Source organism: Barbus barbus (assembly GCF_936440315.1).
Source record: "Barbus barbus genome assembly, chromosome: 13".
NCBI lineage: Eukaryota > Metazoa > Chordata > Actinopteri > Cypriniformes > Cyprinidae > Barbus > Barbus barbus.
The window spans coordinates 21,078,118-21,138,487 of record NC_136741.1 but is presented as its reverse complement, the minus strand read 5'-3'; the positions used below and the strand labels follow the sequence as shown (position 1 = coordinate 21,138,487).

The window sequence follows — 60,370 nt, the reverse complement described above, 5'->3', positions numbered from 1 at the left end:
AGACTGGGATTTTCAAAGAAGGTTTTAATCTGCCTGACCCTCTCACATGGAAAGGTAGACTACGCACAGTGCACTTAGACCTAGAACAGCTTTATCAGAGCTCAACGTAAATGCAATTTAGATCCATTGCCTTGAGCTGAATGTCCATAGTTATACAACACTAAAACAATGAGCATAAGGTCTTGTTGCAGCAATCAGACTTTCCATATGCTTATGTTAGAATGCAGTCTTATTTTTGTAGTATTATTATTTTACTTTTTTTTTTTTTTTTTAAGTCGATTTGATCTTTTGATGATAAATGTATCTAAAATTCTGTTGTATTTACATTAATTTCAGTCAGTTTCAAAATAACAGTGTACAATTAAAATAAAATGATATATATACAACAAACATATAGAGTATATGTTTAAGATTGTGGTTACCCACAATCTTCAAAATATCTTCTCTATATATGAGATTAATTTTATGTGTACATGATGTATTTGTGTGAATGAATTAACTAGCCAGCAAACATTTCAGTTGACCATTATTCATTCACTATTCAGCGAATTTACAGTTATTTTTCACTTTTATTTGCCAACATTGTTTTAATTGAAATCATTTAATTATCATCATGTTCAGCATTTTTCTCTTGAATTTTGTCAATAAAATAAAAAAAGGTAACACTTTACTTAAAGCCTTTATGTATAATGCATTATAAAAGTAGTTTTAATGCATTAATTATGCATTGTAATGCATGCATTGTACAATCGATTGAATAACTGTAACAACAGTTGATTCATTCACTTCACACTTCACTTCACTTCACTTCATTACAACACGTATCAATTCATTGTTACACTATGCATTTTAAATTTAGTTATAATTATTTACGACAAGATATAATGTATTACAAAGCACATTAAAAATAGTAATAATGCATTATATCCTTCAATAACCCTTCATAATGCATTACACATAAAGGCTTAAAATAAAGTGTTAGCAAAAAATCTGTATTTTCATCAGTAATTTCGTTGTCAAAAGAGTCATTTTAATCCACATAATGAGGAATTTGGCGTGAGGGTGCAAAATTAAAAACTGGTTCAAGTTGGTCACTCGGATTCGATGTTGACCAACAAAAAACTGCTTGGTTTGAAAGTATAACTTCTGTAAAAGCTGTACTTCGATAATAGACAGTTAACCTTTTTTGCCAGTGAAATTTGGCGAAATTCCTCCAATGTGATTACACGCTTTGAATGAATTTTCACCTTCTGCTAAAAACTTTGGCTCTCTGTGAATAGGGAGGAAGAAGCTATTTAAAGAGGCCATGTCACACGTTTAGCAAAGATCAATATATTTATATGAATGTGGTGACCTTCTCATATTCAAAGACAAGAAGGACTGCCCTCCGGCAGTCTTTTTGAATACTCTCAAAGATCTTTTGTGTGCCCTGATCATTTCAGAATACCTAGTTCAGATCGATAAGCCTCATTGGTCCAAAGAAAAAAAATGAAGTAGCTCTCCGTGCAAGACCATATCTCTGATTAGTAGTTTGCTTCCTTCTGTATACAGAGATACCCCGCATCCAAGACAGAGCTCACAGACTGCAAGCATTTTTAGCGGTAGCTGTCAAGGGGCTCATTAAAACAGGAAATAAAATACATCTGAGAGCTGTGAGTAGTTCAGGAAATGACCAGCAATATCTTGCCTCTTCCCTTCTCTCTCCTGTGGCTGGCAAATAAACCCTAGAAGAAAGCAGGGAGCAACTTATTCAGTCTGGAATTGGCTAGATTGTGATATTCAGCAGAAGATAATGAAAAGTGATGGGGCAAGGCAGACAGGCCAGATAAAAGGCCTTGAGGCATTCTGAACGCCGTTTAAAGATGGGCACATTGACGATTCGCACCTCACGTTCAGGAGAACTCTTTATACACACATGTTGTTTTTGTCTGCTTCTCCTGCCACATAAGCATGAGCTTTTATTTGTAGTGCCTGACAATTCCGGCGAGCCACTGTGGAGAAGAAGCAATGGAGGCGAACATGTTTGTGTGAGGAGAAATACTATTCAATTCCAGTGGGATCCCAGTGGTAAGAGCCCAATATCTGCGGACACACAAGCAGAGCATAAGTAAACAGCCATATAGTGCCATAGTTGAAGAGCCGGCTGGAGTCCATTTCATCTTCGCTGAGCCATTCAGGAGATGCACTGAAGTTTACTTGCCAATTTAAATGTATGCTGGTGTTTCCATGTGGTAAATTCAGTTTACCACCTGAATTGATTCCCTTACTCTGGCTTCATTTAAATGCAGCTGATGCATTTCAACCAGGTTTTCTCTTCCCTCTGCAAAGGGACCTCGGCGTCTTAGAAGATTCAAAGATACTCGTGGATGACAAAGACAGGCATGTGCCCTCTGGGATGGTTTTTGAATGAAGGTTTGAATGTTTCATATTCAACATGCTTTCTGTGATCATACCTTGCACGTGTGAAAACAAGCGCCAGGGATAAGGCTTGATTTGGTGCTTTTATGCTCCAGGTATAGTACTAATTCTTTTTTTAAACATGCAGATTGCTGCTTGCATTATAATAAGGCCTGATTTTTCCCCTTCAGTCAAACATGACTGAAGCACTTGTATCGTTTTAGAGTACCATCTGACGTCTCCTCTGTGAATTAGTGTTATTTATCTCAGCCGCATTCACAGGTTCACGGATAACGTGACAACAAAGGTGCCGTGTTAACCTGGGCCGTTATGCATTCAAGACAACAAATTTACCAGTGTCCTATTATGACAGAATCAGGATCAAATCGTTAATCTTTTCAAGCCGCTCACTGTCTTCTCCAATAACGCCGCTCATTTTTTTCAAATACATTTATGCCAAAGCCCACATCACCTTCGGTTAGAGCTCCTTTTAATATATCGCATATAATGACCGCAGGGAATTACAAAGAACTGCTAAATTACCTATTCTGTTATCATAAAGTTATAACCTAAACCTCTCAGCCAGGTGATTACTGCTGGGGCTCAGCCGACTTACTTCTCTGAATACTGATGATATTCTACGATATTCAAAATATTATAAATATTTAAAACCATCATCTTGAGGATCATGAATATTAAACTGCTATATGTTGTATACTTCATATTGTGCATCTCAATATATAGGTTGTGATTCTATTATATGGGACATTTATTAAACAAAGTACTGTTATCCCAAGAGATTTCGGCTTGCCAGTCTATGATAGCACACGTCTAGGAACTGTTAAAAGGAAGAGAAGAAGGCAGTGGATTGTGAAATTCATTATTCTACTGATTTAAGTTATAATGATGTGGAAAAACATTTCGCTCCTGGTGTATGTACGTGAAAAGGAAAGGGGTCTCCTTTCGGTTTGATCATTCATGTGTGCAAATGTTCCTATTTCTGTTCCAAATGATCAAAAGTTCTCATTCAACTAGCACACAGAGGTCCATCAATCATGTAAATGCTAATAAAAAATAAATAAAAAATTGCACAGAGGATTCACAAGGGCAAACGACAAATAGCTTTATTCACATTTAATTATTTATTCATTTTCATGGAGAATTCCAAATTAGCATTACATTTCAACTTGAGATAAATAGAGATGTCGTAAAATCTTTTTTAGGAAAGGCTGCTTGTAGCACATCATCGGATATTTGAATATGAGCTCTAAATCTTTTGCTGTTACAACTTCCATTTTGCAAATCAGACTGTATTCAATATATATCCGCTTAGAGAACAACTTTCCAGCCATAAAGTAGATATTTTTGGCAGAGGTTATGATCAACACCCTCATTTCCCCCTTCTACTTCATCAAAGCAATGACCTGGAAATATGTCACCTTGTAGTGTCACCACGTTCAGTCATCTTTGGAGGCCACCTGCAGTTCGAATGTCTCATTTTCAGATTCTGCAGATTTGTAACACGGTGTCTCCACAAGTTTCCTTCTAAATGACATTTGGCAAATACTTGAAAATTACTTGTGACGTTTCATATGCGGTTTTATAAAGCAAATTCACACCACATCTTTACAGGGGTCTCTAGTACAGTTCAGAGAAGTTAGCAGAAAATAAATGTGCGCCCATTTATCATTTGTCAGACTGCCATCTCCTGATCTCATCCCTTCTGTGAAAAGCGTGTTGAAGGTGAAATTAAATTGACAACAGAAGGAATCCAACCTTTAAAAATGTTTGAGACACGACAATTCTCTCCCCATTGTGAAAAAATAACCCTTGTGCTATGTTGAAAATCAGCACCTAATTTTGTGTTTCTGGTCAAAATGACCGGCTTTTAAAAATTGCTCTTAATGGTCAAATCTCGGATTTAATTTTTTTTTTTTCTTTGAATTTGCACAGCTTTTGTATTTCTTTCTGGATCTCCTTGGCTTTTGAGTGAAAACACACACACACACACACACATTATTAGTGGATCATTTTAGCAATGTTCACTGAAAAACTGAGGTGCATAAACTCAGACCAAATGCCTATGGTGGCAATATGATCAATCAGTTTCAAAAAGACATACTAAACCAATTCTAATTGAAATAAAGAAGTTGATAAAAACCTTGAATCCAATACTGTAAATGGTAATAATATAGCATACTGAGAAATGTAGAAGCAATATTTCGTAGGCCGGTCATTTGTGAGCACCACAATGTGAACCAAAAAATAAATAAATAAAAAAATCCCTGAAAAGTACAAAATTTGTCAATTCTTTTTGGAAAGTTGTTATACACTGTAAGCAAAGTCAGTATATTTTAGTCCATTGTGATAATATTAACTAGCATTTTCATGAAATAGAACAACCCCCCTCCCCCTGTGTCAAAATGATTAATAATAAACATTAAATGAAAATATTACATAAATAAATAAAAACAGTGGATGCAACAGTAAAGCATACGGTACAGAAATGATTGATCTTGCAGCAAGAAGACAACCTCCCCACATCCTTGACACTCTACTCTCCCTGAAATTAAGGCACATCAGAAACGAGGCACCTTTTGATATGCCTACTGTTGAGGGAGTGAGCTGTGCTGAACAGATGGAGAGAGCAGCAGGGGTCTGGGTGGACCCACATTCCTATAGAGATTCCCCTGGACAGACAGTGGAAAGTGACTGTGTTAATTAATCCATCTTCCTTGTTTCTTTCGCTCTCTCTCTTTCATCCACTATAACAGGACGGGGTCACGGTACGGCAGCAGTGTTTTTCTGCTATCTTAAAGCTACCTTTTTCAGCCGGAAAGAAGTGGCAGAGGTTGGTTTAACTGGAGGCTGGTGTGATGCTTATCCCTTATGTTATAAAAATACAGGATTCATTGCGTCCTCCAGTTTAAGACTATAAAGACTGAAAAGACTGAAAAGACGGACGGACGGACGGACGGACGGACGGACAGACAGACAGACAGACAGACAGACAGACAGACAGACAGACAGACAGACAGACAGACAGATAGATAGATAGATAGATAGATAGATAGATAGATAGATAGATAGATAGATAGATACAACATGTAATCCTTCACCTTTCCTTCACTGACCCAGTTTTCTATACTATGCTCATTTATAATGGACAGCCATTCATGTCCATTCATGGCCTTAGGGCAAAGTAAGACAGAAATAAGGACAGTTTGTGATATGTTTTAGAACAGACAGTTTATAGTGAATTATATTTTAATAAATCAGAACCCTAAGAGATATATTTTGATGTTGACTGCTTGGAACCATGGGATATATGGCCTATTTCCTTTTTAAGATTGCATTTGAAATGTAATAAAGTGCCATTTTAAGACTGTATATCTTTCATTATATAACAGTTACTGAATGTGGTTCTCAGCTTTGGAGTAAAAATATATGAGGTAATATATCTGTAATATGCAAGCTATGTAGCATCTTGTTCATTGAATTATTAAAAAAAAAAAAAAAAAAAAGCATAATTTTAACAATAGGACCTATGGTAAAAACTTGTTAATTGGTCAATGGTATGTTATCTTAATCTATGCAATGAAAAACTGTAAAAGATCTAAAAAGACATTTGATGTCATTTAACAGCAAAACACTATTAAATGTTTCTTCACTGATAGTAAATAAGAACAAAAAAATAGACATTCGGTAAATTGACAAACAGTAAATTGACATTCCTTGACACACTTGTAGGAAAAGCTACTTGTGACAAACTTTAATCATATGGCTTTATTTTTTTAGGTGGTTTTCAGTATACTATAAAGATTTTTAAAAGTTTTAGTCATTTACATTTGGTCATTTAGCAGACACTTATTCAAAGTGACTTAGAAGCCATCAAAACCAACAAAAAAGCAATAATATGTAAGTGCTGTGACAAGTCTCGGTTAGTCTAAAGCAGTACACATAGCAAGGTTTTTTTTAATAATAAATAAAAAGAAAAGTAGAATAGAAAAAGAATAAAGAATGCTAGTGTTAGAGGGTTTTTTAATAAATAAAAAGAAAACACGCAGATAGAATAGAAAAAAAAATCAGAGAACGCTAATGTTAGAGGGTCTAGTTTTAAAAAAAATAAATACAAAGAAAACAAGTAGATCAAATAGAAATAGAATAAGTGTTAGCAGGTCAAGTGCAGATGGAAGAGATGTGTTTTAGGCATTTCTTGAAGATGGCTAAGGACTCAGCTGCTCAGATTGAGTCGGGCAGAGCATTCCACCAGATGGGAACAGTTAAGGTAAAAGACTGTGGATGTGATTGTGTGCTTCTTTGGGATGGCACTACAATGCGCTGTTGGTATTACAATGCTATTTGGTATATTAACATTATTTCAGTTAATTATATGTTTTACTGTAAATTTGATTTCTATTTCTAAAACTTAAAATGCCACTACCAGATTTTTTTATTGTTAAGCTCTGGCAACCTACTGCCATTTTTTTCTTGCACTGTGCAATAGTGATTAATAGGCTTGTGATTCATTTTAATAATGATATATAACAAGTACATAGGATGCCTGCAAAACATTAATATGTAATAGCCTATAACTGAAAGTAGTCCTTGTAACTGACAGTGACTTATTTCCATTCTCAGAAAATATCTGCCTCTTCCTCCCCCTTTCTAGATCTGGAAAACAAAGTATAAAATGAACTGTGAAACATGGCTTCTGAAAGACAGAGTGATTCTGAGGGTTTGTCTCTGAGGAACTCTGGAATGATTCATGAATTGGAATCAAATTGGTTTAAACTGGGACTTCGTTTATTTCCTTGGTTCGGTTTCTTTCCCATACTCCAGGTATAATTACTGTTGGCACACTCTCTTTTAATACAAAATAATACTAGAAACGAATTCATTACAGGTCAGGAATATCAGACAGTCACAAGTAATACAGAAAGACACATTTTACCCTGTTCAATCGTTTTTGTCAGGACTCATTCCGCTCGAGTGAAGAGCAGGTCTGGGAAGATGACTGCTTTGATTTTTGTCTCATTTCAGCTTTCATTGTTTCCCACAGGGCAAGAGATGAAGGCTTTTCCCAAAAGACTGCTGCTGTAGACACAGTTATTTTTCTGGAGGAGGCCCTTGAACACAGGACTGACCTACGCATTCAGTTTTGAGCTTGACTGCATTGATGCAATGGGGTAAAGCTTCTTTGTCAGTTGTTATAGAGAGTTGTAATGCCTTTTCCTTTGTGAGTCAAAAAAAAAAAAACACCCAATCAAATGAGCCGGAGGGGTTCCTTGGATGTGCCGGCCACATATTTAGTTTTCTCAGACATATCTCACCTGCTGTGAACAACACATATTTGAATTCCACAGACCAAAATGAGGTCCACATAGTGAGAATTATAACAGGTACAAATAGGAAATGTGCATATACTGTTCTTTTTTAAAAATTATTTTGTACTTTAAGCTAGAGAACTGGATAGCCTACTTATAGCAGTATAGCTAAATTTATTTGAAGTAGCGCCATATTCAATTTTTTGACAGGAATGAAACTTTCAGTAGACAAAAACTCCATAAAACTGTTTAAAACTGTGAGTTGTGAAAATACCAATCTACCACCTTTATACATTGTGTGCCATTGTAAAGACTGTAAGTCTATCCATCACAGACTCCTTATCATCCATGTTAAATTCATATGCATTTACATTCAGGAGACGCTTTTATCCAAAGCGACTTGCAAATGAGGACAATGGAAGCAATCAAAATCAACAAAAGAGCAATGATATGCAAGTGCTATGACGAGTCTCAGTTAGCCTAACGCAGTACACGTAGCAAGGGGTTTTTCTTTTAATTTTAATAAATAAAAAGAAAACAGATAGAATAGAAAAAGAATAGAGCAAGCTAGTGTTACAGAGGCCTGTTTTGCTTTTTGTTAATAGTATAATAAAAAGAAAACAGATAAAATACAAAAAGAATAGAGAAGCTATAGTGTTAGTTTTTTTTTAAAGAAAACTAGCAGTGAGTAAATTAATAGAGTCTAAAAGAGTCTCTTACACTTTATTTTGATTGTCCACTTTAGAAATTCTACCAACTATAAGTAACTTTGTAACTACATGTCAACTAATTCTCATTCATTTGCAACTACATGTCTACTAACTCTAAGAGTAGACTGTTAGGTTAGGTTTAGGGTTAGTAGAATAAGTTGACATATATACTTGCAAAGTTTCTCATGCTCATGTTGTATGTTGTCTACCATTCAAAATAAACTGCTAAAAGATATTAAGCAGACAGTCTACCAATACTCTAATGACTGCTAGTTGACATGTAGTTGCAAAGTTACTTACTGTTAGTAGAATGTCTAAAATGGACTATATCGAAATAAATTGTTACCTTTAAAAAACAACAAAAAAACAGAATTAGAATGGAGAGTGCTAGAGCTAGAGGGTCAATATGCATATAACTGGATGCATTTCTCAGCAGCGGTGAGAAAGTTGGATAAATAACCCCACAATTTTCACGACTTTCAAAAAGAGGAAATATAGAGATTGATAGCGGTGAGAAGAAAGATGTTAACATTACCATTACTTGTGCAGCTGCTGCATTAGAAACACTGTGACAGCAGCATTAACTAGTTTTTGTAATTTGATGCAAAAGTAATAAAATAGAAAGGATAGTGTTATAAATGTTTTTTTTTTTTGGCCACGGGAGAGGATTCATGAATAGCAATGAAGCAACGTAACTTGCTGGTAGGCCACGTGGCAGTTACAACATGGAACGAACTTCATAGCCTACTACCCATATTCTACTATATCCACCTTTTTCTTGCCATAAAAATGGGCACGGCCAATTGTAAATTATATGGGTCTAGCTTCCGGCCTCATCGCGTCCAGCTAATTTTAGCTGTTCGAAACAGTTTGTTTTGCTGCTTCATAATGAAAATTGGTGTGTCTTATCATATTATTGTAATGTATTATATTAATTATGAACACACTTGTTTGTTGTGCAAACAGTTTACCGGTTACTGCACGTTGTTATTCTTCTCGTTATTTACCTATAGCGGTTATTGACCCGAAAGTCTCACCCATAGGCTTACTTCCGCGTTGAAGTAAAAGAACGCAGGCCTACCTTTTTTAACATTCGCAAAGTTAATTCAAATTCAAATGTAGTACCTACTCCGTATGCTATTTTGGATACACCGTCTATGGTATTGCTGTCTAAGAGTAACGTTAATTATGCTGCGTTCAAGTCCTCCTGGGACATTCGTATTTACCAGTTGACAAGTAGTTATTGAAAGTGAAAGTGACGTGACATACTGCCAAGTATGGTGACCCATACTCGGAATTCGTGCTCTGCATTTAACCCATCCAAAGTGCACACACACAGCAGTGAACACACACCCGGAGCAGTGGGCAGCCATTTATTCTTCGGCGCCCGGGGCACCTCAGTCGTGGTATTGAGGGTGGAGAGAGCGCTGTACATTCACTCCCCCCACCTACAATCCCTGTCGAACCCGCAACCTTTGGATTACGAGTCCGACTCTCTAACCATTAGACCACGACTTCCCTGTTATTACAACGTCGGGTGCCCTCAAGTCACTTTTGTCAGAAAAAGATGGGGATTTAACTTTTCAACTAAATTCAACTATTTTTTTTTAACTCTACGTCTACAAAATATAGAATGAAGAATGTCCATCGTGTTTTTTTTTTTCAGTTTTTCTTTAATTTATGAAGGTGATGTAAACTGAATAATTATATATTCTATTATAATTATACAATAATAGAATATTACATTATATTACAGAATATTATTATAACTTTTACAGTTTTATTGTACAGTACAAACAATAATAATAAAAAAATAATAATTTTATTCATTTCAACAACTTTACCGACACTGCATATCTTTGGCTGGTCTTTCACTGACATGCCCCCAACTCGTAAACTCTGGGCTTCAAAAACATTTCGAGTTTTCCACTCGTAATAAAGACTTTGTGGTGGCATTCATGTGCATTCAACTCGTAAATACGATGTATCCGACATGACTTGAACGCACTGTTGAAGTGGATTTTCTTATTGTAGAGTTAATGAACGTTATCATGTAATGTTTGAAGCGGATGTCATAAAAATGTCAGTAGACCAGGACGATTTTAAAAACGAGCAGTATAATCATAAATTCATTAGATCTTCTTCATGCTGTGAAAATACAAACCGGAAGACAGAAGACAATGAGCGCAGTGAGGGGCGTGGCTACATAGGGTCTGAAAGCGTCGCATGTATTGTGAAATAAATTTACTTTCAGTATCATTTCATAAGTTAGTTGTTGAGTGCCAGCATGTTATTGTATCCTTACTTAGTAGTTTGCGTCGGTCTATAATTGTCATTTAAACTTTGACACCTTTTATTGCACAGAACCTTGATGAACTGTGATGTTACCATGGCAACAACACTTGGCAAGTTTAAGGATCACCCGGCTTCCCCTTGCAGGAACAAAACAGCAGCCGTGATTTCATGCGTAGAATTACTCCCCAGATACTTACTGAAGTAACTCCTATAAAACGCTCCCACCAAATGCAATCAAAATGAAAGAAATACGGGGCCTCTGGAAGCGTCAAAAATGTGATTTGAACACTTTTTTTCTTCCCAGGAGAGTTCGTTTCCTCCTTTGATATTCCTGTCCTTTTTTGCCATAAAGCACATATTAAATTGGAGTTTAATGATGAAATACTGTGTCATTGATCTAGTGGGGGTTCAGCAGCATGGCAATGGACCGTTACAGAATATGCTCAAAGAAATCTATTATGATAGCATCATTTCGCATCATTATATCATCTCCGTAAACAGTGAGTCAATTGAAGTTGAAAATCGAGGGTGGTTTTTAGGTCATTGAGTATATATTCATTAATGTCATTTTGTGTCCTAGAACAAAGCTATTCCTAGTTTCACAGCTGTATATCACTTTCTAGACTCCACATCGAGGATCAAGTGATGCAACCCCATTGTCAGACTGCTAGAAAAGAGGAAATGTCACTGATCATATATGGCTCTGTATTGAATTATTCAGCAGTGTAAAAATAGAATGTGTGAAACCTTCAATTCTGGGTGGAACTGCAAACTATCCGAAACAAAGCCCTGGTGAGATGCTGCCCCCTAAAGGACAGCCACGGCAATGCAGATTCTTTTATTATGGATGATTTTCTAATTAGGTCACAATGCTAATGTACAGTACCATTTTATTTTCCCCAGTATTGCTTTGGTATTAGAAAGAGAAATTAAATACTACCTTTATATGTTTTTTAAAGATCACAGTAGACTGCAGTGTAAAACCAGAATAATATATTTTACAACCTATTTGGAAAACAAATTATCTCTACTGTGCTGGCTAAAAGTTAAAGAGATTATGGTAATACTTTATAATAAACTTCCATAATAACATTCCGTAAAAAAATAACGAAGTAGGCAAATGCTTAAAAGAACACAGAGTTCCAATAATGACAAAAACCATTGAACGTTAATGCAGGGATTTGCATTAATATTGATATTGTAATGTACATTTACAGCATTATAGGGGAGAAGGGCTATTCAATAGCAGGTATCTATTGTGACAACATGCCTCACTATTGTGTTCAGTGAAAAGTCATTTTCCAGGGTAACAAAGATGAGGTCAGAATGCTAATGTACACATTTTTTTTACATTTGACTACATTGTAACTCCTGCTGTTGTGTTCTGATAACACTGAAAGGTAAGTGATTATACATAAACTGACTTGAAAAAACAAACCTACTTGGAAAATATTCACTCGAGTAAAAAGTATGACAACTAGCCCCAAAATCCACCATAACAATGTCTTATTAATACAGTATTATTAAGTAGGCCTGCTATCTGATTTCTTATAGAACATCTAATAGCACATGTAAAGAGTGCCATCTTAAGGCACAACAAAGCAAAGAATAGCAGTTTTGTGCTGCCAGTGATGATTGGACTCTGTAGATTTTCCAAATGAACGTGAAGGTGTAAGAAAATCTAGTCACATCATATTGTCACAGACAAGCCTTCAAAATATTTCACAGAGCTGTGTTGTAGTTGATGGATGACATATTCCTGGAATGAACTTGTTTCATCTAGAAATTAACCAGCTATAAAAAGACTACGTTGGAGATCCTGTTCCCATAACCTTTTCTGTCACTGCGTTGAGTAATCAATCATTCTGTTTCTCATCTCATTTTAATTACAAACTGATAACATTTCTTCTCAGCAAATCATTTTTGGATACTGCTAATATTGTTCATATGACGATTATGTCAGTCTCTCTATGACCAAATCCTCTTGATTATATTGTTACGGCTGATTTAGAATAATTCATTCCTGATAAGCCTCAATAGGAAGGGTTACACTTTGTTTAATGGGGCTTAATTAACCTTCAGTAACTCCTTGAAGACACAAACTAAATGGATTGAGCTCTCTGATATTCCATCCTTCATGATAGTTGTTTGAGAGATTTTGACAAGTTTGTTTTGACGGGTGTGTTGATATACAGGTACATCTCAAAAAATTAAATATCGTGAAAAACATTTCAAAAAGTGAAACTTTCATATTTTCTAGATTCATTACATGTAAAGTAAAACATTTCAAAAGTTTTTTTTTGTTTTAATTTTGATGATTAGACCTTACAGCTCATGAAAGTGAACAATCCATCATCTCAAAATATTAGAATATTTACATTTGAGTTTCAATTAATGAAAATCCCTACAGTATAAATTCAGGGAATCTCTCGTTCTTTGAAACCACAATAATGGAGAAGACTGCTGACTTGGCAGTGGTCCAGAAGACAATAATTGACACCCTCCACAAAGAGGGTAAGTGACAGGGGGTCATTACTGAAAGGAGTGGCGGTTCACAGAGTGCTGTATCAAAGCATATTAAATGCAAAGTTGACTGGAAGGAAGAAATTGGGTAGGAAAATGTGCACAAGCAACAGGGATGACCACAAGCTTGAGAATACTGTCGAGCAAAGCTGATTCAAACACTTGGAAGAGCTTCACAAGGAGTGGATTGGAGCTGGAGTCAGTGCATCAAGAGTCACCACACTCAGACGTCTTCAGGAAAAGGGCTACCAAGCCACTTCTGAACCAGAGACAATGTCAGAAGCATCTCACCTGGGCTGTGGAGAAAAAGAACTGGACTGTTGCTCAGTGGTCCAAAGTCCTCTTTTCAGATAAAAGTAAATTTTGCATTTCATTTGGAAATCAATATGAGCAAAGCTTGTTGCATCAAACAGAAAAGACTTGAGACTGTAAAGGTGCTTCAGCTAAATATTTAGGGTAATTTAGGGTATGAATACTTATGCAATGTACTTAAGTTTTTTTAATTTTTTAATAAATTTAAGAAGTTGTGAGAATTCTGTTTTTGCTTTGTCAATATGGCGTATGGTGGAAAAAAAAGTAATTTAAAGCAGTTTAGCATAGCATAAGGCAGTAACATAACAAAACGTGAAAAAAAATGGTGTATGAATACATTCGCAAGGTACTGTATATTTTTGTCCCTCAAAGCCCTGATGTCTATTCTTGTACAAGTTGTTTAACAAACCATCCGGATTATTTCATTTATTAAAAGGGTTTATATTTTTAAAAACAGACTATGATCATCTAAGAACATGAATGACCATGAAATCTCCATGTGCAGCTCACAACATAAAAGTTTTTTTTCTTTTTTTTTCCTGGCACAATACTTATGACTCAAACGGACTATGCAAAATTGGTTTGTTAAAATAAACTCTGTACAGTGTGGCATGATTTTGTAGTACCGGCTTCTTTCAGGTTTCTTTCAAGTGCACACAACAGCAAAGAAGCATGATGAAAAGGTTTGTGTCTTTGAAGATTACTGGTCTACTATAGTGATTCTATGATAAAATCTTTTTTTTTTTATAGCTATAGCTTACACAAAGTTTTATTAAGGAAAAAGGTGTGGTCACATTTATCATTGTTCATTGAATGTTTGCGGAAAAATTTATTTAAATAGAAATCCATTAAGATCAAGAACTTGGCATGGAGCAAAAGATTTTCCCATGCAGATTTCACATTGAGTTCAAGTTGGTCGTATGGTTTTGTGTCAATGACCAAAAGAAAGCTGCTTGTTTTGAAAGTAACTTCTGTGGAAGCTCACCACTACACAATTGACAATGGCCTTTTTTGTCCCCCAAATGATCATTTGATACAGCTTAATACAAAGTAAAGAAAATACTGAGCTAACTTCCAAAAATCATGGTACTCAAACTATTGTAACTAATGAACTTAATACAAATGTAATACACTTTTGCAGTTCTTCATGTCAGGACACATTCTGACTTATTCATCACTGATGAGTTGTGAAATAATAATTATGACATGAAGTTACGATAAAGATTACATCAAATAACGGTAGCTTTAGGGATTTTAACATACTAACCACTCATCTAGTTGCTAAGGGGAGCAAACAAACTTAAATTGAATACCAGGCCTGTTTACAACTGACATATCATGGGTCTACATACAGAAAGAAACCTAACCAACTAAATGGGGATGGAGACAATGGTGGGCAGCTCTCCTATGGGTGGAGGGTTGTACTTCTCAACACGCATGAGTCGACGAAGAATATCATCACAGTCTCTGGGCCAGGTGAAGATTTGTGTGCTTTGAAGCCATGAAGGTACGTGGCACTGAGAGACAGAAGCAGACACAGAAATGTTGTAAACTAACAAAAAGGCGTCATTACATCTGAGCTGGATTTAAGTGGAATCCAATGGCGAAATCCTTTGGGTGTTACTATAGTACTGTACAAACAATCACAAATGTCTTTTGCTGTTATCATAATAGTTAATCGCAAATGAGTATTTTGGCTCCTTGCGCGAGTACTTATGCAAACACAAACATCCTGTTCGTTAAGTTAGTTGGATTTATAAGTTGCAGTTTTACCTTCTTAGCACCAGGAAACAAGATGGGGATGAATCTGTAATTCCTGGCACCATTCTGAATGAACTCGTTTTGTAACTAAAAGACAAAGAGCTCTTATGAGTCAATAGAGAAAGAAAAATAAAGAAACACCTAGATTCCTTTCCACCTAAGTTGTACCTGCTTGTGTATGTAGACAGTGTTGAGTGTTTCATCATTTTCCATGAAAAACGAGGCATTAGTCACAATCTCATGGTACTTTGGGCTAATGACTATGATGATCAGATAGTCTTTCTGTGCATAACAAAACACAAACACACAAATTAGACAACTGAATGGACATGAGGGAACAATTACTTCAGATACTCAGGAAAAAAAAATATATATACTGAAATTAGACATGCAAGGTTTATCGTTCTCACTGCAGTAGACAGTTTTCTTGTAAAAAAGAAGAAAAAATAAAAAAATATGCTAGAAATATGTCCTTCCTCACTTCAGCTCTTATTAAAATGTGTTTCAGGGTTACATGTTTTTTTTTATTATTAAATGTTCTCTTTTTTCCCCCTCAAAATGCATACATTCAAATTTTGTTGGATTGTTTCCTGCCATCATACTTTCATCAAATATCAGTCCATAAATGATGTCCAAGGTCAAACTGGCTGTATGCATTTAGTAGAAGCAAATATCATTGAACACAAATAGGAAAAACACAATGCCACATTGAACCTGTTCAGTTTATCAGCACAAAAGAAATCGCCCAAAAGCAACCACTTGTGGTCATGAATTTGAAAGAGAATATATGATAGTGTGTTCAAGTGTATGTCAGGGATCAATCCTTGCCATTTATAAAGTTTATAAGGTTAAATCGTGACATTTTTTCAGACATATAATATCAATGAACTAAAAAATGTGAGATTTGTGAGAGCTGAAGACATCCTCAACAATGGAGAGCACCCAAGAATAGGTTGTATGTGCTGACGATAAACAGAGGTATTAGTTCTTCCACTGTTTGCAATTCAATAGTAAACACAGCTGTATAAATGCAACCATTGAACAAGTTTTCCCAGCTGTACCCTTTTCTATTTAAGAGGTTACAGAGTTTGCATGTCTTTAATGATATTAGGAATTACAAGGATATATGTATAACCTTCATCGATGACACAGCAGTGTCTATTCAGGAAAATAAATAAACGATTGCAGATGATACGTTTATTTACACCAAGAAGCAGCACTAAAAGTCTTTGAAACGCATTCAATTTAAAACTCACCAACAAATATATATAATATATATATATATATAATACATATTTTAATGCACTGGTAACATTATAAAGAATGCTGCACCGGTCAGAAGATTGGAATAAACAAGATTTAATTTTTTTTTTTTTTTTTTTTATATTTAATGTTTTATATTTGAATATATCTTCTGAATATGCTGAATATTTCTGAATATGCTATTCATTATACTCAAAAGTCTGAGAAAAGTATGCTTTTAATACATAAATATTTTTATTCAGCAAGGATGCATTAAATTGATCAAAAGTGACAGTAAAGACATTTATTATGTGACAAAAGATTTCTATTTCAAATAAATGCAGTCGAACCTTCTCTTCATAAAAGAATCCTAAAAAATGCATCACTCTTTTCACAAAAATATTAAGCAGCAAAAACCATTTTCAACAATGATAGTAATAAGAAGAACCATTATTAAAATTGAGCACCAAATCAGCATATTAGAAGGATTTTTTTTAAAAAATGATAAGAAACCGAAGACTGAAATATTAGCTGAAAAATTTCAGCTTTGCCATCACAGGAATTTTTAAATACAAAATCACACATTCACTCCTTCTAAATACATTTTCCACTATTATTCTAGTTTTTTTTTTGGTGCTCACAAAGACTGTTGTGCCATTAATTTAATATTTATTTCTTCACTCTGATCTATTATTGTGATATCATCTCTTTCTAAAAAAACTAACCATAACTGTTTTGAGTTGCTTTAGAGTTTTCAGTCATGCAATCTTTTTCTGTAGGTGGTTCTTGGCCAGAAGAATCTGCAATCTGGACTAGATCTTCAGTTGTTAGTCAAACTAGGAAAAACATGCTCTCTGAAATACTAGCAGGCATGGTTTCGACTTACTTCGCTGATGTATCTCTCCATGAAGTCGATCTTGCTTATGCTCTTGAACTGTTGTTCAAACATGTCAATCTGCGCAAAAAGAACAAAGAGACTGAACATGATCTCTGGCAGACCCTATATCAGGAGACAAGCATGGCTGCAAGGCAATTTCTGGTACAGGTTGCTTGTCTTACGTGAGTGTAGAAACCATTGTTTCTCAGTAAGGCGACAAAGTTGATGATCTCTTTGACATGTTTTTCACTGTCTGCTTCATACGTAACAAAAACCTTCCCTGCAATAATGAAGAGTGAAAAGAACATAAAATTCCTTCCAGAAATATACCTCAAGATATATTATATTATAGAGAAGGTAGAGTATTTTGAGTGAATTGTAAAAAAAAAAAAGACAAAAAAAAAATTCCATGAACTAAACTTAAAGCTGCAGTCCGTAAGCTTTGCCTCTTTGTCGCCATCTCTGTTTGAAAACCTGGAATTGCAGTTACTTGCAGAATTATCTTCATTGCGTTGGTTGTGAGCTGGCACGGCTCCAGCGCGGATGAATCTAATGTTTTGAGGAGTATGTGTAGCTGTCAGTCACCGCACCGGTGTGAATCCTGTACTTAGTAATTACAGATTCTTGCCTACGTCTTGGAATATATGACCCAAATAAGAATTTTCATCAGAACAAGTAAGTAACAAGCCTGCCACGTTTGTTCTGACCAACTGAGGAAAAAAGCATTAAAATAAATCGTGCAACCAATGGTGATTAAATGTAACGATTGGTTAGCTCATATTACGTCATCAAACCGTGCAAATTATTATTATTGTTATACTTTATTCTCAAATTATTAATGTTAACAACATCAGCATTGCGTGACTGTGAGTATAGTGTGTATTAGCATGTAGATTTCAATTTCTGTACAGTCTAATATCTAATTGTCACACCATTCGAATTTCATATTAAGAAATTATTTTAACCCAAAAAGCAAACTATGCTCCCTTCGAGGCTATCTGTAACCAGAAGCACATTTAAAACTGGAATATAACTGTTGGGAATCGGGCTAAAGTAAGGTGATAGTTTTGAACACTGGCTGGTTATGTACTTGCTCAAATATTGATTTTGGATCATTTTTTACCAAAAAAAAAAAATAAAAGTTACAGACTGCAGCTTTATTCTACTGTATATATAGCAGTTTTAGCACATAAACACTTTTTGATAAACTTTGTAATCACATGACTTTGAAGAAGAAGAGATAACAAGAAGTAAACAAGAACTGCCATTTGTTTCTTAGCGTCTGATGTTACTGGCACATACATTTTATTCAAATTTGACATTCTTTCAGTGTTACTCAACAATAGCGTATAAACTTACTCTGCTCCAGGGATAGAGGGGCTGTAGCTCGTGGGTGAGGAGAGGTGTGGCCACTGGAAGACATGAAAGCATTGCATAAAGAACACAGAGAGCTACATTTTTTGTATGAGTGAAAATCAGAAAGCTATGAAATCATTTACGAAGACTGGCTGTCCCATATTAATTGTACAGAAAAACTCATCACAATCACACATTACCTATAAGTGAACTCTGAGGCTGATTGTCTGATGCTTTCAGAGCCTGTTGGAGATGAAATGATGAAGTGAGACATTAATCGGCACAGGGCTCAACATTAAGCCTTGACGTGCTTGTCCTTTGGACATGTAAATCGGTCATTCGCTTCAAGGTAAAAAAAAAGCTATTACATTTTTTTGTGGTGCAAATGTAATAGCTTTTACTAACTTTATATATTTGTGATATCGTATGCTATAAACACAAACATAACATTTAGAAGTTTTACCATGGTACGTTTGTTCAGTGAGTTCTTTGGTGTGTACTGTTGCGCTCATTTATTTTGATTTCCCTACGAGTCTCTGTCTCACACACTGCCAGGCTGCGTGAGCCTCAACTAGCACAACCTTGTTACTGTCAATACATTTCAATTTTTCGGTGCTTTCCTAGTTTTGTTATTGCCCTTTTTATTTAGGCTACTTGGGCATAAAAGTCTCTTCTACTTGTCCTTTCAAAAAATCCACTTGTTGAGCCCTGCTACATACTCTGGAAAAAAATTTATCAGGTAATTTACGATACAGTAACTGATTTGATTTTTCAAACCAAAAATATTATTTAATATAATTGGTTCAACCTGATGATTTGGGTTACACTTACACTTTACAGATCAAACAAAATATTTTTATTATGGATACATAATGTGCTTTTCCATCATTTGATGAATTACTGCTACCATGTTCACTAAAAATGTACACTAACATTTCTTTAGTAAAATTACATTTACTACCTGCCTTTAGTGTGTGTCAACAGCTCACCATTAACAGTGCCAAACAAAAATCTGTGGAGGGTTGAGAGTGACATGTATAAATAAAATGAAGCAATAAGTTATCAGTTTTATGTCTGAAACTACTTTTTAAATGGACAAACTAATAGGCATATTTAAAAGTGCTTATTTAATTCATGTTTTAAAAGGACGTTAATAAAATAATTAATTAATAAAGAATTTCCAAGGGTGACCATAAATTGACATGAAAACTATTTAATTAATGTTTTAAAATTTGTTAAATAATACAAAAAATAGTAGGTTACAAGTAATTTGTTAATGCACATTGTAAACTTAATTTTTCCAATAGTTTTTCTTTGACGTTTTATCAAAGGCTTTTCCTTATCAATTTGTTAATAGAGTTTAAAAAATGCAATTGGTCATTTAGTAGGGGCAAACAATCATCTTTCAATTTTAAAAGGCCAGCCAAAGAACACGTTAGATGGACTGTCAGTGGACAGTAAGATATACAATGTGTAGTTTTGAGCATGATCTAATCCTTATATTTAGATGTGTCATCTTCTAAGATGGGCGTCACTTGTAAAATGGAAACTGGTTGCTTAATCAGACAGTATACTGGCAAAAAGTTATTGCAATTTAATCGGGTTGGCACAGGCTAGATAAATTTCCCGTAAGGTTAAAGACCCCTGATAAAGAACACATCACATACAGTGTGAGGCAATTTTAATGACAATAGGCTTATGAAAGTTGGAATTATTCATCATGTGATTGACAAATTAACAAGTTCCATGTAAAAGAACGAAACTGACTCACTTATGAGTCATTTGAACAAAGAACCGAGACTTACGTGAAGGCCAACAGGACATGTGGTAATGTGGCCTGTAATGAGAGCTCTGATCCATTTGATACACATCCACAGGGTATTGACTACAGCAGGGCAGCCCACGGGACGTGCAGGGGTGCTGAGGCATGCAGTAGCTGTGAGGCGTGAACGCAGTTGGGATAGAGCGCAGTGAACGCGGCTGTTCCAGACTTCCCTCTCCCAGACTATGCCTGTCCGGAGAGCAAGAGTAGCTGGAATCTCCAGGATAACTGCAGTAATTTCCAGACACTAAGCAAGAGGGGAGGTTGCCACTGGGGTATTCCACCGAACTGCTGCCTACGGAACTCGAGTGGAGCAGGTCCCTGTTGTGCAGCTCTAGGGTGCTCAGACATACTTCCGTCTGACTGGGAAAGGGCGTCTGGGGATTGTAGCCGGAAGGTAGACCTAGCGGGGGCTGGTAAGGGCTGTAGCTGGTCTGTGTGGATCTGTAGTTGGTCTTTCTGTCTCTGCAGATATCCTTGAAGTCAGCCTGTGCGCTCAAAGAGGACTCATTTCCAGACATGCAACAGTCGGCGTGAGAGAGTTGGGAATCGGTGGAGTTTGAGTCACAGATGGAGTCATCAGTAATGATTTTCTCCATAGTCTCGTCGTTTTCTTCTAGAAAGTTGAGGGATTGTAAACTGTAGTGGCCAAATGGATAAATATGCCTAAAATGAGAGGGGAAAAAATACAAGCATTCTTGAGCACTCTTACAGTGTGGAACAATTTACTTTTGAAAATTAACACAACAACCAAACAATAAATACAAATGATTACTGCCAATATTTATTTGTCAATATAACAGCAATTTTAGTAAAAAACAAAAAACAAAAAAAAAAACCTTTAGGCATTTTAAAAACAAGTGGTGCCAGAATGAGGCTGTCAGACTAAAATGTTTGAATAAAGGCCAGCGGGAGTTTTGGGAAAGTGCTGTTGTTGTTGCTATATTTAGATTCCTGGATTATGTATGTGTGGTTTAATACGTTTCTAAATTAACTTGTATTTTTATATTTTCATTGTACTACTGAATTATCTGTATGTTAACAGACTTGTTTTTTCTGATCACTGTTATATTAGAAAACATTTTAAATTAAACTGTCATACTAAATATGATTTCAAATATGTAAATTAAATGATTAAAATAAAAATAAAGACATTTCATGACAATGAAAGTTCATTTATGTTTCAAACTAGAGCTGTAAATAGAATAAAATTATAGCAATTAATCTAATGATTGTATTTTGTAGGTATTACAATAAAGAGAGAAAAAAATGAATATAACAATATTATAAATATCAATAAATGTGTTAAAATTGCAGTTCAAAATCTTTTTGTTTGAGCTTTGTATTAAGAAACCTGTAAACTTTGGAAATGCGTGGGATTTTATTATTTCTACATATTGGGTTATATGAACTAACCTCCTATCCCGTATGCACAAGGTGTTTATTTGTTTTCAAAACTACCTTTGAAAAAACATTTTCTTTATCTAAGGGATAAAAACGCCACAATACAAGAATAGGAAACAGTAATCATATGTTTTAAGCCATACATATAAACTAACGCAGGGAAGTTGCCAAATGCTCACCAACTGGGACTTTAATAACATTGCATTCTAAATACATAGACATTAATATTTCTGGGGGGTGTGTGGGTGGGGGGGGGGGGGGGGGGGGGGGGGGCTACATAACAGCTTATATTCATCTGAAAAGGCTTTCCATGAGATTTTGGAGTGTTTCCATCAGAATTTTTGCCAATTCATCCCATTCATAGAGTATTTGTGAGGTCAGGCACTGATGTGGGACGAGAAGGCCTGGCTCGCAAACTCCGTTCCAGTTGATCCCAAAGGTGTTTTATTGGGTTCAATCAGGGCTCTGCGTAGGCCAAGTCAAGTTCTTCCACATCAAACTCATCCAACCACTGAACTCTTCAACAATGATATCAGCATAGAGTTGGTGGCTTTCGTGCACCATGTGCCTCAGCACTCGGTGACCTCGCTCTGTGACATTACAGTCTTCTGCTTGATAGCTGCTGTTTCTAAACACTTTCAAGTTAAAATAATACCACACACAGTTGACCGTTGAATATCTCGTAGAGATGAAATTTCACAAACTGATTTATCGCAAATTAAATTCACTGTTCTCATTTGAATGACTAATTTTTATTTTCCACAAATGTTTGTAAATGCAGAAAGGATGCTTGATTTTAATATACTGGGGCACTAACTATAACTATATAACTACAATAATTAAGTCGTGTTCCAATTTTGTCCATATAGAGTACCTTAATGACCATTTCTGTCATAATAAGATGTATATTTTACCTATATTGCAAGCATTGCGAAGAAGACATTCTTGTGCATAATACAATAGAGCAGCAGCCATTCCATCTCCCCAGTCAGCAATCTGTAATACATTAATAAGATATGAACACAGGTAACCTTGAATGACGATCACCCTGTTTAATAAAACTGCATTTGAGAAAAGAACAACCTTTGGCTACTGAATACAGGAACCCACAATTATGCGAAGGGGATTTTTTTTTTGTCTCTCTCTAGCGTTCTCTCTCAACTTACAGTATGAAATTCAGTGCACTTTACACATCAGCGGAAAACACCTTAATATGCAGTGGAAACCAAAATGAGACATGGGAAAACACAAGTAGGCCAAATTAAGGCCGTCAATATCAAATATCAAAATCCTGTTGATACTATAGTATCATAATGCAATAAATATGACATTTTAGTTACATTTCTTATAATAATAATGATAATGACAATAATAGAAGGTTTTGGTTACACTTTATTTTAAGATCTCCTTGTTAAAGTGTAATTATAAGTTTAAGTACTTAATGCCTGTTCTTACAGTCTGTTCCCATCTGGTGGAATGACCTGCCCAACTCGATCCGAGCAGCCGAATCCTTACCCATCTTCAAGAAACGGCTAAAAACTCATCTGTTCCATCTTTACTTGGCCCTCTAACTCTAGCACTATCTATTCTAATTGTATTTTATCTATGTCTTTTTTATTAAAAAATAACAATAATAATAATAATTATCTGTACTGCGTTAGGCTAACCAAGACTTGTAATAGCACTTGCACGTTGTTGCTCTTTTGTTGGTTTTGATTGCTTCTTATGTCCTCATTTGTAAGTCGCTTTGGATAAAAGCGTCTGCTAAATGACTAAATAAATAAATACATAAGTACTGAGTAATTAACTATAGCCTCCATGTACTTACTATATGGTTAGGATTAAGGTTTGTCATGTAATTATGCATAATTTATTGTTATTATAATAGTAAGTACATGTAACATGGGCACCTTAAAATAAAGTGTTACCAAAGCTTTAAAGTAGTATTTTGTAAATATTTTGTCCAAATTCGCAACGTGTCAAACTTTGAAACTATCACTGCTGCGGGGCTACATAACATCCAGCGTCTCACATTTCGCAACAAATGACTAAACAGGTAACACATCCCAAAACTAAACTCTTATGAAAATTAAAAGCTTAACTACAACATAATAAAGACGACACATAGACAAAATAAAACTCCCATTCAGCTCTCATGACTTTTTCGACAACGCGGACGCCAACGTTATCCGTGACAAACTGCTCGCTGCCGCATAAATCACGTACATACCTGATCAGCAGATTTAGTCGCGTGAATTATTTAATTTCGATTACTCTAATATCCGTGTACAAAACCGCTGGACATTATATAGAGCACACGAGCTGCAGCAGTCGAAGTACATACTGTTTGGAAGTTTCTCAACACCTGCGTATTCACACCACAATTCCGCCCACTTCCCAGAAAGCACATCCTCGACTCAGAGCGGGTGTTTGTCTGCCTTCAACAAAACGACTAGTGATCAACGAATTGTTCTTTTGAGCAGATTCTTTTTAATTATTCTGAAGAACCGCTTCGCAAAGTGTTTGTAAATCACTTGACAGCAAAATAATGACTTTGATGAGAACAACATAGGCAAGAATACTGACAATAAATAATATGATTAATAATTAACATTTATTAATCAACTAATAATATATTAGTTACTATTACAGTAACAATATTGTCTGGACAATAAAACAACATTTGACACCTATACAGATACACAACAAGTTTGCAGCACTAAGAATTTATTATTGTGTCTTTGAACAGGAAGGACCAAATGAACAGGTGTTCTGCTAAAATGATAAACCATGAGGTAAAAAAAAAACTATATTTACTCTAGGAATATTTCACTGTGGTTTAAAACAAGGATAAACAAAACAATGCTTCACTCACCAACCATACAGGTACATCTAAAAAAAATTGAATATCGTGAAAAACTGCATTTTTTTGTAACTCATTTCAAAAAGTGAAACTTTCATATATTTTAGATTCATTACATGTAAAGTAAAACATTTAAAAAGTTTTTTTGTTTTAATTTTGATGATTAGAGCTTACAGCTCATGAAAGTCAAAAATCAGTATCTCAAAATATTAGAATATTTCCTAAGATCAATCAGAAAAAGGATTTGCAAAACAGAAAAGTTCAAGTTCTTTAAAGTATGTTCATTTCTGCACTCAATACTTGGTCGGGGCTCCTTTAGCACAAACTCCAGCATCAGTGAGGTGTGGCATTGAAGCGATCAGCCTGTGGCTTCAGCTCATCTGTATTGTTGGATCGACTGTTTCTCATCTTTCTCTTGAAGATATCCCATAGATTCCATATGGAGTTCAGGTCAGGCATGTTGACTGGCCAATCAAGCACAGTAATATCATGGTCAGCAAAGCACTTGGAAGTGGTTTTGGCACTGTGGGCAGGTGCTAAAGTCCTGCTGGAAAAGCATATCAGCATCTCCATAAAGCTTGTCAGCAGATGGAAGCATAAAGTGCTCCAAAATCTCCTGGTAGACGGATGTATTGACTTTGGACTTGATAAAACACAATGGACCAAACCAGCAGATGTCACGGCACCCCAAATCATCTCTGACTTCAGACACTTCACACTGGACTTCAAGCAGCTTTGATTCTGTGCCTCTCCAGTCTTCCTCCAGACTCCAGACACTGATTTCCAAATGAAATGCAAATTTTTTATTTATCTGAAAAGAGGACTTTGGACCACTGAGCAACAGTACAGTTATTTTTCTCCTTAACCCAGGTAAGATGCTTCTGACGTGGTTTCTGGTTCAGAAGTGGCTTGGTAGCACTTTTCCTGAAGACGTCTGAGCGTGGTGACTCTTGATGCACTGACTCCAGCTTCAGTCCACTCCTTGTGAAACTCTCCCAAGTGTTTGAATCAGCTTTGCTTGACAGTATTCTCAAGCTTGCAGTCATCCCTGTTGCTTGTGCACCTTTTCCTACCCAATTTCTTCCTTCCAGTAAACTTTGCATTTAATATGCTTTGATACAGCACTCTGCGAACAGCCACTCCTTTCAGTAATGACCCCCTGTCACTTACCCTCTTTGTGGAGGGTGTCAATGATTGTCTTCTGGACCACTGCCAAGTCAGCAGTCTTCCCCATTATTGTGGTTTCAAAGAACGAGAGAGACCCTGAATTTATACTGTAGAGATGGTCGTTTAATGAAACTCAAATATAAATATTCTAATATATTGAGATACTGGATTTAGACCTTCATGAGCTGTAAGCTCTAATCATCAAAATAAAAAAAATAAAAACTTTTTAAATGTCTTGCTTCACATGTTATGAATGTAAAATATATATGAAAGTTTCACTTTTTGAAATAAGTTACAAAAAAAATGCAGTTTTTCACGATATTCAATTTTTTTGAGATGTACCTGTAGTTCGCTGGAGGTTACTTTTTTATTATTATTTAAAAGTGGTCAACGAGAACTTCCAGAAACATAAGCTATATCACAGACATCTGTTAACTTTCACATTATCTTACACAGTTTTTTTTTTTTTTGTGCATTGCATTTATGAGTGAAACTGACATCCGAGATCCGACACTGAAGAGCTTTTACATCTTTATCTGGGATTTTGATTTATAAAAGCATGTAAAATAGATGTTGCATCTCAGTGTTTTTTATTTTTTTTTTATTTGCTCAGTTACATTTCATCTTTTTCTGCTGTTTTTAAACCACAGCACATAGGAAATCATGTACTGTAAAATCTTTCCATAGTGTGAAACCACTGCTGTTGTTTTTTCTCTTTTAAATTGAAAGCAATGCTTCTTTATTTGATCCATAGTATGACAAACCTCTTACCATCATTTAGCTGTAACTGGATATACAGGGAGAGACCAGTTCATTTCAAACTCTAAATGGATATTAAATGTGACTGTGAATAAGTCTAAGGCAAACAGACTTGAAAGGAATGTAGGAGGAGCTTTGTCAAGTTAACCTAATTACATATTTAGACACGCTGACTTTCTTTTGGTTAGCAAAGCAAGACTCCAACCACTTTTTGTTTACAAGCAGGGTCTGAGGGTATTGATGCAATAGATCTCGCAGTTCCTGAAAGAGAAGAAAAAAAGAGAGCATATTGCTGTTTCTAAATTAATAAACATAAGTATTAGACAAATTAAAACTTCTTTAAAAAGTTAGTTTTGATTGTACCTGAGCATGGACAGGACTTTCCACCTCCCCTACAATATGAGTGACGTGTGAGCTCATGAGATCCTCTTCATCGCCATCATATGTGCAGAAACATTAAGGTGTAAACTATTAGCTCACGCCAACATCAACAAGCTTTCTTATAAATGTGATTAAGATAGACAAGTTGTTGTAGTGTAATGGTTTGTTGGCTTTGTTGAACGTGTGGGTAAAGATGGAATGTGAAAGGATATGTGATAAGGTATCGGGCGAGCGTCTTCTTCTCTGTAGAAGCCGTGTTGTAGAAGTAGACATGAACACCTCTCATAAAGTCAGCCAACCATGGTGCGCCCTGACCTTCATGTGATACAGTGGAGGGTTTTGGTGACTTTGTAAGGTCTTCACTGTTACCAAGGGCACTGGAGGAGTGTGAGGACCCAGATGGCGAGGATGCTGCCGGGTCTGAGGCTGAGTGTGAGGTTGATGGAGTAGATGTGCATTTGGTAGAAGAAACTGTTGAAGAGTGTGAAGTGGTTCGTTTATAATAGTAGCTGAAAAACAAGTCAAGGATATCAAAAGATGCTCACTGTTGTTTCTAAAGGACCCAATGTACTTCAAATGAAATTGCAAGCAAAATTAGGCTAAAAATAGTTTGTTTGGAGTTTGTTTCAGTAGTTCAAGAAATTTTGCCACTAATTGCCATCTTCAAATACCATTCGTCTGTGGAGATTACGTAACAAGTAGGTGTGCTCTGGGGCTCCGCCTTCCTTGGTGTGGAATTTTCTCTGGTTAATTTGAAGTAAATTTTAACGTTGAGGTCAGATGCCAATAAAATCATGATCTAACTGGAGAGCTGCATCATAGTAAAACTGAAGTCGTAATTCTAATTGAAAGTGACACTGACATTGTTTTTCAGGTTAAATTATTGTGTTTAGTGCTATATAAATGAATGAGACTAGATTTGATTGGAGTCGCTATTATTAGATGCTGTTTCTTTTTCTTCCAATTTTTATTTTTTTTTTATTAAGAGGAAAGTGCGACTTCAGTTCATTGTTTTACTAGCATGCAGTTTTTGAGAAAAATTAGGGCAAACTTTTCAGTTCTTCTTGGGTAGGATACATAAATGTGGAGATGCCTTTGGTGGCCAGGTGCTTGCGAACGAGTCTCTCTGTTCCATACCAGTTGAAGCCTTTAGTGGAGTGACCAATCCGAGGCAGATGGACACTTGCTATTGAAGAAAACACAGAAAATGTTAACTAAAGAGCCATTTACACTAAAGAGCCATTTAAACAGAACACATTTTTCAAAGCTGAAGTCTTGCGCCAGACACAAACACAATAGACAAACACATCCTCCCAGTGCATGCTTACACTAAAAGCTGTCAAACATAATCACAGTCCTTGTGAAAGACCTTAAAAGCAATGATCCCTTTAAAAAGACAGCTGTAACATTACACACATTCTTATTTAGAAGCATTTTAAATCTGCAGACATGAGCGAAAACAAAATACAGCTGTACAGTCTAGACTAGGTAAGATTCTGTTATGCCTAGTCCTAGGGAGTAGGCTTTTCTAAGCGTTTTGAAATGAATCCACCTCTTGGAAACAATCCCATCAAATCTTTATGATACATAAAAGTGGTGTGCAGTAAACTTAGGTTTTAGTACATGTTTGCAGCAAGGATGTGCATTTCATTGGCAGCTGTACCATCTGTTTTGACTAGAGCACAAATTCCGAGTATGGGTCACTATACTTGGCCGTATGTCACTTTTACTTTCACTTTCAATTTACATTAATAGGTTTTCATTTTAGATTTCATTTTTTTTCATTTGTTTATAAGGTGAATAGAGAAAGCCATATCATTGCAGCCAACTAGTTTCACAAACGAGCGCTGAGTACCCTTCTTTTGTTTGGCATCTCTGTAGATCTTCTTGAGGCCCTCATCCAAGGCAGTGAGCTGAATGCCTGACAAATTGTTGGTTTTATCCCTCTGCTGAGCCACTATAAGTGCCAGCTAGAGAAACAGGAGGCATAAAATGACTCAAATTAATGATTAAAAATAATTAACAGCAGTACATTAAAGACATAAACAGCTTGCCGACTTACATAGTCTCTTCCACTGAGCCTCGACTGTTTGTCATCAATAGGAAAAAGCAGAACATTCCCCAGTTCTAAGTCTGCAACTCACAATTATCACTTTGTCATTTATACATTTTGTTCACTGGATATTGAATTGTGCATGCTCGTTTCAGCCTATTTTTTATATTTAACTTACCTTTGAAGTCAAAGACAAACGCTCACTGAAAATTTATAAAACAAAATCGAATAACTTTATATCATTGTTAAATATAAACTACCATTCAAAAGTTCGGGGCGATAAAGATTTGTTGTTTTTTTGACAGAAATGAATACTAATGCAAGGATGCAATGAATTGATCAAAATTGACTGTAAAGACACTAATAATGTAACAAAAGATTTCTATTTCAAATACATGCTGTTCTTTTGAACAATAAAATGGAGTGTTTTAGTTAGTGACATATTTAGAGAATATAGTGTAGAATTGTTTTTATTTGCTAATAACATGAAAAAATTTTTGGGTTTATCTGTAAAATAAAAATGAATAAAAATAGAAATGTCCATGTTATTAGCAGATAAAAACAATTCTACACTATATTCTCTAAATATTATCAGCGCATTCCAATTCTGTAACATTAAACCACAGAAAACTAATTTTACAATAAAACAGTATCATACATGTCTATAATCGAGCTCAACTACAAATCAGCATTGTTCATTTTTACGTGAAACCATTTTGGTTTACAGAAAGGTGTTCTAACTAAAATGTTACTACTAGCTTTATAGCTCTGATACCACAAACATTGCGAAATCTCCAACATTTAAACATCACAACAATAGGTATTAAATCAATGCTGACAGTTTTATGAACAGTTATCTTGCCGGCAGCATAATGAGCTGTGAACTGGATACTGATTTCAGTGTGGAACGTTTGTTTTGACACAGCATGAGTTAGACATGTCTTAGCAAACAGGAAAGGTTTGTCACCTTCCATGTCTCCAGCCAACTCGTACTGCTTCTTCGGCTCATCTGATCGGAGTTCCAGTGCGGTAAACAATCCTCCTCGGCCCCAGTGTCCAGAGTCATCTACAAAATAAACACACATACACAACACATCATGCCAAATTAGCAGAAAGCTAAGATTGTTATAAAAAGGCCCCATATTTGATAACATATCATGCAGGATAATCAATGTTAACAGTTGTCTTCTGACAGCGAGATGTTTTAATACAGACATACCAACACAGTGCACAATAATGCCATTCTCTCGATCAGCCTGAGGGTGAGTTACATCACCCAGCACATAGCGAATGGCTGTGTGATCCGAATCAGTGGAGCTCCAGCTGACCTCATCATCATCTTCATCAGGCTCTATATCCTCACCCTCACTGTCGACTCGCGGCAAGCATAGCGATTTGTAGCCACATGATTCCCACCATGCCATCCTGCCAATGAAGGATACACATACAAACAAGGCTATAAAATAGACATCCATGAGAATATACAAATAAATATACTATATATACTGGTCAAAAATATGCAACAGAATGCCAGAAAGATTATTTTTTTTACTTCTTCTTGTAATTTAGTTCTTCCTGTTGCTTTTTCCTTTCCTCCTGTAGCTTCGCCCTCTTTGCAGCAGCTTCTTGTCTCTTCTGACGTCTCTGTTCTAACTCTGATTGTGTAAGAGGTCTCTTCTTCCTCCCTGGGTCGGTCAAAGGCCCAGACAGGGACACCTGATGAGCAGCAGACTTTTGATTTTTTGTTGGTTTTAATTAAATATAAATACATGAATAAATACAATAAATGAAAATACTAAAATATTAATTATCTATTCAGTAAAAAATTACTCCAATCTAAATATTTACCAAATAACGAGCTAAACAATTTAATTCACATTATCCATCACCATTCAAATCACCATTTTTAATGTTTTTTAAAACAGGTCTCTTATGTTTACCAAGGATGCATTTTTGGATCAATAAAACAGTAATGTTGTAAAATATTATTACAACATAAAATAACTGTTTTCGATTTTAATATATTTTAAAATGTAATTTGTTCCTGTGATGGCATAGATACATTTTCAGTCATTAGTGTCATGCAATCCTTCAGAAATCATTCTAATATGTTGATTTGATGCTCAAGCTAGATTTATTGTTATTATCAATGTTGAAAACATTTGAGCTGCTTAATATTTTTGTGGAAACCTGATACTTTTTTCAGGATTCTTTGATGAAAAGAAAGTACAAAATAATTAATTTATTTTGAAATATAATTGTTTGTAACAATCATTTACTGTCACTTTTGATCAATGTAATGTGTCCATGCTGAGTAAAAGCACTAATTACTTAATAAAAAATTAAATAATAATAGTAGTAATAAATAATAGTAAAACTGATACATATACATAAATACACATATGACCCACAATTTTTTAATAGTAGTGTAACCTTTCAAATAAGTTACCCCAGCTTTATTACGAAGTGCACGACCCTCCTTCCCAGCATCCTCTAGATCAGCTAACTGCTTCTCAAGTAACAGTTCAAAGGTCTTCTCATCCTCGGCACTGGGGTCTTTAGAGTAGTCCTTACCCTCGAAGTAGTACATGTGGTCTAGAGAGTCATAAAAGACATTTGAATTTTCAAGTGCCAGTTACAACAAGATTACTGAACAGAAGCTAAGTGTTGTACTTTGACCCTCCATGTCCTCATCTTCCTCTTCATCGCTCTCATTAAGCTTGACATGCTCTTCATCCGTTAGCCATCGGCCGTCTCGAGACTGCCCCAGGATCAGCCTGAGGTCTACGTCTTGAATGGAGCTCTCCTCTGACGACAAAAGCTTATCCACACCAAACTTCAGGATCTCACTCAACTAGATTGGTGGGGATGTAAATGATAACATACTGAGAAACTGTTAATATGTGCAGTTTCACAAGAAGGGAAACCACAAGTACACAGACAAAGATATGAACCAGGAAACAGGGCAAAGTCACAACATGATGAGCTTAAGAGATAAGGACATGTGTCTCTCTCCACCTGAAGGCCAGAAGCTGCAAATTGAGCCTGGTCCAGCAGAGAAAAACGTCCCTCCTCAATCACGGTGTCTGTGAGACGTAGTTTAGACACAGCACGGGAATAGATGATCTCTTCTACAGTATCTCTACCGAGGAGACGGATCACTTTGACAGGCCTGCAATCAAAAAGAGAATTTATCTACATATCTATGCAGTGTCCTTAAACAGGGACATTTAATGCATGTTAATGCTGCTCTGTGCCATACAATGAAAGCATATGGTGACCAGAAGCTGTCAAGTACCAAAAATGGTCGAATGGTTCTAAAGACAGGGATTAGAAGTCACATGGATCACTTTTGCGGTACTTTTTTTTTTTAGATGCCTGACACTTCAAACTAGATGGAACAACATAAAATTTTGCCAGTGGAATACCTTGTTTGGCCAATCCTGTGGGCTCTGGCTGCTGCTTGTAGGTCATTCTGTGGGTTGAAATCACTGTCCACAAATATCACCGTATCTGCTGCTGTTAGGTTCATGCCAACCCCTCCTAAAACAACAAAAATGTTTGGGTATAGAAAGATTTTGAAAAAAGTCTCTTATGCTCACTAAGATTTTCAAATAGTTGCATCGTGGCCAAATATTGTCCGATCCTAACAAACCATACATCAATGGAAAGCTTATTTATTCAGCTTTTAGATGATGCATAAATCTCAATTTCGCTAAATTGACACTTAAGACACATTTTATTTAATTTTTTTCCTCCAAGATTCTTTGATGAAGAGAAAGGTCGAAGGGGAAGTCGTGGCCTAATGGTTAGAGAGTTGGACTCGTGATCCAAAGGTTGCGGGTTCGAGTCTCGGGCCGGCAGGGATTGTAGGTGGGGGGAGTGAATGTACAGCGCCCTCTCCACCCTCGATACCACGACTGAGGTGCCCTTGAGCAAGGCACCGAACCCCCAAATGCTCCCCGGGCGCTGCAGCATAAAATGGCTGCCCACTGCTCCGGGTGTGTGTTCACGGTGTGTGTGTGGTCACTGCTGTGTGTGTGCACGTTGGATGGGTTAAATGCAGAGCACGAATTCCGAGTATGGGTCACCATACTTGGCTGAATGTCACTTCACTCACAAAGGTCAAAAATAAAAGAAGTAAATGTCAGTGTAAAAATAAAATGTTGCATTGAAAGTGAAGCTGTAATTATAACCTTGAACAACTGAGAAAAAAAATAAAAATTGCATAAGATGAACTGATGAACCTCTACATCTATGTTTTTGCACCGCCATCTCATACAGAGATTTAGACAATATTTATGAATTATCTCAGTTTTCAATTACATGTGTCTGTTTAAAAGATGCAGATAAGATTTACATCAGACACATGAGGACAATTTTGCAACTTGGAATGGTATTCAAATACAATACTCAAAAAATATAGTTACTAATAAAATGGGTTTGCACTGCGGTTGATTATAGTGTGATGGTGTGAATCTCAGATTGGCTTTCCCAGATTTTGAACTCACCAGCTTTGGTGCTGAGGAGGAATATAAAAACATCTTTGGTACTGAAGTTTTTGATAGCTAGGTTACGTTCCTCTCCCCGGACTGAACCATCCAGACGCTCATAACTGTAACCTGCAGAGAAGTAGGAGGGCCCAATCAGAACTGGCAGTTACTCAACCTGTAGCACATTAACGCACACGCAGCAACAAACACAGGATGTGATACTGAACCCACATCAACTGCTCTAGATCAGAGGACTAGATTACTGGGAGAACATGTAGGGTACGGTTACATAATACGTTCCAAATTGAGAACAAACAAACATATGCTTAAGAACACAAAGCTAATACAATTTCTTTTTAAAAATGAAAGTTTTGAGTGAACAAAATTTCAAGAGCGGTAACACTAAGTGATTCATGCTTTCACCTTAATTTCATCATTTAAAGTCTGTTTTGACTTTTTGTTTTTTCTGGCTTGATTCCATTTAGATAAGGGAAGTAAGCACTTGTCATGCACATCACCAGACCACAGTTTAATAAGTAAAGGCGAAGGCTCTGACACAGTCAAAGTCTGTCTTAGTACCTCTGTACTCCAAGTAATCTTGCAGAATATCCAGCATCCTGGTCATTTGAGAAAACAGAAGAACACGATGGCCCCTGCAAACAGAGACAAAAACATCTATTTAAAATCTCCAAATCAATAAAATGCATTTAAAGCTACACTACGTAACAACACTCTAGCCATTAACATATAAAACTGCATGTGTCTCGGGGAAGAACATTGTTTTGGTTGTGCTTGTGCTCTGTTTCTGTGCGCAGATAAATGTGGTTCAAGGCACTGGTGTGAAACTCCTTACAACTGGACTTTTATCTGTGTACTGATATATGACACGACATATATTTGCAACAACGCATGCAATTTCCTGCAAAACCTGTTCCAGCAGCAATATAAATCATTATTATGGGCATAGGTTTATTTTAGGTTTATTATACTCTACTGGTCAAAAGTTTGGAATAATTAGAGTTTTGAAAGAAGTCTTTTGTGGTTAACAAGGCAGCACTTATTTTATTAAAAATGTTTCAACACTGATAACTGATGAAATTATTGATTAGAACCATTAATAATTAATGATTCACCAAATCAGCATATTATACCAGTTAGCGACAGAATTATAGCGACAGGAAGGAAACTTTAGGTGAGCAAGACACACCCCTCCTGAAGATAAGCCAGCATGGTGTCCAGAAGAGAGAGCTTTCCACTGGCCTCCACTAAATGCTCCCCCATCTCAAATGGTTCTGGTTCCACACCTTACATGGAAAAGGATCGGAATAATTAAAATTTGGTGTTTTTATTTTGTTTAAATACAGAAAAAAAAAAGAAAAAAAATCAAATCACAAAAAGTGATAGAGTGTTTACCATCAAACAAATACGGATGGTTCACACATTTCCTCAGCTGCATTAAAATGTTCAGAAGTCGGGTCTTAGTGTTTTCATCGGTCCTAAAGGCATCTGAAATGATTAAAACACTAAAATGAACACCTATCCTTTTGCTGAAGTATTCAATTTTGACCGTAGTCACAGGTGATTCATGTCGGGGCAGACTTACCAAGGTCTCTCATCAGAATGGCTTTATAGTATCTCTTCTGAAGGGCAGAAAGCCCATGAAAAACCACAAGTTCTGTCTTCTTGGGCAGTTCGGCGGCCACCTCTGCTTTAACCCTCCGCAACAAAAATGGCTGGAGCACTCGATGAAGCTCATCAGCTGCAGAAAGGAACAACAATGTTACAAACTCCCACACACAAGGTCACCTGAGTCCAAATATGAGAATTTATGATCTCTATCCTCTGATAGCCTCAAGCAAATCTGACAGGTGAGTCAAGGAGAGAGAGCATCTATTCTACACCAGACTGGCACTGCAAAATTGAATTTTTTTTTGTGATCTGCCATGTCTGGGAGTTATCTGATGTATTAAGTTTGGCACCAAAACCTGTCCAATTTTTCATTGTCACTTAGATCTGGTTGATTGGTGCTTTTGTAATAAGCAGTTACAGTGAGTCACAGCACAAGAAATTTCACCACACATATCAATTAAAAAATACCAGTTAAAGAAACAAGCTTTTAAAAGCATGACTGTCCAACCAAAGCCCTTAAGGCTATTAAGGACTTTTAACATTTGCTGAAACCAACAGCTGTAAGTGCTAATAAGGGTGGTAGCAGATACAAATAATCTTTTGGCACTAACAGTTTGATTTTCATACTGAAAGTGCAAAGGTTTGTGCAGCCATACCAAGAGCAGGTTCAGTCTGTACGTCTGCGTAGGCACTAACAAAGTCCTCGACGGCTTCAGGCAGAAACAGACTGGGCTGGATGAAGGTGAGTAGGGAATAGACTTCTTGCAAGTTATTCTGAATGGGGGTGCCTGTCAACAGCACTCGGAAACTCACTGTAAACTGAGAAGGCAGATGGCAGTTAATAACAGGGGAAGGCTGAAAAATTGACAGGCAAGGCTAGATTTATTATCAGGGGTTTTACAAACTGACAGTGACTGTAAAAACAATGAAAATGCAATCGTGTAACCTCTTTGAGGGTTTGGTGCAACAATGATTCTTGGTTCTTCAGCCGATGAGCCTCATCGACAACTAAAATCTTCCATTTCCAACTGTAGGAAGAGAGGGAGGGGTAAAGTTAAATATGAATTGAAATATGCAATAAAATGATAATTATTTTTATGTTATATGGCTGATAAATGTAAGATATTAAAATTCTACAATATCTTGTCTAAATAAATTAAAAGCACTACACACAAAACTCTAAAACCAAACTTTTAAAGGCTTCAAGTTTCTAAATTATTAGTAATTAGTTTTAAAGATTAGATGACCGCAAAGTTGCCTGCAAAACCAAGGAGGACCAAGTGCGTTTATTCTAGATTAAAAATTTCAAAAGATATAGTTTTAGTTTAAATTAAAACATTAAATGTTTTGAAATTACACATTACGAAAGAACAAGTTAGCTGATAAAACTACTCTTTATTCAAAGTTATGATTATACAAAGAAAAAGAAAAAAGCATAAAAATTTAACTCAAAACTACACGTGAATTTAGATATAAAAACAATATTTATAATGCACAGTATGAAAAATATGGATAATCATTTAGCAATATCCTAAATGCTACATTTAACTGATACTAAATTATAACCAATTAGCTTTTAAAGATTAAATTTAATTGAGTGTTAGATGACTGCAAAATGTCATTTTAAAAATAAAAATAAGGGCAATGAGCATGCACAATTAAATATTGAATATCCAAAATGACAAACACATACACATTAGTGCTGTCAAACCATTAATCACGATTAATCATATCCAAAATAAAAGTTTGTTTACATATGTTTGTGTACTGCGTATATTTATTATGTATATGTAAATACACACACATACAGTTTGATTTGAAAATATTTATATGCAGAAATTTATATTATATATAAATATATATACAACATTTTTCTTAAATATATACATGTATGTGTGTGTATTTATATATACATAATAAATATACACAGTACACACACTATGCAAACAAAAACTTATTTTGGATGCGATTAATGTTTGTCAGCACTAATACAAACACACACACACACACAGACAGATGATCAAAATTATAGAACAATCCATAAATACTTAATTTTTTTTTCTGAAATATTGTTAATCTTCATTGTTCAAAAGTTGAAGAAATATTAGGTATGGGTAACATGTTTGACAAAATAACCAAGGAAGGCATTTCAACAAAAACCTTTATTTTGTGGAAAACAGTGATCAAAATTAGACAACAGTAACCACTGTGGCACAAAAGATGATTACAACTAAAATCTTGGAGGGTTAGTTGTCAGAAATTAGTAGGAATTGTAGAGGCTCCTGCTTTGAATGACTTCAGCACATCTTCAGCTACAGGACATCACTATATTCTCAGACTGCACTGGTATGATCTTGGTCCACTCTTCTTCCACAGTTTGGTAACTGTAGTGGGTTTCTTAGCCATAACGTTGTTGTTCAGTTGGGTTTAGATCTCTGGGCCAACCACTTAATTTCAGTGTTCTTAGCTTCAAGGAACTGCTTTATCTGTTTTGCAGTGTGACGGGGCACTGTCTTGCATTAAACTTGCAGGCTGATTGGGAGATGCTTGCAGGGAACATACTGCATGTTGCTGAAGGAGGTTCTGATAAACATTTGCATTCACCCTGCTGTGTGGCTGTATAAGAGACCCAACTACTGCTGCAGAAAACATCCCCCAAAGCATGACACTTTCTCTGACTGACTTCTCTAAAACGTGCCGAGACTGATCCATACCCTGTTCATCGCTGAACTGGAATGCTGCCAGTTTGTCATACTTAAGGAAATTAGCACCAGGTGACAGATTAACACCAATAACTTGAAGGTATCATGTAAGTGTTCTTTCATTTTGATCAGAGTTCTTTTTCAAATATGTCAAAAATTTGGGGATTATAAGGTGCTTCAGAATACAATTAATTTATGAAATGCTTAAAAAAACCCTTCTAGTCCTTTTAAGATAACTTCAAATAGGACTAAGTGGCCTTAAAATTTAAGGAAATTGTAGGTTGTCCTCTAATTTTGATCTCCACTGTATATCACCGATATATAAATAAACTTTAATATCACCCAGTAACCAGTATGGTATCAATATTGTTTAACAATGTGCAAAATGCCTGAGTAGCAGAACTGTGGAAATATAGTAATTTATATAAAGTTTCAAACTCTGTTTACCAAAAACAGCAAAAAGAAAAATGAAGATGATTACCTTTTCAGGTACCTGGCATCCTTGAGGCACATCTATTAAATATGATTTAAGAAGATTTTCTGTTAATCAACAGTGCAAAAACTTGTAAATGAATGCAACCCCTCTGAATACAGTTATCACGGATATATTCTCTGAAACCAGGTACACTAACCTCATAGGTGGTGAGAAGAACATGAAAGTGTCTGTCACTCCTGAGCTCTTTCTGGAGCTCTGCCCTTCTTTCTTTATCCCCAGTGTAATAGATCACAGCCAGACTGGGACAGAAGCTGAATAAAAAAAATAAAATCAGAGAACCTTATCTTTCATGTTAAGTTGGATTCAAGGTAGATACTAATCCAGCGTTAATATGCTACTGTCTCCATCTAGTGACAGTGACAACACATTGACATTCATATAAAATCAATTTATGTTGGAATATATTCATACATTCATAAAGTGGCATATAGTTCCAGTCCTGTATCAGTAATAAATCAACATATCTTTATTATGTAATCTAAACTGACCACACAAGTCTAATCGTATACCAGCATTACCCTTACCGCTCTAACTCCTGTCTCCAGTTGTCCAAAACAGATAAGGGACAAAGCACAAGGAACGGTCCATTCATCTTAAGGCATCCCCGAGCATATGCCAGCAAAGAAATGGTCTACAGCAGAGGATGACATCTCACTTATCTGATATCTGACATCTTGGAATAAATCTCTGACTTAAAAGCAAGCATTATAAACAAGATAAACCCATCCCATTACTAACCTGGCAGGTCTTGCCCAGACCCATCTCATCACCAAGGATGCAGCCCTGCTGGTTCTTCATACACTGTGACAACCACCTCACTCCATCCACCTGATAAGACCTCAGATGAATTGCTGTTAGGAAGGAGATAAAGGATTGCAGTACTGTTCCTAAGAAAACTTTTAGAGTATTTCAAACCATAAAGTGGGCCTTTAAAAACATATTTGCCCACTGGTTTCACAAGTGAATGTTCCACATGAAAAGCCAACCTTGTATCACCAAACTTTGTTTCTCGAGACTAAACTCGAAACTTACGTAATGAAAAGTACGAGAAAACAAACGAATAATTTAATTATATTACACATCATTTTTGAAACAATTTCATGCTCAAAAATCTTAAATGACATAAATAGTTTGCTGTATTTGCTTTAAACGTGTCACAAGAAGCTCTCAATTCACACACCTTCTAATCCCCATTTTTTCAGGTCACTCTCCGCCAATTCCGATTTTTCCTTTTCTGGCATGTTGTTTTTGACTGCTCGAAGAAATTTTGACATTTTTTGTGGTTTAATTATGTTTACCTCTACCTTTAGACACTTTATTCAGTCGAGTATTAAATTTATAATAGCTTGCCCGCGCCAGAGTTTGACGTGACTCTGCATGAACTACTTCCTGCAACAGAGTGGGCGGGTCCTAGGACAGATGTCGTCCAATCACTAGTCGGCGATGCAGACGCGTACTTTAAAGGCGCCATTCTTAAAAAGATATCCAATTCACAAAATCTAGTCAAATCATCTGTGAAAGTGTTAATTGCAAAACAATGTTTAGATATTTACACAAAAATGAGTGAGCTGATAAAACTAGTCTTTATTTACAGGGTTTTTAATCGTACAATATTGAGACAAAGGTAGGAAAAATTGAAAGTGCAACTTTCAAAAACCACCCCCAAAATATTTGATTTTATAAATATAAGCAGGTCTGTTTAATAACCTTTTCTGTTTTACAAAATGTTTAAAATAAAACACATTAAGTAGAAAGCAGCCTTATTCTTTATGTTCAGATTTAACTAAATGTTCAACTAGCCATTACAGCAATGTCCCATTGTGCCATTCTGTCAATGATCATTTATGGATCCTGAAAATCACCAAATACTTGAGCAGAAAGTTCCTGGGGCGATGAAAGGCCAAACCTCAGCTCTTCATTTCACACACATGGTGCATAGCATGGAGAAAAACTTCAGGACGGCATCTCTGGTTAAGGCAAAGAAAGTATGAAGGCCTTATAAAATAATCTATATTTTAAAGCAGACAGGTCCGAACAAGCATGTGCTTGATTACTGCTGTCATTCACCAGAATAAACTATTGCAAAATGTTTAATTTATAATTGAATACAACAAAAACCACATCAATATGTTAATAGGCTATCTAATGCTGAGCATAACACAAAACATAACTAACCTTGCGAAAGGAATGTATGACAAGCTATACCTACAGAGAAGAAACAAAATCACTTGATTTTCAATTTCAGTACAATATTAAACTGGGTGCTGAGATACTCATTTAAATAATATTCTTAAAATACATTTACTACACAGCATCCATGGAAACTCACCAAGCAAATGCAATGACTTGCAGAATGACAAACAGCAAAGTGAGTGCAAAAATCTTCCACTGTGGTAGAGATCAGTGTTAAAATGCATCAAATAATACTGTACCATCTGATCCAGACTTAGTTTGAAATATACATTTAAGGATAGACTAGAACTCACCCAAAATGCTGCACAGAGAGTGAGAACCAGACATGTCTGTAGACCACAAAATAAAAAGTTAAACTCCCAGTATCCATTGCAAAATTGGTCAAAATACTGTATCTATAATTAGAATCTGTATTCGCTGTAATTGGCAGATTTTCAAAGGATGCACATTAACTAAAATATTTTGTCCACTGGCTGGTGCATCCAATGCAGTTTTGGAATGGCACTACTTCTAGGAGAAATGTAAACGTTATTTATTTAAATACAACATGACTTTTACTTCCAGAATGAGAGTATATCCAAATCAAACATTTAATGAGGATACAGAATGCATGGTGGTACTTCCTTTTATCAATAAGAAATTGATTGGATCATGAACATTATAGGTGTCATTATTATGAACAATTTCAGGTAGATCCTCATTGTTGGTTTTATGAGAAAATTAGTGTGTGGCATGGAAAGGAATAACTTACTAGCATAACAACCGTAGCAAGGGCTCTGGTCTTGTCACACATCCGTTTCAGCTGTTTCACTGGCCCCATCAGAAACATGGTGCTGGGGGTAGGTTCAAATTAAACAGTGAAGTCATCAAAACGGAATAATAAATAATAAGAGTTTAATTGCAAGCTTACCTTACTAATGAACATAGGTTGCCAAATGTGTAAAACACAATGAAGAGAATCACCCCTATTTTAGGAATAAACAGGCAACATACTCCCTGAGAAAAAAATATGGTTTTTAATAGAATAGAACTTGGTTAAAAATAACAAAGAATAATACACTTCTCAATCAAGATAGTTGAAATGCCTTTTGCAGTGTACATCAATCTCATTCCTGAGAGCAGGTCAAACCGGTGACACAGCTCTGCTTCTAAACATATCACCGATCCCTTCTCAACAGGCAGGAAGTCCACTGATAACTAAAATAAAATTATTTAAAGTTCATGTCACTGACCAGGATAGTGCACACTACTCCGATGACCATACAGACGAGGAAACCTTTGACACGCGTTCCCCATCCCAGCGTGGACGCCTCATTCGCCGCCTAAATACAGTGAACAGACTGTGATTTACACGTGCATTTTTCCCCAAAATAAAAAGTTTCAAAATGTTAAGTCGTTATGCCAATACGTGCAAACTCAGCGCCATATTATTGTTTAAATATTTTGAAGATCTTAAGTTATTAGCAGAGCACAAAGACAGAAAATTTACCTGCAGTACATTTCTGTCGTCATTGTTTCCATCACGACCACTCAGAACCGCTCTGAGTTTGTCCATTACTGTACATTCAGTTGTCTGTAATTTAATCGGTTTACTCTAAATCCCTGAGAATGTGTTGTTTCATCGTCCAGCTGTCACTCGCTTGACATCACTCGCGTTACCTTTAGGATCTCTTCATTGAACATGATTATCACCTGGTGCTCACGCACGCCGCCTGCTGGTACCTCTGAAGTGGCTTGGTACAGCGAATGAATCTAGGTGTTTTTTTTTTTAAAGTTAATTAAAAGACCACTTCTCTTTTAGTTGGGTCATATGTTTATATTTACATATATAATACAGCATTATATAAAAAATGTATATATATATATATATAGCCTCTGTGACCCTGGACCACAAAACCAGTCATATGGGTCCATTTTTTTAATGATTTTTTTTTATTTATACACCATCTGAAAGCTGAATATATAAGCTTTCCATTGATGTATGGTTTGTTAGGATAGGACAATATTTGGCTGGGACACAACTATTTGGAAATCTGGAATCTGAAAAAAAAATATTAAGCAAATCGCTGTTAGAGTTGACCAATAGAAATGCATATTACTAATTAAAAATTAAGTTTGGATATATTTGTGGTAGGAAATTTATAAAATATCTTCATGGAACATGATCTTTACTTAATATCGTAATGATTTTTGGCATAAAAGAAAAATTGATAATTTTGACCCATATATGTGTTGTTGGCTATTACTACAAATATACCCGTGCTACTTATGACTGGTTTAGTGGTCCAGGGTCACATATGGGAAAAGATACCAACACGTGGCAAATAAAAATCATTTAATATTAACACACAGTTATTGCACACTGTTATGCACTAATAACATATTTTATTGGAAAAAAAAGTTTTTAAGTTCTTTAAAAAAATGTACTTATATCAAATCAAATTAAATTAAATCAATCAATAAATGCATGGAATCAGACACTATAAAGATTCCAAACACAATGGCCTTTTTTTTGGTCAAGGGCCAAGGCAAATAATACTATGGCACAAACGAACACAGCTGAGGCATTGTTATGGCTGTCAAGAAAATACAAAAACATAATTCATTTGATGACTAAAAAGTGTCTTACAAACCTTCAAATCTCAAAGGCATTCAAATATAACAATTTTCGCATGTAGATCATATAGTATCACTAAAGGCATGATATAAATATAATATTCTCTGTCCTTAGTTGACAAAATATAAAATACTGACAAGGCATACAAATAAAATCTCAAATTTACACAGTATTGCGTCAAAGCCAAACAATGTAATGACAACAAAAAGTGTACATAAAGACTCAAAAATATGACAATGACAATTTATTTATATAGCACAATTAATTTCAACTTCTGTCGACCAATGTGCTTTCCAGCAAGTCATTAAAAACAGAAAATCACACAATAAACAAACAGTAAAGTTATAAAATCATACAACTATCCCATCAGCCATACGCTTTAGAAAATAAAAATGAGTTTAGCCTGGACTTAAAAATATTAACAGAAGAAGCTTGTCTAATGGAGAGTGGCAAGGCGTTCCAAAGCCTGGGGGCAGCAATACAAAAAGCACAATCTCCCCTGCACTTAAGCCTCGACTTAGGGATAAACAATAGATCCTGGTTGGAAGACCGAAGGGATCTAATGGGTTGATACTCAGTCAGTAACTCAAAGAGATAAGTAGGGGCCAAACCATTTCGAGATTTATAAACAAGGAGCAAAATTTTTAAATCCACTCTAAAACAACCAATGTAGTGAGTGTGAAATAGGAGTAATAATCAATACATCATATTTGATTGACATGAAGCAAACTTGTATAGAAAATAATCAAGTTTTAATTAATTTATTAGAGTAGGTTGGTCCTGAGGTGCATCAGTACGGAGCACCGCACATGATATGCAGGAAAAAAATAGTAGGCTAAATCGTGTACACGATTTACTATTATTTAATTAGTAAATCGTGCGCACAATTTAGCCTACTAAACAGTGATGAGTGCACAGGACGGATATTAGCAGATCGACTATAGATAGAGAGAGATGGCAGATAAAAAAAGAGAGGAAAATATCATGAAAATAAACAAAACATTAAAAAGAAGGGTTACGATCAGGCAAGAGGTAGGACCCGTGTAAATATATATCGAAGCAGCTTTCCAGCGGTGGAGCGAAACTCAAGGAGCAAGAAGGGCTCGAATTGGACGAGGTTGTGTTGTTTCTTTTTGATAGGTGAGTAACGTTGATTTTGCTTTGTCTCACACAACTTATCCGTGTTGGCTTTTGCCTGAATATGCTTTTGTGTCATCTTCGCTTGTTTTTCTGCGATTGTTGTTGCCATGGTTGTGTATGTAGGCTACGTGTGGATGCGGAGATATTTTTGAGTTTCACTTTCACTTTCGAGATTTGCGATCGCACATACTCTGTTTATACTATGGAGCAGCAGTACTCGGCCAGTACTATGAAGCAAGACTCACGCTTCGGGCACACCCTCTCACTCCCAATTGGACTGCTGACAGCTTGGTCCCCCCCAGTTAAAAAATCCCATCTGTGCCCCTGCCTGTTTGTTTTAGAGTGGATTTTAAAATTTTGCTCCTTGTTTATAAATCTCAAAATGGTTTGGCCCCTACTTATCTCTTTGAGTTACTGACTGAGTATCAACCCATTAGATCCCTTCTGTCTTCCAACCAGGAAGTCTTCCAAGTCGATTTATCCCTAAGAGCGCACGATTTAGCAAATCGAGGGAATGAAATAGTAATCGTGTGCACGTTTTAGTAAATCGTGCGCACAATTTCTTTTGTTTTTGTCATGTGCGGGGGCTCCGTACATCAGAGAAATAGGGATCAGTGAAATAAAAAAGGAATGACCACACAAGATAGCAGACCACATGGACAGAAAAAAATGAGTGAGAGATATAACACTATGGTTCTTGTGATTTATTTACAGTCCCTTGTTGTAGTATTAAATAGATCTTGGGAAGCAAGACTGTCACTGTTTGTCATCTCCCATCTGCTCTTCAGGAAATTAAGACAGAGCCAATATTTAGTGACAATGCCTCTCTGTTCATATCTACGGTATCTCTTGCTCTCTGTCTCTATACTTTTCTTTGGATTCGGGTCCAAGTGTATTTGGATGCTGGCATGAACGTGTAAGGATGATAAATACTCATAAAATCTCGTCTTCAGACTCTACTTCTTTCTCCCTTGGTTTCAAAAGCCCCATTTCCATGGGTGGCATCCTCCTTAGTCTGGAGCGCACAGCACTGAAGGGAGAACAATGAAGGAAAATAAGAAGCAACTCAATGAAACAGAAAGTATTATTTCATATGCTATGTACACTATTGTTCAAATGTTTGGGTCAGTAAGAGTTTTAAACGTTTAAACCTCTTATGTTCACCAAGGCTGCATTTATTTAAGCACAATAGCACAATAAAAACAGTAATATTGTGAAATATTATTACAATTTTAAATAACTGTATTCTATTTGAATAAATTTATAAATGTAATTTCTCCTTTTGATTACAAAGCTGAATTTTCAACAGACATTACTCCAGTCTCCATGGTCACATGGTTAATTCTAATAGGCTGATTTGGTTCTCAAGAAAGATTTCATATTAAGATGTGCTCCTTAATATTTTGAGGATACTCATGATAATTTTTCCTAGTTTCTTTCATGAAGAGAAGGTCAAAAGAACAGCATTCATTTGAAATATAAATATTTTGAAACATTATAAATGTTTTTTCTGCTACATTTACTTTAATGTGTCCTTGAATTTCCCAAACTTTTGAGTGGTACTGTAGTTTATGCTCCTTTACGCCTGAATTGTATTTTTTTTTGTATTTCATGTTAGAATGAACAGAATATGTCATGCTCACCAGAGAATAGACCAGTAAACTACAGCAACAGTGAGCAATGCAAACGCTAGGTGCCAGCAGTAGCATAATGTGACAAAGACCGAGTTGTCATGGTCTGTCTGATCCCATTTCACTTGACTGGGTGGGTACAGCACAAAGCCAATCTAGAAAAATACAAGAATGAGAGTTAAATAGTCTTGACTCTAAATGACTTGCACATTTATGTATGCACTTGTGACACACACAGACACAGACACACACATACACACACACACACACACACACTGACCTGCCAGAACCAGCTGCCCTGCAGTAAGGTGAGAGTGGCTCGGAACAGTTCTAGTAGAATATTCCCTCTGTGGAAAACCTCCAGAAGGCAGATGAAAGCTTGTCCAAAGATGGCATAGAGGAGAAGGGTGTGCACATGGACATCAAGCATATCTCTACCATGGAGATGGTAGAGAAACAGAAATCCTGCAGGAGGCAGACATGTAATTTCAAGAGTAACAAAGAGTGCTCAGTTTGGTTAACATTTCACACAACAGTTCTTCTCCAACATTAAAAACCTCATTTATAAAATACTCTTTCACATAGTATTTTTAGTCAACAATCAGCTGTAAGTAATCAATAGGTGCATAGGAAAAACGACCATAAAAGGTCCAACTTCAAAACAAAAAATATAAATCCTGCATACTATTCACACTTGCAAATGTATCAAAATATTAACTAACAACATTTCGGTCCATGGGCTTCACCAGGCATTTACACAGTACACATACAGTACATTTTAGAAACAGTCTGGGGAAAAAACTAAATCCTACCCTCATTAAAGAAAGCAAGACCTAGCAGCATCCGGTCTAAGGCCAGCGGGGCGATGTCTGTGCTGTGGACAGTGAGAGATATGGCCCCTGCGATGGCAAAGAACAGGTACATGGTGGTGTGCTGCCAGTTCATCAGCTGCTCCCAGTGCTGAGTGGAAGAATCATACAGCTGAAACTTGGGCCCACCTGCTAAAAGCTGCTCTGCTAACATACCTATGTAAAGGGCAGAAGAAAACTAGTTGAGTTAAAAATATAATAAATAAACTTGCTTTCATTACTAGAATAAATGGCTCATTATAGGAGGCCTAAAGTCAACTTAAACTGATTTAAAATAAGCATTAAAATATTAAAGCAGAAAAAAACTAAATAAGCTTTAAGAATAAGCTAAAAATAAAGACATTTCTGTTTTAATTCATCTGCTCAACAAATGTATTTCTTCTGTTCCCACTGCTTGAAAAACCTGGATATGTGAAGAAGCTCAATTAAAAAAGTGTGATATCTAAACCTGGAAAAGTTTATTAATGTATATAATGTACAATGTATAACTCCATGGGCAGATTTATACTTTTTATGAACATACATTTTCTAGTTATGCCAAGCTCTAAAATATTTTACTGGGTATAAATTGTGAATAAAGTATTAAAAAAAAAAAGTCTTCTCCTTAATCCCTGTCTAGTAAATTACAAACAACTGAAAAAGTCATGGAGCCTTATTGTTATGGACAATGTTGGACCTTCTCAAAGTTGAGAACCACTCATCTAGACCACTATTACAAAAATGACACAACCTATAATGCAATACCATTTTTTTTAACCATGCAATCAAAATATTAAACCATTTACAGCGAAAATGTTTCTTTGATGAACCTAGGGTGTTTCAAAAACACATCAGAAAGCTTTATTTGTCCATATGTATGATGATGCTTCTTATTCTATTAATAAAGGCATAGCAGCAACTCACCAATAATAGAAAATGATAAAATGACCGCTCCTTCTATGATTTCTATGCGCCGTTGTGTAGCTCGAGATGCAAGTCTGCCCGCACCAGCACTTTTATTCCTGCGGGTGGTGTACAAAAATGTCTGCTTTGCAGCCCACCACAGGCCAGTGATCAGGAAGAAACTTCCAGGCAATGCATGGCCCTTAAAACTTCCCATGTTTTCCTAATGTCCTGGAAATCAGAACAAAAATTGCATTTAATAATAATATAATAAACTACAAAACAAAAATATCTCATTATAAAATGGTTCATTATATGTCAAAATGTGGCAAAGCAAAAGACTTGACGATATTGGAGACTCTGGATTTATAAGCAACACTTTTCCCCTTAGGAGTGGCATATCAATACAAGATTCCCATTTCTACATTTTCTGGCACTGGTTTGTTACTCCAGTGTGGAGACTAATGCAGGGGTTAAGGTAATGTCAGAGATACAAATCAAAATTCAGAGGAAGGTGCTGCGAGTCCCATGCGGCCTAATGAGGGGTCCAGGCGTGACCTTTCAGTTCTATTTTTAAACAGCAATGTGAGGATAGCTGGAAAAAACTCCCAAAACCATGTTAAATCAGACAGTCTTCTCTATTAATCTTGGAAATATAAACCTACATACTGAAAGCAGTCTCCTGTCTTAAACACTCACCAGACACAGGAAGAGTAAAGTTCTTTGCTCTTGACAGATGTTTGAAAATGAGTTTAACATTTAACTTTAAAGATCAATAAAATATATGTTTTTTGCTTTTAATCAGTGAAATATAAAGTAATATAAGAATGGCATCTTCTGTTCCTCCTTTCCTCTTGTAGAGGATGATTTCTGTAATATTTAATCAACGGACTGATCAGTTCTTGGCCCTGAACTCATCCAGGTCCCATGACATACCAAAGGAAGGTAGTCATTACTGCCATAATCAGTGTGCAATCAGAGTGTGTCCTTGAGACCATGACCGCTTATTACATAAACATCTTCTTCTGTTTACAAATGCTTTTAGAAAGTAAGCTAAATTCAAACATGTGAAAAAGACACTATTGAAGGGCTGCAATAAAGCTGAGACAGCAAACACATAATGATCAACTGGAGAAACAAATCAAAGTGATGGTAATAATGAGCGTTTGAGACCTCCTGCAAAGACCTTTTGCATATGCTGTTTCGTTTTGTAATTGCTGATTTCAGTAGAGGGTTGCATTAACGTTCTCTTAAAAATCTTAAACCCTTGCTTCGTTACAAAGTAATTCCCCCTCTTTGAAAGTGAAGAGAGGAAACCATAGACACAAAGGTGAGCAAATGTTCATTACTTTGTCACTATTTCTGCATTGTAATATTCACTATTTGACATTGAAAATCATGGAAATTAGTAGCATCTCTGCAGCTTTGATCGAATCAGTCTTTCAGTGGTCTAAAATCTGTTCTTCAGGATGCTCGCTGTTGCCATAGAGACACACTGAAGCTTTGAGAGTCTCTCCAGTGAAGAGGCCCGATCCGATCCTTTCATGTATTCATGACAACATAAGAACCACATTATTTGGAATTGTAAATAAAAGCAATCAGTCATTTTGTAATACTAAACCAAATATGAGGAACCACAGTGCAGTTTTACAAAGAATAAACATGAACAACGATGTAAAAATATACTGTAACAACAATCCTGCATGTTTCATGATAAAATAACGGAAGTAGCCTACATTTTTCAAACGTTTAAAACCCTTAAGTTACCTGAAAAACGATACACGCACCGTTGTCTGTGGAAGACTATATAAACGTCTCGATTTTATAATTATGCTTCACATAATGTTTAACGTTATTTGGATAAAGGTCTGCTGCGTTCACGTTTTATTGGGCTTTCTTAAGACTTTCTGAAGTCTACAGACTAAAACACCCATCTTCGATGCTATGATTTAATTATGTTTTCTTTTTAATCCACAGTCTTCTGGAATATATAACAATTATATTCTAGGTAATTACACGTAGCCTACTTGCATTAGCTCGCCACCTAGGTCCGTTGTTTGAGGTAACGTTAACGTTAACATTATTAAGAAATAAAACTTCATTCGGACACAGTAAGCGGTCTGTATTATGAGTTAAGAATACATAGTTGATATCTTACCTTACAGATTGATCAAATAATGTGTATATTCTTGAAAATGTTGAGAAGAAATCTCAGAATCGATGTTTTTTGTTTTTTTATCTCAAGAGACTGTCATCTGATGATGTAACAATATCCTAAATTCGTTCAAACATTCTCACACGACTCTTATTCGTCCCTTTTCAGCATCCTACCTTTTTATTCCATCAGGAACTTGCACTTTTGCAACTTCTTCCACTTTTCCAGCTGTTTCGAAGCCCAGATTTGGGGGTTATCTTTTTCAGTGCGTCTTCTCACTGGAACCTCCCATTTCATGAAACGATTGGTTCATGAAGGGACCAGACGTCATTATTTTCGAATTTGATTGGGTAGCTTACCTGTCAATCAACAGTTGGTCTCTTTTCCACGTGTGCATTTTTCTCCAAAATAAGCAGTAGAAGATCGTCCGCTATTGTAACAGTCAACACAAATTTCAGTCCAGTGGCAAAAACATATAACATATATTTTGAAAACGTATTTGTGTGTTTTTTGTTTTCTTTTTATGTATTTTAAATCCCAATTATAGATAGATAGACAGATCACAATTCATTTCCACGTCTCTTTGAAATTTGAGGTACTTTGCAAGAGAAGATAGGCTTACGCAAAGGCTAACGTTTTTATAATGCTTCGGTTGTATAATATTTTGATCACATAGGCCTATTACAGCTTTTACAAAGTGATCTGTTTTATAAATGTAGGGCGGGACATGAGGGCAGGGGTTTTGTACGTGCACAAAGGCACGGTCCCTATAGGGCCTGGCAACGGAGAGAAGAACATAATCTCACTGTGTTATTTATTTCACACTTTATAACGTGGCACTCACATAACGTAGTTACACAGAAACTGAATGCATTAGACTACACAACATCTTGGCACTAAACCAATGAATTCAATGGATTTTGTAAAAACAAAGTAGGGTAGGCCTAAACAACAACCTACTTTCAAAATAAAGACACTATATAAAAACTTTACAGCAATGTAGGTATTTCTTAATCTGTTGATATTTAATTAAAAGTGTGATTTTAGTACAAACTAAATATTCTACATCTTTAAAACGTATATTTACATTTCTGAACATCATTTCTAAAATTCTATGCCTTTGAATTTGGCATGTGTATGTTAATGGGTAGCAATACACAAGAGCAGAGAGATGGACAGAGAAAACAAAAAGGCTCTGTGGTCAGACACTTAGCATGCACGGTTTTCAGCCTAGCCAAACATCCTGTCCTCATCTCTCCACAGAGGAAAATAAGCAAGAAAGATGGAAAAGGAGGGTCAGGGACAAATAAAGCCGAAGCTCTTCAGATTCATATAAAGATGCACATCCATAACGGTCTTATCCAAGGAAGTGTGTGCAAGCAAAATACCATATAATCATGCTGGACTGCTACACACACACGCCTCCACCCAGAGATGATGTTTTATTGTTGTTGTTGTTTTTATTTCTATATAAACACATTAAATCAGTGGTTACGGGCTAAGAGCAGACATGGAAATAATCATGCAGTGATGGAAAATGGACATTTTCAGGGAAACTGGACACGAGCAGAGGACCAGTAGAGGGGCTCAGGCATGGTCACATAAACACGACAGGTAGGACATGACTGTTTCGGCAAAAAAAGACATTTCTCAATGCACTGAAAGAAAGAAAAGCCAAATTACGGAGGGTCATTCAAAGCCAGAATGTGGCTGTATATAAAACACTGATAACTATTGAAACGTAAAACTGCACGTGCTAAACATATTGCATCATTATTTTGCTTTCAAAGAAGTGCAAGCTTAGTAAAACACAGTATAAGTTTGAATTTAAGTTTGTATGATGTTAAAAAACCTTTGATTTGCATACTTATGCTTAAATTCTTGGAAAAAATTAATTTGTCAACATTTATGAATATATTTACACTCTCAGAAATAAAAGGTACAAAAACTGTCACTGGGGCATTACCTTTTCAAAGGAGACATATTTGTACCTAAAGGGTCCATTTTGGTACCTTAAAAGGTACATATTAGTACTTAAAGTGTACACATTTGAACCTAATAGGTACAAAAGTGTACCTTTTGAAAAGGTACCGCCCCAGTGACAGCTTTTGTACCTTTATTTCTGAGAGTGTACAAATAAATGACTGGTAGTGTACATGACATAAATGCTAAAGGAGGTAATGTTCAACTAAACCAAATGTTTCCTTTTCACCATAGAAGAAAAAGCTTTTAAAAAGTTATATTTTAATATATCTATGTCTATCTATCTATCTATCTATCTATCTATCTATCTATCTATCTATCTATCTATCTATCTATCTATCTATCTATCTATCTATCTATCTATCTATCTATCTATATATATACATACTAAGATCTAGAAGCATGATGGCAATTGCATAACAACTGCATGCATGAAAAACAGATCTGTTGACCTCTGAGGGGCTGAATGACCCACCATTGATTTCCATTACAGTGGTGTGATTAGCCACCAGCTAATTTCCAGCATGTGCATTTAACTGCAACTCCTGACATATGACCTGCAAATTCAGGATTTTACCATATTTACAGTTTCAGCATGTAACTGTTTCAGCAATTCTAAATCCAAAATAAGCCAAAACATTTTATATTCACAGTTTGGTTTTCTAATCCAAAATAGCTGTATAAAATGATCAACAGGATCATGAATAATAACAACATTTTATCAGATCAATGCACATTAACTCTGAAAAACAAAAATTGATTAACAGTTTACTAATACACATTTACTATAATAACCACATTATGGTTCCTATAATTCTTACCATAGGAAAAGCACAAAAAGTACTAAAACATGGCATTGGAAACAGCAGAATTTATCAAATGTAAATGACTTGGAATGGGAAGATAAATAAAAATGCTGGTATCTACTGTTGTTCTTTGCTTTTTTTGATTTCAAAAGGGGGAAAAAGACAAAACTTGCCTGCAAACAAGAGATCAGCAGGTTCATTTTGTGTGTGGAGCTAAACACAAAGTAAAACTGACAATTAACAAGTATTTTGATAATATAGGTTAATATAGTATAAGGTTATTTTTTTTTTAATAATATTCGAATAATCTAAAGAAACTTTTTCCACTATAAAGAACCTTTTGTGCAATGGAAAGGTTCCACAGATGGTACAAGTTCTGCATGGAGCCATTGATGCCAATAAGGAACCTTTATTTTTTAGAGTGTATGTTAAACTGAAAACAATCAACGTTGTCTACGTAAAGAGAGTTTGCGACGGTGTAAGCGATATTCCTCCTGTCCAGGGCAGAATGGTGTCTCTTTTCCTCGCTCACAAGCAGGTGCAGAACTCCCACTACGTGGACGTGTGCCGTGCTCTGGCCATTTTGCCTTCCCAATCCATAATTAGAGATGACAGCAGATTCAGTGTCACAGTTGGCACAAAAGCAGCAAGTAACCAGATAAACTTCATGCATGCCAGGTGGGGAAAAGCACCAATTTTTGAAAACGTTGTTGTTCACTTGGTGTCATTCGTAAACTGCTATATCCATTAACCCACCGCTTCAATTAAAAAATTTGACACTGTTAGAAGGCAACAGAGGAAAAATTATGCAGGAAGTGTTTACCTCTTTATGAAAATGATGGCCACAGTGAAGTTCTTGGATGCCACCCCTTCCTTTCCGTAGCTCTTCATGGCAAATAAGACATATGCTATCTGCATCACCCTACAAATAAACCAGAAAAAAATCATCCAAAAGTGTTAATATTATGGCATTGATGCAGTTTGTCTAATATAGTATATTAAAGTATACAGTATACAAGTTTTATTTATCATGTTTTTAAAAGAAGTTTATTTTGCTCACCAAGGCTTCAAAAACTCAAAAAGTAATATTGAGAAATATTATTACAATTTTAAAACTGTTTTCTATTTTAACATTTATTACAATTACATGTATTCCTGTGATGGCAAAGGTAAGGTAAAGGTAAGCAGCCGTACTCCAGACTTAAGTTTCACATGATGCTTCAGAATTCATATAATTCTGGGTGTTATAACATTCTTCACTTTGGCCTCTGTATTGCCACCTGCAGTTAAAACATAGGCCTACAATTGCATGCCACTTGCAAAACAGTTATTTAACGTAGGCTAAATTGTGTTTTGGCACTGCTCTACTGCACGGTTTAGAGGAATTCCATTGGATACCGACGATCATCTTCAGAGGATTTGTCATGCTGCATGAAGACCTACTGACGGTTATAAGTAGCCTACAAAATGTAGTCTATCAGAAAAACTTTGTGGTTCAGATCTTTTGACGCATGCTCTGTCACCTTCCCTTTTTGATTGTAGACTCTCAGATTTTTTAAGAGGTCTCACGAGGCGCCGTTTAGATCTGTTCATGTTAAATAGCCTACTGCAGTAGCCAGACCTTTTCTGGACATGAAATAAACACTAAAGGCCCGCAAAATGTTGTAGGCATAAAGTAGTGCATTGAGTATTTTATTTAATAAATCAATTCCATTTAAGAGGATATTAATGAGATGAACTAAGGGGGTATTTACACAACACCTTTTTCAACTAAAAGTGGAAAAAAAGTATGCATTTTAGCCATTAATTTGCATGACAGTGGTGTTTTGGGGGCCTGAACATGCACATTTTGAAAACCATACCGCTATCATCTCCATGCAAACCACAAACACACAAAACTTTTCCAAAACTAAAAGGAAAAACTTTCCTTTTAGTCTGCATCGTTATCATGTACCCTAAACCCAAAAGTTAATTTAGTTGATTTACTCTTGCATCAGAACTGTTGGTTTGATATTTGAAATGAATGCAACTATGGGATAGCATTGGGACATTTTTAAGTATGATCTTTTTTGGCCTATTGTATGTGACTTGACATCATCTGGTCCCTCACCCACCACTGATATCGCCTTCTGGTTATTGAAACGCAGCCTTTTCTCTAAGCACTCAGTGAGCTCTGGAATGGTGCTGATGTGACATTCAGGTCCCCCCACTTTGGTTCGGCTGTTTTCGTCTGAAGATACACGGCGGGCACGAGGATGAGAGTGCACTTCCTTCTCCTCACGGCCCTTTAGGTGGACAGGGACAGGGACCATGCTGTAGGCATGGAGATGATTCAACTGCATGGCTTCTAGCTGAGACTTTTCAATACAGAAACCAAGACAGAAAGAGAGGGAGAAAGACCATGACATAGAAAGAAGTGTTAAGATACATGCAAGCTATATTCATAATACATAATACAGGCTGAATTATTATGAGCAAGGCACCGAATGTTTATTTGACTTTATATGTAAATTGGGATTATCTAAAGCTAATTGCTTGTAAATGGAATGCATGAAGAATATTCAATTTAAATAATGAGCTCTGATTTAAATCTACAAGCTCCCCTGCAAATGCATATTGTTTTGTATATACTACATTGTTGTATTGTTGCTTGTATATACTACATTGCAGATTTTTTTTATTATTATTATTTAAAATTAGCAGCATCCATCACAATTTTTTTTTGGACATTCTTCTCTCTTGTCTTATTGCTATAAACAGTCCAGATTATGTGCAGCATGTGTACAGTGTGTACGCATATTAAGGGAAAGGGAAGTGGTGTCTGGCCAAGTATGGTGACCCATACTCAGAATTTGTGCTCTGCATTTAACCCATCCAAGTGTACACACAGTAGTGAACATACACCCAGAGCAGTGGGCAGCCAATGCTGCGGTGCCCAGGGAGCAGTTGGGGGTTCGGTGCTTTGCTCAAGGGTCTCACCTCAGTCATGGTATTGAGGGTGGAGAGAGTGTTGGTTATTCACTCCCCCACCTACAATCCCTGCCGGACCTGAGACTCGAACCCACGACCTTCGGGTAACAAGTCCAACTCTCTATCCATTAGGCCACGACTGCAATTATTAGGGGGTTGTGAGGCGTGAGAAAGAGCATGTGAAGCACTGATGTGTGGGGGAAGAGAACAAATTGCTGCTGGGTCACTACCGCTAATCAGAGCACACTTTCCTATTTTTATAGATGTTCTTTTCCAAAACCCAATTTGCAATGCATTACCCAGCTTTGCAAGATCAGCTCAGGCTGCATATCAGACACAGCAAAAACCATGCCTTAAGCAATAAACAAACAGTAATAGACCCCTGCTGGACTTCTTTGGACATTGTTGATGGATTATAGTTAATTAAGCTCTTGTTCTGTCCAGACTGAACTATTGCAATGCTCTCTTGGCAGGTCTTCCAGCCAGTTCTATCAAACCTTTACAATTAATCCAGAATGCGGCAGCAAGGTTAATCTTTAATAAGCCGGAAAGAATGCACGTCATACCTCTGTTTATCTGCAATCTGCACTGGCTACCAATAGCTGCTCGCATAAAATTCAAGGCATTGATATTTGCCTACAGAACCACCTCTGACTCTGCACCCCTTTACCTAAATTCAGTACTTCAGACTTATGTGCCTCTAGAAGCTTGCGTTCTGCAAATGAACGTCGCTTTATTGTTCATCCCAAAGAGGCACAAAATCACTTTCACTGACTTTTTCATTACTGTAACTGTTCCCATCTGGTGGAATGACCTGCCCAACTCAATCCCAGCAGTTGAATCCTTAACCATCTTCAAGAATCGGCTAAAAACACATCTCTTCCATCTTTATTTGACCCTCTGACTCTAGCACTCTCTATTCTAATTCTATTTTATCTATCTGTCTTCTTTGTATCTATCTGACCCTCTAACACTATCTTTCTTTTTTTTCTATCTACTTGTTTTCTAAAAAAAAAAAAAAATGTATTGTATTTTTATAATACAAAACTAGTTATACTATCTTTTTCTATTCTACTTGTTTTCTTTTATATATATATATATATATATATATAAAAACCTTGCTATGTGTACTGCGTTAGCGAGACTTGTCACAGCGCTTACATATTGTTGCTCTTTTGTTGGTTTTGATTGTTTCTATTGTCCACATTTGTAAATCGCTTTGGATAAAAGCATCTGCTAAATGTAAATGTAAATTACAGCTGATTCCCATCTAGGAAACACACTCAGGTGTTGGGGTTCTTTCAATCGCATGACCATATGATATACAGTAAAAGAGGATCTCTTTGGGCTGATCTTGTGTGGAAAAGTACACTCCTGCATAAATGTGAGATTTTAGAAGATCTGCACCAAAGACTGGTGCCAGAGAAAGGGGATGGGAGACCAGACCACTTGCCATTATATGTGATCACATGGAACAATGTGGCATTCCACCATTCCCAGTGCAGTCAGAGCCTGGTTTGACTCACATTTGAGAATGGTGTCTCTTTTTCTTGCCCCTTACTCCCCTTTCCTCAACCCCATTGGTTTTTGACCATCGTCCACAGGGCCAAATGTCCCTCCAGGATGCAATAGATGCTGCATACCAAGACATAACAGCTGAACACTGCTGGGGTGGATAAGGCATACCAAAAGATTCTTCCCAAGAAAAGATATCAGGTGTGATGTGGATGTGAACATGTGGCCAAACACAGAAGACAGATTAGATTACATTTATTTATAATTCTTCTGTGGCTTTATCTGTTTGTATATTTTGTACTTTCATATAACAAATGACAGATATATTGGATAAATTTTGTTTAAATGCATTCTTGATTTCTTTCTTGTTTTTCTAATGTCCTGTTGCAAATAAAGCCTTTACTGCAGCAATTCTGTCTCAGTGTCTTTTTCCCCCATAAACCGTTCATTCTATAAAGCTACTCTGAGATGGGTCATTCAAATTTTGTTTTGAATTTCTGCAGCAATAAGACAAAATGCATGCATTTACTAAACCCAAAAAGAAAAAGAAACTGTTGTGTAAAACACAATCTATGATCAATGCAATATTCTGTCTATTGTATAAGGTCAGACCTGACACCTAAAATAATGCAGTTTCTGTAATTCCATTTGATGTTAGTGTTTTTATGATATTGTGCTATGATTGACTAAATGTTCCTGTTGGAAGAGAACATGTGTTAGTGTTTTGGAATAATAATTTGATTTTGAGACATGTTTGGAGTGTTTTGGTAGGTGTAGTGTATTGTGTTAGTGTATTATTGTAATTTGAAAATTAGAGTTGGAGTTTAGTTTGCAATGTGTGATTTTGAGCATGAAATTAACTGTTTTGTCAATTGTGTGTTGTAGGTGCGTTAAGAGTGTAGGAAAATTGTTAGAAGTATTGGAAAAAATGTCATAGCGATTGTAAAAAACTATAATTAATAAAATACAATTTCTACCAATTCCTACTAAATTTCTACCAATACCAGTTATTTTGATCATGGCTCATCATATCAGGGTTTTAAGTTTAATAATGAGATGTTTATATATAGTTATATATTGTACATTTATAACTGAAAATATATTTATAGTTTATTATATTATATTATAAAACAATTTAGTTTATATGTTCTTTAAACATGGCTCGTCAAATCAGAATTTTAAATTTAATATTTGTTATCAATACAAAGATTATATTTAATTATAATAAGTAGTTATACATTTATTAATTCATATTATACATTTATAATGATCATATATTTATACTTTATGATCATTACTTAATATTAATGAATAATTGACGGCAGGCTGAATTATTAGACAATAATGCACATCTGGTGATGCAGCCATGACGGGAAGCGGTCATTTTTATCCTATAGTTTACTGTATTTATTTGCTTGGTCAGTGTTGTTGTGGGTTTTGGTTCTTTTGCTGTTGTAGGCTGTAAGGACCTTTGATATAACTGAAATCATTATATTATATTATATTATTATGTAATAACATATGTTATGTTATTATTATGTATATTAAAGCAATATTTCTGCCAAGCGATGTAGTTGTTGGCTCGTTTCATAATGACTTTGAACAGGGATTGTCAAATCATAATTTTAAACAATATAAAATAATAATTAATTATTATAAATTAAAAAAAAAATATATATATATATTTTTTAAAATATATAAAAAAATATTTTAAATTACATTGATACATTTTTTATTTTTTTATATCATATTTACATTTATAAATATAATATGTTTATAGTTTATTATCATTTCTGAATATTATTATATTATATTATATTATATTATATTATATTATATTATATTATATTATATTATATTATATTATATTATATTATATTATATTATATTATATTATATTATATTATATTATATTATATTATAGCCCAGGGTTCCTCAAATCTTACCCTGGAGGTCCAATCTGCTGCAGAGTTTAGCTCCAACCCTGATCCAACTCACTTACCTGTGATTTTCTAATGATCTCGAAGACTCTGATTAGCATGCTCAGGTATGTTTGATTAGGGTTAGAGCTAAACTCTGCAGGAGTGGGCCATATTTGAGAATGCCTGCTATAGCCTTTTAACTGAACTGTTGGCTCATTTTACAATGACTTTGACTATAGCTCGTCTAATTAGTAGAAACTATAAATTTTATAACAGGAAACTCTTACTGTATAATCCAGATACATTAATTGTACAGATACATATTGCATTTCTGATCATTCCCATTCTCTTAATTCCACAGGTGCGATCACTACCTTACCATGCAGGGCAAAGAGGCACGGCGATCAGCTTTGTTGCGCGAGGGCCTCCTAAAACTCCTCTTCCTATCTTTGGCGTGCTCCTCCCCTACTCCATGCCCCCAGTAACTGCTCATCCACTTGGTGAAGTTCCCATCATCGTCCTCATCATTGTCCATAAACGCGGGAAGCAGGCGAAGAGACAGCTTGGGAACCGGTGTGCGGAGCTCTCGTGAGGCTCCTGTCTCCTGCAAAGAAAAAAACGCACCAGGCTGCAGCCAGCGTACGATGATCCAGCTGGGTCAGACGAGGCTGCTGCTGCTGATGTTGTCCTGGACCTTCTGAGGAACTCTTTCGTGGAAGGCAATGTGAGGTCCAGACTCCAGACTGTGTAGGATGGGCTGGGCTGGGCTTGGCTTGGCGGTATGTTGTAATTAGATTCCTCCAGTTAGGTGCTCACAATGTGTGGGTTTAATTGCTCTAAGCCGACCCAAAAATATGCACACACAGCTTTTGTCGAAGTCTTTAAATAAGTGAATCCCCGGTAATCTATTTAACATGAGAGAGGGAGGAGAATGTAGTATAGAGGCGGGAGAGAGGTATAGGAGGGAGAGTGTGAGCTAGATAGACAATAAGAGAGAGAGAGAGAGAGAGAGGGAGAGGATGGTGTTTTTGGGTTGGTGCTCTGCTTTTAATCTTTCCATTACAGAGCAATGGGCCTGGGGTGGAAGGGAGGGTGGAAGTTAGTCACACACTCTGTGC

The 60,370-nt window shown here is 36.0% G+C and overlaps 5 protein-coding genes across 9 annotated transcripts; all 5 read right to left on the bottom strand.

The window, feature by feature from the left end:
- Positions 1-14,103: 14,103 nt before the first annotated feature.
- Positions 14,104-24,447, bottom strand: LOC306879439 (uncharacterized protein). 2 transcript variants are annotated; one of them, XM_079432387.1, is made up of 10 exons: positions 24,371-24,447; positions 22,941-23,022; positions 20,606-21,288; positions 19,001-19,043; positions 18,804-18,856; positions 17,627-17,724; positions 17,454-17,522; positions 15,494-15,607; positions 15,338-15,412; positions 14,104-15,081 (listed from the first exon to the last, which is right to left on the bottom strand). In XM_079432387.1, the coding sequence occupies exons 2-10, from the start codon at positions 22,967-22,969 to the stop codon at positions 14,935-14,937; spliced, it is 1,311 nt and encodes a 436-aa protein (XP_079288513.1). In that variant the 5' UTR covers positions 22,970-23,022; positions 24,371-24,447; the 3' UTR covers positions 14,104-14,934. The 2 variants fall into 2 exon arrangements, with proteins under 2 accessions (XP_079288513.1, XP_079288512.1); XM_079432386.1 differs by having other exon boundaries at positions 24,257-24,424.
- A 2,079-nt stretch (positions 24,448-26,526) lies between these two features.
- chd1l (chromodomain helicase DNA binding protein 1-like) lies at positions 26,527-39,974 on the bottom strand. 2 transcript variants are annotated; one of them, XM_079432385.1, is made up of 25 exons: positions 39,750-39,974; positions 39,308-39,420; positions 39,094-39,200; positions 38,706-38,820; positions 38,555-38,586; positions 36,318-36,399; positions 36,028-36,190; positions 35,346-35,501; positions 35,156-35,248; positions 34,950-35,046; positions 34,322-34,395; positions 33,761-33,871; positions 32,678-32,792; positions 32,268-32,421; positions 31,923-32,103; positions 31,699-31,844; positions 30,802-30,965; positions 30,469-30,674; positions 30,217-30,315; positions 29,259-29,329; positions 29,052-29,166; positions 28,274-28,382; positions 27,409-27,705; positions 27,179-27,260; positions 26,527-27,107 (listed from the first exon to the last, which is right to left on the bottom strand). In XM_079432385.1, exons 1-25 carry the CDS (start codon positions 39,841-39,843, stop codon positions 27,000-27,002), a joined length of 3,084 nt encoding a protein of 1,027 aa, XP_079288511.1. In that variant the 5' UTR covers positions 39,844-39,974; the 3' UTR covers positions 26,527-26,999. The 2 variants fall into 2 exon arrangements, with proteins under 2 accessions (XP_079288511.1, XP_079288510.1); XM_079432384.1 differs by having other exon boundaries at positions 26,527-27,076; positions 39,750-39,971.
- Positions 39,975-40,134: 160 nt separating this feature from the next.
- LOC306879716 (vesicle transport protein SFT2B-like) lies at positions 40,135-42,449 on the bottom strand. Of its 2 annotated transcripts, none has more exons than XM_079432860.1 (8): positions 42,252-42,449; positions 41,995-42,084; positions 41,673-41,758; positions 41,514-41,595; positions 41,056-41,091; positions 40,899-40,957; positions 40,745-40,774; positions 40,135-40,536 (listed from the first exon to the last, which is right to left on the bottom strand). In XM_079432860.1, exons 1-8 carry the CDS (start codon positions 42,315-42,317, stop codon positions 40,485-40,487), a joined length of 501 nt encoding a protein of 166 aa, XP_079288986.1. In that variant the 5' UTR covers positions 42,318-42,449; the 3' UTR covers positions 40,135-40,484. The 2 variants fall into 2 exon arrangements, with proteins under 2 accessions (XP_079288986.1, XP_079288987.1); XM_079432861.1 differs by having other exon boundaries at positions 42,261-42,419.
- Positions 42,450-43,609: 1,160 nt separating this feature from the next.
- Positions 43,610-50,344, bottom strand: LOC306878776 (transmembrane protein 45B-like). The gene is made up of 6 exons (XM_079431300.1): positions 50,233-50,344; positions 47,923-48,132; positions 46,963-47,175; positions 46,431-46,615; positions 46,163-46,305; positions 43,610-45,549 (listed from the first exon to the last, which is right to left on the bottom strand). Exons 2-6 carry the CDS (start codon positions 48,116-48,118, stop codon positions 45,453-45,455), a joined length of 834 nt encoding a protein of 277 aa, XP_079287426.1. The 5' UTR covers positions 48,119-48,132; positions 50,233-50,344; the 3' UTR covers positions 43,610-45,452.
- A 510-nt stretch (positions 50,345-50,854) lies between these two features.
- Positions 50,855-60,143, bottom strand: LOC306879107 (leukemia NUP98 fusion partner 1-like). Of its 2 annotated transcripts, XR_013784985.1 has the most exons (5): positions 59,632-60,143; positions 54,960-55,202; positions 53,669-53,767; positions 52,202-53,432; positions 50,855-52,010 (listed from the first exon to the last, which is right to left on the bottom strand). XR_013784985.1 is itself a non-coding variant. In XM_079431819.1 (4 exons), exons 1-4 carry the CDS (start codon positions 59,785-59,787, stop codon positions 53,289-53,291), a joined length of 642 nt encoding a protein of 213 aa, XP_079287945.1. In that variant the 5' UTR covers positions 59,788-60,143; the 3' UTR covers positions 50,855-53,288. The 2 variants fall into 2 exon arrangements, 1 of the variants encoding a protein (XP_079287945.1); XM_079431819.1 differs by having other exon boundaries at positions 50,855-53,432.
- Between the last annotated feature and the right edge of the window lie 227 nt (positions 60,144-60,370).

Excerpts from the sequence above, each read along its gene's own strand:
- LOC306879107 (XM_079431819.1), bottom strand. The coding sequence starts at position 59,787 with ATGGACAATGATGAGGACGATGATGGGAACTTCACCAAGTGGATGAGC. Across the intron at positions 53,768-54,959 it reads ACCAGAAGGCGATATCAGTG|GGTGATGCAGATAGCATATG; the intron begins GTGGGTGAGGGA and ends GTTTATTTGTAG. Across the intron at positions 53,433-53,668 it reads GCCATCATTTTCATAAAGAG|GCAAAATGGCCAGAGCACGG; the intron begins GTAAACACTTCC and ends TGGATTGGGAAG.
- LOC306878776 (XM_079431300.1), bottom strand. The coding sequence starts at position 48,118 with ATGGGAAGTTTTAAGGGCCATGCATTGCCTGGAAGTTTCTTCCTGATC. Across the intron at positions 46,306-46,430 it reads AGGGCAGCTGGTTCTGGCAG|ATTGGCTTTGTGCTGTACCC; the intron begins GTCAGTGTGTGT and ends GTATTTTTCTAG. Across the intron at positions 45,550-46,162 it reads GTTTACTGGTCTATTCTCTG|TGCTGTGCGCTCCAGACTAA; the intron begins GTGAGCATGACA and ends TTCTCCCTTCAG.
- LOC306879439 (XM_079432387.1), bottom strand. The coding sequence starts at position 22,969 with ATGTCTTCTTCGCAATGCTTGCAATATAG. Across the intron at positions 17,725-18,803 it reads CCCTCTATCCCTGGAGCAGA|GGAAGGTTTTTGTTACGTAT; the intron begins GTAAGTTTATAC and ends TCATTATTGCAG. Across the intron at positions 15,608-17,453 it reads TGGAGAGATACATCAGCGAA|AAAGACTATCTGATCATCAT; the intron begins GTAAGTCGAAAC and ends TGTTATGCACAG.
- LOC306879716 (XM_079432860.1), bottom strand. The coding sequence starts at position 42,317 with ATGGACAAACTCAGAGCGGTTCTGAGTGGTCGTGATGGAAACAATGAC. Across the intron at positions 41,596-41,672 it reads AACCTATGTTCATTAGTAAG|CACCATGTTTCTGATGGGGC; the intron begins GTAAGCTTGCAA and ends ACCTACCCCCAG. Across the intron at positions 40,958-41,055 it reads CTCTCTGTGCAGCATTTTGG|TGGAAGATTTTTGCACTCAC; the intron begins GTGAGTTCTAGT and ends TCTCTACCACAG.
- chd1l (XM_079432384.1), bottom strand. The coding sequence starts at position 39,843 with ATGTCAAAATTTCTTCGAGCAGTCAAAAACAACATGCCAGAAAAGGAA. Across the intron at positions 35,249-35,345 it reads CATTCTGATGAGAGACCTTG|ATGCCTTTAGGACCGATGAA; the intron begins GTAAGTCTGCCC and ends TAATCATTTCAG. Across the intron at positions 29,330-30,216 it reads GTTGGCTGGAGACATGGAAG|ACTTAGAACTGGGGAATGTT; the intron begins GTGACAAACCTT and ends TGTGAGTTGCAG.